Below are 72,089 nucleotides of genomic sequence, written 5' to 3' on the forward strand. Positions count from 1 at the left end.
GAAGAAGAGAGTATGTGGGTATGAAGAAGAAAGGATGTGGGGGTTGGGTGATTTTATTTTTAATTTTTTTTTTTTACTTTAATGGGTTTTGAAAGAAAAAAATTAAGATTCAAAATGGGAGTAAATGGAAATGGGTGTGAAGAAGAAAGGATGCGGGATTGAGGTGATTTTTTTAATTTTTATTTTATTTAACAGAATCTGACGCATTTTTTTTGCCACGTCAGTTGTAGGGGATAATATTTTCACGTTTAGGTAATTTAAATGTGTAATAGATCGTCATGATAATTTAAGTATGTAACTGACTTTTCGATACAAGAGAATTTATGCCTTTTTCCTAAAATAAAATGGCATGTGCCTAATTGGATGACATCATGTGTTGCACATGTGCGTGAATGAATTAAATTTGCATGACCAACACTTGTTCCACATCCATGAATAAATTTGTTTGGATATGTAACACGTCGCATACTTATATCGTATTTGTGTCAGCTTATACAACCATCCTTCATCAACAAATAGCTCATTATAACTTCATTGTGACACATTAAAAAAATATTATATATATATACACTCTATATATAATTGGAGTATAAAGTAGCCTTAAGAAAATGGTAATCTCTCAATTACAATTCACAATTACTCTCATCAAATAATGTAAACAAGAGTGCAATGCAAAGAAGAGAAATAAAATAATTCTCAGAAAGTTTAATTATTTCCGTTGAAGATAATTTAAAGGAAAGGTTATGAATTCAAATATGTTTTCTCAATTAAAATAATATTATATAATATCTTGTGAAAATTATTAAGTTTCATGATTCTAAAATTATATTGAGTACTTACTTAGAATGTTTATATTTATAATCATGAAAATCTTCATAGAAGTACGTTCAGAGTTGACCTGAAAAATTACTTTTTGGTGAAAATGATTCCTTAAATTTGTGTATCGGTTAAAAAATCTTAGTATATATTTTTGAACAATTTTAGTTTTAAAAATTTGTCAAAAGTAATTATATTTGGTTTTAATCAAATGTTTTACAAACTTGTTCAATTTAAGGAAAATTGTGAATTAAAAGATTTAGCGGGTGCATTTGGATTGACTTATTAAGTGTCTTTTGACTTTTAAGTTTTTTTTAGTTTTGAAAGTGTTTGGAAAATACAAAAAGCGTTTTTTAATTTTTAGCTTTTTAATTAAAAAGGCCAAAAACCAAATGTTGAGTGTGTGTAATTTATGACTTTTAATTTTTAGTTTTTAACTTATAAGCTACTTAAAAAAAGTCAATCCAAATACTCCGGGACTTGGGACCATTTCTGTTATTTTCTCGTTTTGGTGCATATAGGTTTTATATTGTATGAAGATATATAGTGGATTTTAATTTGGTAAAAGTTTTTTGATAATATAAAAGATAATAGTAGTTGTCAAATTAGACTTTGTGTATAAACTTTATAATAAATAAGGAGACACGATTTTCGTCCTAATCCATTAATGTGAGATCATTCTCATCAACAGGTCCTCATACTTGGATTCAGATATTCTTTATCTGATGTTTTACTATTGGATCTGGAGGATGATATTCAAGGATAAAGAGTATATTTACTACCCTTGCATTGTCTGAGGCATCGAATCCAATGAGCCAGACTTTGATACTATGTTAAATGAACCTTGAGCCTAACTCACACTCCAAAAATGTGCTCCCAACTAAAGTATCTCTCTAACCCACTTTAACACCTCTTACGTCTAGGCCCAACTGGAGCGTGGACTAGGAGCATAAATGAGAACGAACCTGACTCTAATATCATGTCAAATTAGGAGCATGAATGAGAATGAAACTCCCTCTAATATCATGTCAAATTAGGCTTTCAGCGTCAAAAGTTCGCTCAAAAGAAGAAAGTAGCCTAGAATTCTCTTCCGAGTCCAATGTGGGATCATTCTCATTAACAATAATAGTAATAATATATAAATTTAAAATAAAAAACTTTGAAGTTGCACATGTTTAATCTGTGCTGGGTGTTTGTCCTGACTTTCCTAGTATAATTAGGTTTTTCTTTTCTTAAAGGATTATACAAAGTCTCCATATATGAGTTTTTTTTCTTGTAGGAAAAAGTTTATTACTCTATAAATAGAGGCTCATTCCTTAATTCTAACTTGGTAGCATTCACGATGTAGTTTTAGGAGCTTTGAGAATTTTGTGTACGTATGGGGAGAATTTGTGAGACACAAGTGATACGTTATCACTTGTGTGAACCTCTTTTTATTCCAAGTAAATTGTGTGAGGTTATTTCTCTTCATATTTTGTACTCTCTTTTATATAGTGAATTGTTCGTCTCCTGTTGTGGATGTAGGTCAATTGATCGAACCACGTTAAATGTTTGTGTCTCTTCTTATTTGTCTTTTTACTCATAGTCTTTCGAGATCTGCTTTGCTAGATTACGCATGACGCTTGATTATTTCGTTCCTAACACTCTGTTCCTAAAAGTCTTTTGATTTTGTAAATTGAAAACCAAACAGATCAGTGGGAACTTGGTGAAAGCAGAAGAATATTGTGAGAGAGCAGTGTTAGCAAATCCAAGTGATGGAAATGTACTTACACTATATGCTGATTTAATTTGGAGTGCCCATAAAGATGCCCCTCGTGCTAACAACTACTTTGAGAAAGCTGTTAAAACTGCCCCAAACGATTGGTAAGAACTCATTATTCATATATGACATGAAGGAACAAAATTATAGTAGAATTTAATTTACGAAAAAGGGTCATATTTATTTTTTTGTTATTGAAAAAATAATAATGTTTCAAAATTATTATTCCTTATTCTTAGAACCAAACACTCATTTTGGGGCTTATCTTTTAGGTTTGCTTATATTGTTAATATATAGAAGTTAAATTCACTTATGTAACCTATCACAAAGGTCGTAGCCAACATAATTTTTTGATACTCTTATCATTAATCTGTTACTAAATAGGATTTTAACGATTGATTTTATTGTTCAACTATAAAATTTGTGTGCCGCTAATTTTCTTTTTTAGTTAGTGTATGGGCTTAGATTAAATTAAGTTATGAAACTAACTTAACTGTTTTTGCAATGATGCAGCTATGTGTTGGCTTCCTATGCTCACTTTCTTTGGGATGTAGAGGAAGATGAAGAAGGAAAAGAACAAGAACATAGACAGTATCAAATGAATGATAATGAGTTATCTATATAATATTGTAGTAAGAATATAAATTAACTCTGCTAACATTTTTTAGTTTTTTGTATATCTTTCATCCTTTAGAGTAGTTTTTCCTTTTTAATCTTTCATTTTTTCCCTGGCTACTAAAGTATTTTGATGAAGTTTAGTTATTGCTCTTTCTTGGCTTGATTGTAATAAAGAATGAAGTAAAATTATGTTCATGGAAAAAGTCGACTTCTATGGGAGTATTTGGTACGAAGGAAAATAAAATTCAGAAAATATTTTTTTTATTTTTTCATTTTTTGGCTGACTGTCTTCATTGGAATCTTGGAATTTTGGGTGAAATCCCCATTCCAGTTTGTTGTTGAAGATACTCACCAAATTTGGTTCCATTTTGAGATCATTCACTTAAGACTTGATTTTAGCTAAGGAGAGCAATAACATTGTCGTACATAGCTAAAGCTTCAAAAGGCTATAGCTCCTTGTGCAAGTATGGAAATGGGATGAAATTTGATGCATGTGTGAAGGAAGTCAAGACGAGTAAATAGTAAAAAAGTCACCTTATTTAGAGTTCGAATCAATAAAAAACACCCATATGATTCTCAAGCTAAAACTTGTCATTTAAGTTTATTTCTTTATATCATATATAGGGAGAGGGGGGGGGGAGGAGGAAGGTGTTGCATGCTTAGCCAACATGCACGGGGCCATGCATGTTGTCATCAAGCTGCACCAAGTGAAGAATCTTGAAGGGCATCCTCAAGTGCCTGCTTGGGTTCTCTAAGGAGTGTCTAAGATACCCATATGAGTTAGGAAACTCTATGAGCATCGCTTAGCCTCAAGGATATATAATATTAGGTGCTCAACGAGTGCTAAAGGCTTGATGTATGGACCAATTAGGCCCTACAGGCTATCCGTGAGAATGATATAGAACTCTGTGTTGATTAAAACTCGAGGTACCACTCTTAAGAGCCTCATGACCGTGTATTTAGGTTCATCCTTGCAAGCAAGGTTCTTTTTAAAAAAAAAATTAAGCCATCATCTTAGATTGTGGGCCTAAGGTATGGGGGTTTGGCTCAGACCCCTATCATGTTAATTAATTAGCAAAATGACACGAGGGGGATATGAAACCTTGCCTCAAGTCTAAAAAAAAGATTGCACAACAATCTTGCTAGGAAAGGAAGTATCCTATAATCAATCCTTTCCAATACCCAGAAAGAACTTTAACTAACAAAAAAACTACATTTTTCATATCTTCTCCTAAAAGTAAGAGTTTGCCATTTATCAAGTTGCAGTAGACCCTTTGCCTCTCTAGGTAGATCTTGAAGAGAGTAATATAAGGTTCTAGTTCCTCTTGTACAGGCCATTTTAGTAAACAGGTCCGCAGTTTGATTTGTTTCCCTGTTGCAATGAGAAATGACATATTGAATACCAGTGAAATGATTTATAATTCTTCTCACAATGTGTTTGAGCTTTAGATTGCTGGTATCCTTGTTGATCAACATGTTGGAAATGATGAGAGAGTCCAACTCAATGTCTAATTCTGTGAATCCCTGTTGCACGCACCATTGTACACCAAACACAACTGCTAAAGCTTCAGTCTGGTTGTTGCTTTGACTGTGAACTGGGATAGAATAAGCCATGATGAAATCTCCTCTGTCACTCCTTACCACACCCCCTATACCAATCTTGTTTGTATCTTTGTAGAAACTGTCGTCAGTATTGAGATTTATCCTTCCAACTTACAACAGTGTTTCTAACAAGAGGTCTCAACTTTTCCACATTATTGCAAATATTGGCCCAAGTTTCATCAATAGCTATGTCGGGAAATGCTTCATTAATGACAGCTTTCATATTTCAAATGCACTATTTGCTCATTTGATATTGATAGAATTTCCCATCCTCTCCATATCTACAACTAGCCCAAGATTTCCATATTTCCCAACATATCATGATAGGGGTGGCTTGTAAAATCAGCTTGTGCACTATTTTCTTGGTTTAAGGCTCTACCATTTGTTGAATACTCCTCTAATGGGCATTGTATCATGTCTGATGCCTAGAGGGGCTCCCATTATTTTCCACATATGTTCAGCAGCCTTACTTTTGACAAATGTATGTTATATACTATTATTTTGTGGCACCAAGCAACACACACAATCTACAACTTCATTGTTCCCAAATCTTGATAAAGCTTCTCTACAAGGCAAATGTCCAAAAAATATCCTTCAACAGATAAATGAGTGTTTGAAAGGAGTTGATTTATGCCACAAATTAGAGACTGAGATGTTGATTTGTTTGTGGTTCCTTATCAAGTTTCAAGCAGAGCTATTAGAATAGTGACCATCTTCTATATCATTCCAGATAGCATAATCATTAACTCAATTATTTCCAAGTCCAATTGATGTGATATATAAAGCCACTTGACTAGGAAAAGTGTTATAGAACTTCTGGACATTCCAACTGTTATTTCTCAAAAAGTCTTTTACCTTTGCTTTAGCATTGTCTCTTTTCATAAAATTTGGACAAATGTTGGCAAGAGCATCTTTTTCTGTCCAGTTATCCCACCAGAGACTGCAACTACCATTGTTAATTTTTCATGGAATGCATTTTTCACTCATATTTCTTGCTAGCAGTAGGTGTTTCTAGGCTTGTGAGTTGCCAGCATACCAGTTCTTGCCCACGGCATGGGTTCTAGAACAATATTTAGCATTAAGAAACTTTGCTCACAGAGAATCCTTAGCTCTGAATTGCCACCATCTTTTAACTGTGAGGGTTGTAGAAATGTCTTTTATGCTTCTAATGCCAATTCCAGCTTCATTTTTATGGAAACACAGCTTCTCCCAGGACCTCCAATGGTATTTATTTTTTCCATTAACTGTACCCTAAAAGAAGTTAGCAATATATTTTCAATAAGTTATATAGTGCCATTAAGGGGATTAATAGCAGATACAATATAAATAGGAAGAGATTATATTACACTTTTGATCAATACCTGTCTCCCTCCATTCAAAGCATATTACCTTGCCAAGAATTTAACCTCTTTATGATTTTAACCACAATACTGTCAAAGTAACTAAGTCTCTTTGCACCAGTATAAATAAGACATCCAAGGTAAGTAAAAGGGAAGCTTTTATATAAAAAACCAATGCAGGATCTTAATCTATTAATTCTATAAGCACATGTTTTAGGAACAGTGAGGAAAAAACTCTTATCCTTGTTAACTAGTTGATCAGACAATCTTTCATAATTTCTAATTTGTTTCATAATGAGCTTAACAGATTTGATTTTACCACTACTAAAAATCACAATGTCATCAGCATATGCAAGGTGAGTAATTTGAGGTCCATTTTTGCGCATGGAGAAAGAAATAAAATTATCATTTTGTAAAAGGTTATTGAGAGATCTAGATAGTACCTCAACAGCAATAATGAACAATGAAAGAGAAATGAGATCACCTTGTTTGAGACCATGGGTTGATGGAAAAAACCCACGTCTACTACCATTTATAATCATAGAGTACCACACATTAGAAATACTTTTCCAAATTAGATCAATCCAATCATTATTAAAGCAAACTTGTAACGAACCTTTTTTAAATAGGACCATGACAACCTATCTTAAGCTTTAACCATATCTAACTTTAAAACAATATTACCACCTTTGTTATTTTTTGAGATTCCATGAATGATTTCCTGAGTGAGCATGACATTGTCAGTGATTAGTCTTTCAGAAATAAAATCACTTTGATTTTCATAAATAAGATTAGTTAAGAGGGGGTTAAGCCTGTTTGACAAAATTTTTAAAATAATTTTATTGGTGTAATTGCTCAAGCTAATAGGTCTAAGATCTGCAAAACTACTAAGAGAGTCCACTTTAGCAATCAAACCAAGGCAAATATGAGTAAAAAATTTAGTCAGACTCCTACCCTTAAAAAAATCCTGCACAAAAGCAATTATATCAGTTTTAATGATATTCCAACAAGTTTGAAAGAATTTACCATTGAAGCCATCAGGATCAGTAGAGCTGTCACTACTCATACTGAAGACAGCAACTTTGATCTTTTTTTTCCCAGGTAATTTGGTCAGCATGATGTTGTCTTCATTGGTGATCATTTCAGAAATGCAATCAATCAACCTGTTATGACCTTCTTCATGATTCAGGTTGAAGTATTTTTTGTAATATTTAATAGCAACTTTGGCAATATTGTCATCTCCCTGCACCCATCTTCCTCTGAGATTTTTGATTCTATGTATATGTAATTTTCTTCTTCTACTTTTAAGCACATTATGAAAGTACTTGGTATTTTTAACACCATCCGTAAATCAATGTAGCTGAGTTTTCTATCTCATCATAGACTCTTGCATATTCATCCATCTTATGTACTCCGTATAGCCTTTATTTAAATCTTTTCTACCTTGTTCAGTGTTATAATTGATATCAATCTCTTCCAGAAGCTCCATATTTGCCTCCCACTCTTGAACTTGAGTATTAACATCACCAATATTGTGTTTTGACCATTGACTAAGTGTTTTTCCAAGACTTTTTAGCTTGGTCTATAGAGTCCACATAGGATTTCCTCTGACCTCCTCATTCCAAAAGTTTTAGATAGTTGTCATGAAATTAGATTGATCCACCCAAAAGTTGAGGATTTTAAAGTATTTGATATTGTTCTGTTGATCATTGTGGCACTTGACTAGTAAAGGTCTATGGTCAGATCCAGATCTCGATAGGTGTCTTACCATATTGTGCTGAAATTTAAGGTTCCAGTCATCATTGATTAAAACTCTACTAGTCTCATCCATATTCTCTTACTAGGCCTCCAGTAGTTGCACTAAGTGTATTTAGGGCCAGTAAAACCTATATCATTGAGACCACATACTTTCATACAATTGATGAAGTCCATACTTTTGTTCATTCTATGCGGTATGCCTCCTAATTTCTCATCGGGATTCATTATTACATTAAAGTCTCAACCCATACACCAAGGACCAGGAATATATGTATTAGTATCCATCAGGCCGACTCAAAGATCTTCCCTTTCGACTAGTGTACATTTTGCAAAAACTGCAGTCACAAAAGTGACACTATCAGTAGAAGAGTCTTTAAGCTTCAAAGTCAATTGTTTCTCAATATTTGCAATAATTTCAGTATGGTTAGATTCATTCCAAAAGTACCATATTTGGCCATTAGAATTGGACATACAATGCCGAAATCCTAGATAACTTTTATAACCATCATTCTTGCTCATATTACTAAATAGCTCATTTATTGCAACAAAGGCCACTTTATTAATGTTGACAAGAGTTTTGAGTCTATGACATGATTGTTTTTCCTCACCCCTCTTATATTCCAGAAAATTGCACTAATCATGGATTAATGAAAGGGGAGGGACACTTTGTCTTTGACTTTTTTCTCTTTTACAAGATATAGATCTCTTCTTTGTATGTTTTCCTTTCTCACTTTCTTTGGTTTTGACTCTTGATTAGTGGAAATAAACTTTCCTTGACTTTAAGCAGCGTCATGAAGATTGTCACATTTGTATGTTCTATGTTCAGTAGAGTATTCTGATAGAGTTTTGAGTCTCCCAAAGTTCCTGTATTTCTTCCTTCCTCTTAGTTCATTTCCTGACAATTGAACAATTTCATGATTTCTATCCTTATTCATATTATTGATTGCTTTATATTCCATTGAGTTTTCTTCCCTGTTCTGGCTCTTTTCAGCTTTATAGCCTATGAAATTACTTATGATATCCACACACAAATTGATAGAAGCATCATTCTTAATTTCAGATGGAAGACTAATAGGTTGGATTTCTCCTTCCTCAACTTCTTGTTCATTAATATGCCCATTATCTTTAGGAGAGTTACTTTCCTCTGTATGACTCTTCATTGTTTGTTCTTGCATATTTTTTTGAACTTTTTTCTATTCTTTTTGCCCTTCTTCACCATTACTTCCCTTTAAGTTATTGTTCATCTGACCATCTATAGCAATTTGAGTTTTTTTTTGTATTTTCTCATCTTTGTATGAGGTGCTAATGCTTTAAAGAGGACAATGTTCTATTTTTTAGGCATCTTCTGAATCTTGCGATTGTTTTTATTCTTTCTATTATTTTTCCGACTATTTCATGTTATCTGTTGTTCTCCTTCTTTTTCATCATCCTACCTTGTTCTCTTCATATTGATTTCATGATTTCCTTTGTCAGCATTAGTGATAGCCTCTTGTTTATCATTTTTGTTATCCTTGTTGTTTCCATGATTATCCTTGTTCTATACAGACTCTTTTTAGGAAATGTTCTTACCCTTATCTTCATCACCATGATCAGTCTCGTCCTTGTTCTTGTTACCATTATTCCTTTTCTTTTGTTTCTCAACTTCGTTGATATTTTTCCTTTCCAGAATTTGACACTCTTTAACGTAGTGTTCGATTTTTCTGCAGTGTTTGCCATATTTGGGAACACCCTCATATTTCATTTTTTGCACATAACCTTTAAAGAGAGCATCATCACATTCAAGTCCAACCCAAACACTTTCCGAAAGTGGTTTAAGTAAATCTATCTCTACTCTGATTTTAGCCATACTCGATCTAGTATGCTTATTAGTGGCAGCATCAAGTGTAAGATGAGTTCCGACAGAGTTCAATAATTATTTGATATAATGCCAAATCTGTAAGTAAAGGACAAATCTGGTAGAAAAACGCATGTTGGAGCTATTGGTAGATCTTCTTCTGGTTTGAAATCATGAGACCATTTTTGTAACCACATTTGTGCCTCATCGATCTCAATTACGCGTTTAAACCAAACTGATTTGAATTCCTCTTCATTTATCATGTCAATGAAAACATTGTAGTTGTCGAAAACACCAATTTTGGAAAAACCCTTAATTTTGACCTTCTCCTTAAATTAGGATCTAATTTTGTCAATTTGGGGTCGGATTTTTGAGAATCTACCCATAATTATGTATTGACACTCATCACCCATTACTAAATAATACTCAGAAGCTTTGAAGATCACGATCAGCATCCCATTATGAGTGGAGTGTCAAACTTGGACCTTTTCCCTTTCATGTCGAATTGAAGTCGAAGGATGAGTATAACATGTTGTTAAGATTTGCTTTAACTTGGTTTACTATTTGAGATTTATTTTTATTTTTTCTAGGTATTCACTTATCTTATATCACATATCTTATAAGTTTGATGTTGTTCAATCACATTTGTCAAATAGTGCAAACAATAACCATAATTTAATTACATAATAAGTTTTCAATTGTTATACCCTACAAATTATCAAAATACCCTTAGAGAATAGTGCACTAGTATAACATACCAACCCTACCTTTTTTTATCCAATTCGGGGTCGGAATATCGATCAAGAGGAAAAATCATGTAAAAAAGTGGTCTCAATTGAATTTTAGGCCAATTGGATCGAAAGATAATTTTTATGGCAAAAATTGCTTAACCATTAGAGTGAGCGACAGGTCTGTGTCGCGGACCTGCCCCAACATAGTTCATTTTATCTTTTCTTCATAAAATGCATTTGTTGAATACGAACTACCCTTTTTTCATAAACACACATTCCTAGAATGTGATTTATGTGTATTTCTTTTCTTATTATTTCAGTTTTAGTGAGGGCATTCCGGTCTTTTTTCTACCTATTCTATACTTAACGCACATCTTTTAGGCCATTTTCGATCTGATATTAGTTTCTAAGCATGATTTTCTTATCAATTATGATTTTAGACTTTGAGAACTAGGGCTAAGGAGAAAACAGAAGACTAGGGTTCAGAGAATCAAGTCAAAATCTTCAATGTTGATTGTCCAAATCTTCATTCCAGGTATGTAAGTCTAACCACAATGTTTGATTGAGTTCGTCCACGTGCCATACATCTAATTCTATCGATTTTTGAGAATGAGGTGAGTCTAAACTTGATAATGCTTAGTGTAGTTGATTTTGATGAATTGACAAACTCAAGAAATAGGTAGAGGACCTGGACCCTTTGAGTACACTTTGCTGATAACGACAACAAACAAATAGTATAAAATAGATTCTGCAAAGTTTGCAGGTCTGTATGTACGTGGCCGAATCTCTAAGCAGAGGGCTAGTTACCTAACCAATACAAATAGTCCAACGCACTATATATCATTGATACGTACATTCTTTACAATCATTTGCACTTGTATTTTGGAATCACAAAAAAGGAAATATCTATTAAAGCTCATGATCTCAAGAATCTAAAATTTGTTCTTGAAGAAGATCAAGGATCTGATAGAGTTATTAGTGTTTTGTTCTTATTTTAGAGTTATAATTTCTTGATCTTAATCTTGTAAGGTCTACTCCTAATCTGTAAAGAAAGTTAGATCAGTTCTTGTTTGTATTTCTTTTGTTTATTTTGTCGAATTGACTAGAGTTAGTAATGAAGACCACTTGAACTCTAAATCATCTAAGAGGTTAGTGATAGAAAGCAGTAGAGTTATTGCTTCAAATCTATAACATAGTTGTTACAAGGAGAGAAGAGGAATTGTGAGTATAATTCCTAGATTACAATAGCTTATAATCTGAATTTTTGACTTAGTTGTTCTACTAAAGTTTTGTGCTGAAAACTTGAGGAACAGGTCGTGGTTTTTTCCCTTGAACAAGGAGTTTCCACATAAAAATCTTATGTCTATCTTATATTTCTGTTCTTTAAGTTTCTACACTAATTTTTTATAAGGACCCAATCTCAACTGTTCTGAGGGAAGCATATATTCTAACCATTGGTATCAGAGCAGGTGTTCTCTATCTGGTTAATACCAAGAGAAATTCCTATAAGAATGGCTGCTCCACTAAATTTGAAAGAAGGCCGATCGTCAACCAGACCTCTTTGATTCAATGGTCAATTCCATAGTAGGTGGAAAACTCATATGCTCTCATGGATAAAGACAATGAACTTTGGGACATTGTTCTTGATTGTCTTTATGTTCCCACTGTTGAAGAGAAAGAAGGAGAGGTTACTAGAAGCATTCCTAAAACTCATAGGCAGTATACTGAGGCTGATAGAAAGAAGATTGAAAAAAATTATAAGGCTAAGAAACTGCTGGTATATGGCATTGGATCTGAAGAATACAATAGAATTTCTACTTGTGAGTCCATAAAAGAAATTTAGGATTGTTTGAGGACTGCTGAGAAGGAAATGAGCAAGTGAAAGAATCAAAGATGGATATTCTAACCACTCAATATGAAAATTTCACAATGAAAAAAAGAGAGTCTATCTATGATATGCACACCAGGTTTTCTTCCATCACCAATGAGCTTTGAAGTTTTAGTGAACCTGTTTATTCTAGCAAATAGGTCAGAAAGATTTTGAGGATTCTTCCCAAGTAATGGGCTGGCAAAATAGATGCAATAACTGAAGCAAAGGACTTGAAGGTTCTTATAATGGATGCCTTGATTGATAGTTTGCAAACACATAAATTAAATCGACCTCGGGATGGTCTAAAGAATGAGACAAAGTAGGAGAAAACTCTTGCTCTTAAAGTTGCTTTAAGCGAAATCTTAGCTGAGGATAAAGATATGACATATTTGACTAAGAGATTTCATAAGATTGTAAGAAAGCACAGAGGGTTCATCAACAAAGGTAACTCTAGTTGAACTGCAAATGCCACAGATCTATGTCACAAATGTGGAAAACAGGTCACTTCATCAGAGATTGTCTAATGCACAAGGTAGAATACAAATAATATATCAAAAATGGAGCTAAAAAATGGGACCTGGTACCTAATAAGAAGGAAAGGAAGGTTGAAGCTGATTATGTTGTAAAAAGGGCTCTTGCTGTATGAAAAACTCCTCAAGTGACTCTAATGAGTCTACTTATCCAGAAGATGCCTCCATGGTGGCCATAAAAGATGATGAAGAAATCTTTGACTCACTATTTGCATTCATGGCGCAGTCAAATGATGAAGAAAGTGATGTTGATGATGAAACAGAAGTAATTCTTACTGATCTTAGACAAAATTTACATATCTACTCTGCTAAAAAATTAAGAAGCTTAGCAGCAGTATTGATTGACTCAGTCACTGAGATGACAAATGAGAAGGACATGATGAATAACATTATTGATATCTTTCAAGATGAAAAACTCACTCTAGTATCTCAAATCACTGATCTGGAAAAACAAATTATGATCTTGATAAGCAACAATGTTGAGCTTGATTTAAAGCTTAAGAAGATGAACAAGAGTAGTAAAAGCGGTAATATTGAAGTTAAGAATAAAGAAGCTGGGCTTGAGGAGCAGTTGAATGAAGCTGAACTGAAGCTATCTGATCTGGAGTAGCATATTATGGTGCTAATGTCTGATAATGCAGAGCTCAATCATGAGCTTCAAAAATTCAACAAGAAATGCTTAAAGAAAAAGGTGAAGCTAATAATCTGCAGTTGGAATTTGAAGATAAGTGAACAAAGATGATGTGAAGTTAGCCATGGTTCTTGAAAGAAAAACTCAACTAGAAGAAGATTTCATTTAGGCAAAAGAAGAGCTGAGAAAATCTTTGAAATGGACTGCTTGATCAAATATGCTTGAATATATGACAAGTCAAGAGCATAATGGTGGAAGAGGATTAGGATGCCTGAACATCAGTTCTCCTTACAATCCTCATATAAATTATCTTTGTATCTGATGATTTTTTGTATCTTCATTGTGGAAAGAATGACCATCTAAAGAAGGAGTGTTCTGCCTGTAAGAGCTCTCAAGAAAATTTCTCAAACTACCTTAAACAAAAGGTGTAATAGAGAAGAGGACCTGATCCTAACTCAGCATATAAGGGTAGTATGATGAAGGATATTTAGCCACATTGGACCACAAATTTCTTGATTATGCCATTATCTAATTATTGGGACTTCGTTTGAAATGGGTTCCCAAGCTTAATAATTAATTTGTGTTGCAGGGAAGTGAGTGAAGTGTAAGGCAATATTTGCTTTATGTTGAAGATATGAACAACGTACATGGAAGGTAAAATACTTCATCTCACTCAAAGGCACGTTAAGGAGAAGGTGTTTTATTTGCTTGCAACTCTACTTGACTATGATCAGGATACAGATATCTCTAATCTTTGCATTGCTTTATTTATGAAAACTCAATTAAGTACCTATGCAGGTATACACTCATAAGGAGTAAACTTGAATAAAAGGAGAACAAGAATGTTTGAAAAAATTCATTCTTAAAACACAAAAGAGGGACCTGGTCCTGCTTCAAGGTTATTATTCCTTACATTGCTTATTAACTGACTATGTGAACCATTGTGATTGTCAAATGTCAGTTATCTATTTTCATACCGTTGTCCCATTAATTAAAACTCAAACATCATGACTCTTTCGAAGGGACCTGATACACCATTTTCCTTCCTTTTATATAACATTTCCTTCTTCAAATTAAATCCTAACTTGTCCTAAGAAATTCCCTCCTTTCTCATAAAAACTGTATTCTTTATCTTTGTCTTCTATCAATAAAATGTCTAACCCAAATTCGACTACTCAGGATATGCTCAAGGTCCTTCAAGATATTGATCCTACTGCATTTTTTAAAACCTTTGACATTCCATCATCTTCTGCTCTACCTTCAAACCCTTCTGCGGATGAAGTGTAAGAGAACCCTATTCTTGATTCCTCTATTCAAACCAATGAACTAGAGTTTCCTATCATTTCATCTTCTCTGGACATGAATGTATCCCAAACCCTGTCACCAGATGAGTCTATTCAGCCCAAATCCTTCTTTGAAACTAAGTTATCATTGTCTCTACCGGGTATGTCTTCGAATGAGATTATAAAGCAACATTTCAAAGGAGAACTTCAAAAAATAAAAGGAATAGAGTCAAACATTCTTTCTATGAGTGAAGAGTTGGTAGTTGAAAACTTTGCTGCAGAAAGTCTTGCAACCATGAAAAACAAAATTGTACCTTCTTTCTTATAAGAAAAACCAGGTAATGCTAATCCTTCTCTTTATGAGAAACTATCTCCTAGAGTGAACAAAACTTCTAAAACTGCTCCATCAACTGTAAATACTCCTGATGATGAAGATGATGAGTTCAATATGACCTTTTCTTAGGGTTTGAAAAGAAGAATGGTGTCAATTTCAGGCAAAGGTAAGGAAAAAGTAGTGGATACTAAAGGCTTGAAACCAAAATTTCACCCCAATATAAATACTTCTTCATAAAAATTAATGAGTAATGCCCTGAAAGTAAGCAAAAAAAACTACTAAGAAAAGGAGAATAAGATTAAAATAAGTTGATGAGTCTGTTATACCTAAGGAAGATGAAATCATTGAAGTGTCAAAAGGAGAAAATGATGATGAAACTAAGTCAGACAGAAGTAAGTAAAGGGTTGAAAGAAGTTCAAAGAAGATTGATTCTAAAGGTAAAAGTATCACAAAGTCGGGGATAAGGTAAAGTTCTGCAAAAATGCCAGCAAGCAGGAAGAGGAAAACAAAAGATGAGAGGATGAACAAGGAAAAGAAAAAACCAAAAGAAAGAGGGAGATTTCTCCTGATCAGTTTGGAGAAGGAGATACTGATGAATTGTTTGTTGCATCTGATCCTGAACCTGAAAAGGATTTAGGTTCAAGCAGTAAGAGAATGCATATTGAGAAGGAATTATCCAAAGAAGAAAGAGTTAAAATTCTGAGAACTCAAAAGGTTCTAAATGGAAGGATATTTGACACTGATATCCTAGATAAACTAGGAATGTGTGATTTGGCAGATGTTGTGGAGGTTCAAGACTATTCGCATTTGTTCAGAGATCATATTCCTATACTGCATGAATAACAGGTTCGTGACTTCTATTATAATGCTGAGTTCAGAGATGATGGGTGTTTATACATCAATGTTGGAGGAGTAGATGTTTATTTAGATAAATTCGTGCTTGATAGAATAATGAATACAAGAATTGAAGGGATCAGATCCGTTATAGGGATGGAATGTTCTAAGAAATTTGTTCAAGAGTGTGGAAAACTCCAAAAATTGAATACAGCGGGCATTCCCAAGAAGTTTCTCAAGTGAGTATATCAACTGTATTTCAAATTTGTGAACAAGGTAATGCTTCCTAGATGAGAAAAAAGAAAAATGGCTTCTGCTTCTGATCTGTCTGTTTGACTTTATTAACTTATCAGCCATCATTTTGGAGTATATACATAAGATTATCTCTGCCAAAAATAATAAGCATGGAATGGGGTATGGATATTTCCTCACTAGAGTATTCAACTACTTTAAGGTTTTTCTTGGTGTGGGTGTAAGACGAACTGTTAAATAAACATTCTCAATGAACAATTTGGTTGAGTGTGAGTGTGTTGAGGGAAAAACTGGCCAAGTAAGCAAGATGTCTGAGTTGTTCGAGCAGGAACAGTTGAAGCATGAGTTGGAAGATATGACAACACTCTTAAGTTCTAAAGATGCTAAGATTGCGAGGCTTAAAGCACAACTAGCTACTGTATAATCAGAGGGACCAGGTTCTTCTAAATTGCAAGCACTCAAAGAGGAAAATGCTATCCTTGCAGCACAAGTCTCAGTCTCAAAGACAAACTACTTCTGCATCATGAAAATCATGCCGATCAGATATCTCTTCTCTTCAAATCCCTCACCCAAACCCCTTTATCCACGAGTGTCATTCTCTATTGTCATATCCCTTTTTGAACTAATCACAATGGTTTGCTTTTCAGTTAGTTTGTAATATTTTGAATATTTTCCTTTAGTTGTGACGAATGAATATTTCTTTTCTCCAGTTAATTTTCTAATTCATTACTTATTGACTTGTGCATGTGTTGCCCTAAGTGGCTCTGATTTTTCTATAATAGTGCATGCTCAGATTTTAGTTTACTGTTTTTCTTTTTAATGATGTCAAAAGAGGGAATATTGTAAGCTGATGATATGATAGGAAAGAGCTTGGTGAAAAGGAGAAATGGTGAAAGGGGAAAAATTGGAAATAGGGATATTAGTGAAAGGAGGAAAATTAACTTTATGGCTAGAGAGATCTGCTTCTAATTCTATTCTCAGTTTGTAAAGGGTGTAAAAGAAGAATGTTGTAAAGGAGTTTGCCATCATCAAAAAAGGGGAAATTGATAATGCTTAGTGTAGATAATTTTGATGAATAGACAAACTCAAGAAACAGGTAGAGAACCTGGACCCTTTGAGTACACTTTGCTGATAAGGACAACAGAAAAATAGTACAAAACAGATCCTGCAAAGTCTGCAGGTCTGTATGTACGCGGCCAAGTTCCTGCACAGAGGGCCAGTTGTCTAACCAATACAAATCGTCCAACGCATTGTATATCATTTATATATACATTCTTTACAACCATTCTCACTTGGCTTTTGGAATCACAAAAAAAGAAATATCCATTGAAGCTCATGCTCTCAAGTATCTTAAATTTTCTCTTTAAGAAGATCAAGGATCTGATAAAGTTATCAGTGTTTTATTCTTGTTTCATAGTTGTAATTTCTTGATCTTAATCTTGTAAGGTCTACTTCTAATCTATAAAGGAAGTTAGATCAGTTTTTGTTTCTATTTCTTTTGTTCATTTTGTCTAAGTAACTAGAGTTAGTTATAGAGACCACCTGAACTCTAAATCATCTAAGAGGTTAGTGATTTAGAAAGCAGTAGAGTTATAGCTTCAAATATGTAACAGAGTTATTACAAGGAGAGAAGAAGAATTGTGAGTATAATTTCTAGATTACAATAGCTTGTAATCTGAATCCTTGGCTCAGTTGTTCTAGTGAAGTTTTGAGTTGAAATCCTGTGGGACAGTTCGTGGTTTTTGTCCCTTGAGCAAGGAGTTTTCATGTAAAAATCTTGTGTCTATCTTATATTTCTGTTCTTTAAGTTTCTGCTCTAATTTCTGATAAGGGACCCGTTCTCAACTATTCTGGTGGAAGCATACATTCTAACAAACCTATTTTCTTGAATTCCGAATGAGTTAATTCTTCTTCTATTAAGTTCTGTATAATTATGTACTGATACTATTATTGTTTTCTATCTCTTGCTTGATTTGAATTGTTGTTCATGGCTATTTTTCCATGAACTCTAATTGATTTAATAATCATGATTTTTACATACATATTTTAAAGTAAAGATGATGATTTTATGCATTGATGAAGAAGGCGATTTGAACTAAGATTATATATATATATATATATATATATATATATATATATATATATATATATATATATATATATATATATATATATATATACATATATTATAGAGTCTAAATGAGTATGAGGGTCGAATGTGATGGATTGAAATCGAGAAAGAGTTTTTACGAGATGTAAATGATTGTGAAAGGACATTTTACTGAAAGAACTTGATGATTTGAGCATGAGCATTAATTTTAAATGAGTTTGAGTTTTCATATGAATTGAGTTCTTTAGTCATTCATGATTTTATTGAGTCTTAAAGCATGATTGTAAATGTCTTAAATAAGCATGAGTTGAGTATGAGAAGTCTTTAAATGTTGTCATCATAAATACAACAACAACAACAACAACAACAACAACAACACAACAACCTAGTGAAATCCCATAATGTGAGGTCTGGAGAGGGTAAATTGTATGCAGACCTTACTCCTACCAAGGTAGGACGGCTGTTTTTGGGAGACCCTCAGCTCAATAAAGCATAAAAAGACGTTAGATAAAGCTAAGAAGTTAAGAGGTTAATAAGTTCAAAGAGATATGATAAGACAAATAACGGGGGCGCTACAAATAAAATAGAGTAATCAAAGTACGGAAAATATGGATAGTATAAAAAGTAATAGATAATATCAGACATCAGAGAATAAGAAATTATAGTGTGCTAAAGCGTCTACTAATACGATAGACTATCGTGACTATGTACTAGCCTTCTACCCTAATGTGGATCCTCCACACCCTCCTATCTAAGGTCATGTCCTCGGTCAGCTGCAACTACTTCATGTCTTGTCTAATCACCTCTCCCCAATATTTCTTCGGCCTACTCTACCTCTTTTGAAACCATCCACGGCCAACCTCTCACACCTCCGCACTGGGGCATCTGGGTCTCTCCTCTTCATATGCCCAAATCATCTCAGTCACATTTTCCACATCTTGTCTTTCACCGAGTCCACTCCTACTGTAACACCCCTCAAAATTTTTTCCTAAGATTCGGACCCTTCTTGTGTTCGGGTAGGGTCAGACTGGAGTATTGTGGAGCCTTCACGTGAGTAAGATAAGTTGTTGAGAAATGTTGCGGCATTAGAGGTGATGTGGGGTCATGAAGAACCCCTAGGACCAAATTAAATCCAAAGATTCATCGCGACTAAGTTTGAGGAGGAGTTCGCTTGAGGGGTTGACTTCTAACGACCCTATCTTTTGATATATGACGATCTGGATGGCCCACAACTTATCAAATTAAAGTTTGTCGAGTCTTATTTCCAACGCCACCTAGAATGTGAATTTTGGAGTTCGGAGTTGAAAGATATGACGATCCTAAGACGAACTAGCACAACAGATATTTTCAGGCCTGGGGTTGCAATTGCTGGAAAACTGGGCTTGGCGCTGCAGTGGCGCGATGCGCCACTATCGCGCCAGAAACATGCCTCAGTAGTTTGGTCCCTGGCGCGACGCGCCACTAAAAGTTGTGCAGGGTTTTTCAAGCCAAATTCCAAAACCCAGAAACTTTAGCCTTGGCGCTATAAGGGCGCGACGCGCCACTATCGCGCCAGAAACATGCCTCAGTAGTTTGGTCCCTGGCGCGATGCGCCACTAAAAGTTGTACAGGTTTTTAGGCGTAATTGGCCTTGGCGCTGTAAGGGCGTGACGCGCCACTATCGCGCCAAGGGCGTTTTGGCCTAATTTTAAGAGCATTTAAGAAGGGGCAATTTGGGAATTGTCCCAAATTATATATGTATCACACTAGACCATTTTGGGGACATATTTTCAGCCCCACTCTCTCTCTAGAATAGCCCTAAGAGCTTCTCTCTCTCTCTCTCTTCCTCTTCTTCTCCATTTCTAACAAGAAAAGTTCCAAGAGCTTCAAGATTTGAGTCCTCCATTGAAGACCCAACAACAAGGTTTCTTCAAACATCTATTCTAAGGTATGTAAGGCTATCCAAAACATGGGTTGAGTCCACCCATGTGCCCTATTCTTGCTTTGAGGTTAGATATTTGTGAAAGTGGAGTTTCTTGGTATGGTGCATGTTTGAATAAGTTTTGTCCCCATTTTATTTGATTCTTTATGTGTTAATGTTGTTGAGCTAAGAGGTCCCTAAAATGAGCCCTTATGTGAGTATGAGTGATAAAGAAATGAGTTGTTAAATATGTTTTATTAATCTTCGTAACCATGTAGATTATGATAAAGGATGTTATTTTCTTAAAAATGTTGCTCAATATGAAATGTCAATTTAAAGTCTTGAAATTGTGATGAACCCCAAAGATTTCTCAAATGTATGGAGAGAATGATTGATTATATCTAGATGAAGCTATATATGTGCGTTTAAATTTCTTTTGAAGATATGATTGAAATTGATCGGATAGTATGATTGGAAGAGATTGATTGTGATAGAGTTGATGAGTTGACAAGGTTGTAATGAGACTTATCGATATGATTTGATCGGGTTGATTGGATGGAGTCTTATGAGCATTGAGTCTTGGGAGGAGTATCGAGCATCGAATTGGGCAAGAGTATAGTCCATACTCGAACCCAATAACTGCATCGCCAAACGTAGGAGGGATGGAACCGTTAAGTCGGATGCTTCCCCGAGAGATTTGTCCTGACATTATAGGACCTGGTTGGATTGGATCCATGATTGGTTGATTCGTTCATACCCTGGCAAAGTATGAACGGACGCGGCAACAACGTCGGTTTATTGTACTTTCACTGGCTCATAAGTGATGGTTGTCAGTTAAGAGAAACTCCCAAATAGGTCTTGATAGTACTCTGAGTCAGATTGAGTTGAATTGTATGTGATTGGTCCCGTCTAAATCATATTCTTGTTTAGACTTAAGACATTTGATTGAATTATTATTCCTCTTGAGTTGAGATTCCGAGTTGATTGATTCTTCCTTGATGTTCGTTGCATTCGGCCATTTTACATACTCGTACATTCCATGTACTAACGCCATTTGTCCTGCATCGTTTCATGATGCAGAGACAAGTACTAGAGATCATCAACCGGCGCTCCGTTGAAGATCCATACTCTCAGCTAGTTGGTGAGTCCTCCTAGTTTCCGGAGGATGTTGAGCTTTCTTGTATAGTTGTTGTCATTTCCTTATTTTGATTTTTGGTAGCCATAGACTTGTCATTGGCACCTCTTAGACTTTGATAGAGGCTTCATAGACTGGAGTGTGGGGAGGTTGAACTGTTATTTTGAGAAGTCTTACTATATTGTTTGTTGGCTTGTAAATATTTGGCCTGCGGCCCCCATATAGTGAATAGTATTTCATTAATTGAGTTTCCGCTAAGAGAATGTGATTGAATGAATGTGTGACTGGACCAGGTGGTTCGCTCGGAGGTCAGAAATAGCCTTCGGCTGCCGGTTACGTCTAGGGTACCCTCCCGGAGCGTGACACCTACCTTGTACCGAATAGTCTCATTCCTAATTCTATCACTCTTGATATGTCTACACATCCATCTCAACATTTTTATCTCGGCAACTTTAATTTTTTGAACGTGGAAGACCTTAACTGGCCAACACTCTGCCCCATATAACATAGCCGGTCTAACCACCACTTTGTAAAACTTGACCTTAAGTTGTGGTGGCACCCTCTTGTCACATAGCACACCGGAAGTGAGTCTCTATTTTATCCACCCTGCCTCAATACGGTGTGTGATATCCTCGTCAATCTCCCCGCTGCCTTGCATGATAGACCCAAGGTACTTGAAACTACTTTTCTTTTGGATGGCCTGGTCTCCAAGCCTAACTTCCGTGCCAACCTCTTGAGGTGTCTCACTAAACTTGCACTCTAAGTACTCTGTATTGGTCCTACTCAGCTTAAACCCTTTAGACTCTAAGGTATATCTCCAATCCTCCAGCTTAGCGTTAACTCCACTACGAGTCTCATCGATCAGGACTATGTCGTCCGTAAAAAGCATACACCATGGCACCTCACCTTGAATTTATTGCGTCAATCCATCCATCACCAAAGCAAATAAAAACGGACTGAGAGTTGATCCTTAATGCAACCCCATCATAACTGGGAAGTACTCTGAGTCCCCTCCTACTGTCTTTACCTTAGTTTTGGCACCCTCATACAGGTTCTTGATTACCTTAATGTACGCCACCGATATATCTTTAGCCTCTAGACATCTCCATAGTATCTCTCGTGGAACTTTATCATAAGTCTTTTCTAGGTTAATGACTACCATATGCAAGTCCCTCTTCCTCTCCCTATACTGCTCCACCAGTCTCCTCATAAGATGGATGACTTCTGTAGTTGAGCATCCCGACATAAATTTGAACTGGTTCTCTGAAATAGACACTCCTCTCCTCACCCTCCCCTCATCTCCACCACTTTTTCCCACACTTTCATAGTATGACTTAGAAGCTTGATACCTCTATAGTTATCGTAGCTCTGGATATCCCTCTTGTTCTTGTATAGGGAGATCATTACGCTCGACCTCTATTCTTCGGGTATCGTTGCCATCTTAAGGATGACATTAAATAGCCTAGTCAGCCACTTCAAACCTACCGAGCTTGCGCTCTTTCAAAATTCCACAAGAACCTCGTCAAGTCCGGTCGCTCTTTCCCAACGCATCCTACGAACAACACCCTTAACCTCCTCGACCGTAATACTCCTACAACACCCAAAATCATGATGCCTCCCTGTATGTTCCAAATCTCCCAACACAATCTCTCTGTCCCCTTCTTCATTCAAGAGTTTATGGAAGTAGGACTGTCATCTCTGTTTAATGAGGGTATTGTCTACCAATATTTTTCTATGCTCGTCCTTAATGCACTTTACTTAATCCACATCGCGTTCCCTTCTCTCCTGCGCCCTGGCTAGCCTAAACAATTTCCTATCCTCACCTTTCTCATTATAAATGCATATATGAAATACTCTTGAAAGATGTGATTGGGATCGATTGGATAGTATGATTGGTTGAGAGGCTTGATTGTGATAGAATTAATGAATTGATAAGATTCCAAATAAGACTTGATGAAAGACTAGATTGAACTGATTAATTGAGTCTTATCAGCATATTGAGTCTTGGGAGGAGTATTGAGCACCGATTTGGGTAAGAGTATAGTTACAACTCATATCTCATGAACTACGTAGCCAGCATAGGATGGAGGGTTAAACCTCATAAGTCTCAAAATGATGGACTTTGATTGATTGTGGATCCAATGATAGTGATTTGTCCCTTATCCTAGCAAAATATTGGACCAGTGTGTAACACCCCACAAATTTTATCCTAAAAGCCAAAGTATTCATCGTAAGTGTATAAGCTTAGACTGAGTGATGTCCTACTTTCTCACATGTGATAAGGTCCTTCAGCAAGTGTAGGAAGTATATCAGATGTGTTCTAGGGTAATAAGAGACCCCTAGTACTAAGTTGTGTTCATATCTTTTCTTTGGCTAAGTTTTCGCTTGAGTTTATATAAGGGTCAACTTCAAATAACTATATCTCTCAGCATATACAAATTTAGGTCACCCATGACCTATCAAATGAAAGTTTTTTTGAGTCGTCTTTCTAACTCCACAAAATTTGCATCAATCCGAATTTGGAGTAAAATGTTATGACTATTATACCAGAGATGCTGCAAGCTGTCAAATTCCGACGGCCAAAGTGACGGCCCGTCAGACTTGGCCATCACACTTAGGTAGAATTATTGATTTTTTGGACATTTATGATGGTCTAGGTGATGGTCCATCAACCAGACGACGGTCTGTCACTCAAATGACGACAAAATGTTAATTTTGGCTGATTTTGAGTTTTTAAGAGGGTATTTTAGTCCTAAAATCTTAGGGTAGTTATCTAAAAGGTCTTAAACACGTACAAAATCACTTTTTCCTCATTTAAACCTATCATTCACTCTCAAATTTCTACGTTCAAGAACTTCAAGAAAACATCAAGTGTCGGTTCATCTCTCAAGATTCTCCATCAAATTTCTTCTCTATGGTATGTAAGGCTTCAATGAGAGTATTTCTTTCACTCTCATGCCTAAAAAAAATTTTAAATCTTCAAAGAACATCAATATATTGCTATAATAAAGCTAGGGTTCTTTATGAAATTTTGAACTTTCTTCTTTATGAAATTATGACCTTTCTCCTTTATGAAATTATGGATTTTCTCTAATAAGATAAGTTTTCATTGTTCACTTTGATTTTACACCTCATGGTACTGATTTAGCATGATTTCATTTATGGTCCTTCAAACCTTTTATGGTATATTAAGTATGAGAATAAGCATGACACAAATTATAGCTTTATGTATGTTTTTATGATATGACTTATAAGCTTAGCCTTAGATATGATTCAAATGATAAGTGGTTTTAATATCTATGAGCATTATATGTATATGTTGTTTTGGGAGGACTATTTAGTACCGAGAGGATGTGAGTTTTAGAAAAACCCAATGTCCATAACTATGCACCAATGTAGGACTAGAGTGTACCGCTTTATTGGGAAACTCCATATGGACCTGAGAGGCACACATTAATGGATCCATCTAGATATGATATGGTCATATACCCCGGCAAGGTATAGGACAACCCGCCCAACTAGGTTAGCTATTGGATATTATGAGCTCACATAGTATATGTCGGTTGTAAGAAACTCTCCAGTTTTATGAAATTTTTATGATATGATCTTCACTTATTGTGGTCATTTTAAGTATGCTATTTTATGTATATGTTTATGCAAGATTAATGAGATAGACTCATCTATAGATATGCTTTCGAAAGAAGATTTTTAGTGGTATTTAGACATGAGCTCCAACTGTTTTATCTTCAAGTACTCTTACTATGTATATGATTTTGAAAATCTTGTTCCACTGTTCCCTTTATGATATGTTATACTAGTATGTTGGTGCTCCTTTCATACTCAGTACATTCCAAGTACTTATGCATATTTTCTCTGCACTGCATCCTTTTTATAATGTAGATTCCGATGCCCGTTCCCAGACTCGTGGCTAAGTGATTACTATAGTTCCAGCCAACAGTTGGTGAGTCCTCCTTATTTGGGGGCTTCTTAGATTAGTTGTTAGTCAAATTTTAGGAGTTTATTTGTTTATTGGTTTGAGGTAACTGGGGCCATGTCCCGGTAAACTTGTTCCTTCAGTCTAAATGTTAGAGGCTTATTTTAGACATTAGTTGTTCATTTATTATAGATCTATTAACTTTGGATTAAGACTTATTAAGGATATGTTTTAGCTTCTTCATTAGTTTCATACGATATGCTTTGATATGTTATGCCAAGGGTTAGCTCGAGGCCACTCGTGGTTTTGAGTACCGTGTTTCGGCTAGGGTGTAGACTCGGATCGTGACAAGGTGTGACAACGACACCGCTTCATTGAACATCACTAGCTCATAGGTGATGGTTGTCAGTTAGATAAACTCTCAATTAAGATATGATCTTGCATGATAGGATTGTTTGATTGAGATTGTAGATGATTGAGTCGATTTCAAAAAGTATTGCTAAATTCTATATTTGCATATCTTTTGAGTTGAGTCCTTTAAGTTGATTGTTGAGATTGTGATAAATGTTGCCGACTGTTTCTTCTTTCTGCCATTTTACATAATCGTACATTTCATATATTGACGCCTTTTGGCCTGCATCATTTCATGATGCAGATATATGTGCTAGAGATCATAAATAGACGCTCCGTTGAAGATCTATTTTGCTTTCCTGACAGTGGTGAGACCTCCTTACCTTCGGAGGAATCATGATTATTTCGTTTTCTTTTGGATAGCCATAGATTGTCATTGGCACCTTCTGGATAGTGATAGAGGCTTCATAGACGGATAGTGATGATGTTGAGTCATTGTCTTGGTTTTCAAACTATTCTTTGTATGGGAGTTGAGTTGAGATTGGTTTTTAATGCATTATATTTTTTTGAATTGTTGAATTGATTAGCCCATCCGAATATCTTTTAAATTCGTATTGAGTCTTCCGTTGAATGCATGAATGAATGAATGTGTGATTGGACCAAGTGGTTCATTTGGGGACCAACAATGGTCTTCGAATGCCAGTCACGCCTAGGTACCCTCTCGGGGAGTGACATTAATACTTCCCAAAAGCTTTAAAAATAAAAAATTAATTATGAATGAAATATAGCAAATTATTATTATAAAACAAAAATAAGAGTATATGGGTAAAACTATATATCTATCTAAAATATTATGATTAGTAAAATTTATTGTGTCAACATTAGTTGATGACTTCGTATTTCATATTGAAGCTTTGCCATAACTAAGGACAAATATGAGACCTTATGTTAATAACACGAATATTAGTGACCTCAAAATATAATGGGGTGCAATTTTAAATTATTTTCAATAAAAAAACGTAAACTTAGACATTTTCTTGTAAATAAAAATATTAATATTTGTCATATTACTTTATTTAAAATGATATTGTACAAAATTGAGTATATGATTACTTAAGCCTCATCTACTAGTAGCGAAAATCATTCTCTATAATTAATGCATTCTTCTTAGTTAGCGTTCAAAAACCTTTAATAGAAATTGAATCAAGTTGGAGGGGTTATGACCCAACTCATTTGCTAGCTCATCCCTTTTCAGTCCAAATAATTTAAACTCAATTCATTTACTAATTTAATTTATTTTGATCGGTCTAAATTCAATTTAATTCGCCTGGTTAACACCCCTACCCCCACTGCCTTTAACACCTTTAATTTGGACTCATGTGTAAGTAAGACTCTCAAGGAAAATATCTGTGAGAGCAGTATGTATATCCCTTCTCCTTTGGCTCTCTAAGATCTTGATATTAAAGTTTATTCTATTAATAACTTTTTGCATGTTATAAACTAATATTTCAGAAGCCCCTAGTAAAAAAAATATTCTCCATGAATAATCTTAGAAAAATTAGGCATATAAGCAACAAAAGGCTACAAATATCCAAATGGCAAGTTGATAATGAAACTCTGGCCATTCAACAAAATTATTATATTCTTGTAGGCTGTCTTTATTCTCAAGGAACTATGTATAGCTGCACACTAAGATGCCTAAGAATTGGCCGTATATGGAGTCGTTTGATTGGGAACAAGTTATTTTAAGATAAATTATTTCGGGTTATTTTATTATGTATATGGGATAACTTAATTGTCCCATCATTAAGATATAAATGGTGGAATAAATAATTTTAGGATTGTCTAATACCTCCAACCAAACACTGGATAAATAATCCTATATTTTATTACTGGGATTATTATACCTAATACCTCACATCTTACTAGCATTAAATTTGTTAATTATGATGCTCCTTACCATACCTTCACTATTTTTTTTTAATACTAGTACTATCAGATCAGTTAAAAAATATCACAAGAAGTAACTATCCATAGTCAGTGGAAGTGTGGAATAAGTTGTTCTTTAGCCATACAATCTACTATAACAGTTAAAGTTATATCAACGGACAATTCGATGCACGAACCATCATGCATTTACATAAGGTTCAAGGAAAAGCCACATTCAAAAGAGTGTGATGTAGGCGGTCAGTGGCAGAGCCAGAGATCAAGGTACATGTGTTTACTCCCAAAAAGGTATAGTTAAATTTGTACGCGAAGTTAAAAAAATACGTGGATTAATGAATCGATCGAGATAACAAAATGAATAAGCAAGAAATGTTGTAAATAAGAAATAAGTTAAAAACAATTGAATGAATTTATAAGATTAAGTAATAGTTATTTGTATCAACCTGATTCTGATTGTATCCTCGATGAAGACGACTCCAATTAAACTTGATGAATATAAGAGCTGGCAGATAAATAAGTGTATGAATGAGGTGACTAAAGAATTCAGAATTCCCAGGTAGAATTGTTGCCCTCCTTCCACATGTCTGTGTGTAACTTGTCGACGTATCTTGTCTAATTTTTTCATATACAAGATCGAACTTAGTAACTTTGGTCCAATCTTTGTATTTGTTGCAATAAAGTCATTTAATATGTACAAATTATTAATTTAGAACCCACTATTTTAAAAGGTTCAAAATTCCAAATTCATAAACATCAAATTCTGGCTCCTCCTTTATAGGTAGCCTACCCTGATATAAATATCAATGACTAATTCCACGGCTCGAGCCTCACGAAAACAACTTTAATATTGCATCAAGTACATAAGTTACTTGATTCCTTCTTCAAAAATGGATTGCAATAACCAGCGGAGAGATAACAGGCAGCTTGACTTTGTATTTTCTTTAGTCCCAAAACTTGAATAGGCAGAAAATTATTTCTTCCGTCACAATTTATATGATTTAATTTAAATTTTAAGAGTTAAACTTCTTATTTTAGTCGTGAATTTAGACATAGAATCTTTAAGGTTCTTGAAAAATAATTTACATATTTAGAAACTACCTAAAAAGTACTACTTATAAGTCACAAAAATTAACAATTTAAAATATTTAAAAAGCACATGAATTAATCGCGGTCAAAGATTTTCTTGTTTGACTTTCGAAATTCGAATTGTGTCATATAAATTGAAACGAAAGAGTAATCCTCTTTAGTGACTAAAGTCTAGATGAGTCAATCTAAATATTGTTATTTTTATGTTGACATCTAAAGAATGATTTTCCAATGTTAAATGCATCAATATTAAAATTTTGATGAGTCACATTCAGAACTTATATAGTTTTATGCATCACAAATGCTAAAATAAGGATGATGAACACAATTCATTTTGTAACATTTTTTTCCCCATAGTGACATAAATACATTGATCACAACACAAGATTTATAAATTCTAAGTTAAGGTTCTAATAATTCTACAAAATAAACCCCCTGCCTAAATGGCTAAACTAATTGCATTTCAAATAATCCAAAACCAACCAAGAACAGAACCAGCCACTAATCCCATCCCTAATGAAACAGCCAAAACAATTGCTGCTATTTCTGCTTCAGAACTTGGTACAGATTTAGGAGCAAGAATCATGATGACACTTGTCAAGTACCCGTTGGTCAGGCCGAGCATCGTCGTTAGAAAAACAATTGGCACTTCACATTTTAGCCATTTAGGACCATGTAGACAAGCAGTAAACAGAGGATAGAACAATAGCCTAGCAGCACAACCCCATGTAGCCTTTCTAGTACTTTTTAGAACATACACTGCAGTGAAAGATTTCCCAACGAAATCCGACACGTTGTAAACTGTTATAAGTAAAATGGGATACCAATCTTTAAGCACCCTCGATTCAAGATTTTCTGCTAAGAACCCTGGGAAAATGGACAATGTAACAGTATAAATCGCGAAAATACCAAATGCAGGACACCTTATGGTTCTTGCCACATCGCGGAATTTATGCCTCGAACATGGCAAGAAATCTTGAACAAGATGTGTGTAATGCTGCTGCATAATAGGCAGCTTATACAACAAGTTGCAGCAGATAATGCACAATATCAAAACTGTTGTGCTAATTATGAAGTAGAAATGAGCACTTGTCTTTAGACCCTGTGGAGTATGTGGAAGTGACACCTTGGTTATAATCCTTAACATGGAAATTAAAACACCTGTTGAAAAAAACACATTGATTAAGCAAAAAAAAAAAACAAGTTTAATATACAAAAAGATAAAATTCAAGAATCAAACTTGAGCTATGTGAAAAGAGTACCATTAAATGTTCAACAAATATCATTGTTGAATCCACCTCTGGCTATACAATTAGACCTTTCTATAACAAATCGTCATGTCTAACAACATTTCACTTTGACGACCAAGTTTTTATTGGAATCAACTTTCATGTTATGTTATATTATATGTTCTCTATAACAACATTTCGTTATAGCAGTCAAAAAATATCAAGACAAACGAGATTGTTATAGAGAAGTTCAACTATATGTTCATTTTGTAAGCAATTTGAAAAAGAAAACACATTTATTAAGAAGAAAAAAAATAAGTTCAATATACAAAAAAGATAACCTTCAAGAATCAAGCTTGAGATATATGGAAAAAAAAACAAGATTTTCAACAAACATTAAATTCTGAACTCATAATATCAAATGTACAATAAGTTCAACATTAAATCTTGAATCTTCCTCTGGATATACAATTAATTCTTTCTATAACAATTATCTTTTTATAAAACCATACCAACTTTTCTTTGAAATCGCCTTTCATGTTATGTTATATTATACTACTCTCTGTAACAACATTTCGCTATAGCAAGCCAAAAAATATCGAGACAAACGAGACTATTATAGAGAAGTTCGATTGCATATGCATTTTGTAAGTTGTACCTGAAGAAGCAGTTCCAGCAAAAATTGCTTGCATGTATTGTTTAGGCAGCTTACCAGCAGAACCAATCAAGCTTCCTCCAATTAAACCATCAGCTAAACCACAAATAACAACTGATGCAACCACTACATAATAAGTTGCATTTGATTTCACCGTTTGGTCACAATTAGTAGCCCAATCTACAATTGGTGTTACCATTAAAGAAAGAACAAACATAGAAAAACCAAGATTTAATCTCAATCTAAGGCTCATTGTTTGGTTACATTTGTTCCAACTCAACATCAAAACAAGAATTAAAAGAGAGGAACTCATGTAAGCAACAGAGAAAACTTTTTCAACATGTTTGTTTGGATAAAGGTAACCAAAGTAATCAACAGCAGTGATTAAGGCATTCCAAGGTAACAAATTGCCAGCACCAAGAAAGAAATGGATTATGTATGAAATCTTGTAAGTGTCCCTAATTGCCTCATTTTGATCACCCTTTGTGATCATGCTCCTCTCTATTCCTTTGTGATTTTCTACCATCTTCTTTATTTTACCAAATATTGTGGAGAATGATCATTTGGTCAAGCATCTTATAAACAACTAACCAATGACTTCTCAATATAAAAGTGCCTATGTTGCTTGGATATGGGTGTGAGGATTTGACACGAGTGTGAATTCAAAGGTCGAATTTGTCATCTCATAAATTTTAAGATAATAGCACATTTGATCTTTTAGTTAGTGGTAAATTTTAATTTTGGTCCTTGTAATATATGACTAAACACATCCGACTTTCAATTAGATGAAATATGTGTTTTTGGTCGATTTATATATGTGAAAAGAGTTATGTGTAAATTATATTTAGAACAATAGTACCCTCAGACATAGTGTAACAGTACAAACCCAACATAGTACATATCTAATTAAATAGTATAATGGTTAATAATAAGATTCATAAGCAGAGGAATCAAAAGTATATAATTTAAATTATTTAAGGTTAAATGTGCTTAAACAAATATTAGAAGGACCAAAATTAAAATTTGGTGATACTTGAGGGAATAAAAGCATAATTTTCCAATCTTAATTTTGAGAAATACATTGTATGTATAAATAGAATTAAGTTGCACTTGTAACAATCCAACCCCTTATTTTGAGCATTCGTTCCCCGTTTAATGTTTTATGACTTTAAATATAGGTTGATATCATGTCTTGGGACTTGTGATTTTGGTTGGGAATAGAGGTGCTTGGGGTGGTTTCATCATATATAATTTGAAGTAAGTGAAAAATTACATGCATATGTTACGACCAAGCCATAACACAAGGCAAAACTTATGTGTCATGATTTTGAGTGTATGAAATCAGATTACCTAAAAAATAGTATTCATTAGGTGTCAATCGCATCTAAAGATAATTTGAGATGTGATATAACCATATATTATCACCTTTATGTCCCTTAATCTTTTAAAGATTTTAAATTCCATTTTGATTATGGTCATTGGTTATATTTTCACATAAGCTTTAGTACCACCAAAAAAACCTAGCTTTCTTTATAGGGGAGTGACTACTAGCTCTTGAGTTGACAAGGGTGGAAGGTGAACCACTCTACTAGGTTAAAGATTCCACTTAATTGGCATAGATTTGACTAGTAAGGTTGAATTTTGGAATATGAAAGTTTGGATTATTGTACCTTTGTAGGGACAAAATTGGATGGGTCCGATAATTTTTAGGAACAAATTTCCCAAATTAAAAAGAATATAGTGTAGCACATGCCACCAATGTTGGTGTGCGCGAATCATACGGGAATGGTTTCATAATGGACGGATAATATGATTTAACCTACACATTGTAGGTGCAATGAATCTTTACATAATTAGTTACTTCGGACGACGATTCAGAATATAAATTTTAAAATGTACTTATTGCTGAATTTATTATATCAAAATTAAAATTTTGATATTTTCACACACATATATATTTGTATATGTCGAAATTATTGAATCTTTAAACTCAGGTGAACCCATTAATTTACTTGCTATTTTCATCGATGACATTTACAGGTGATAATTGGTTATTTGTTTACCTTATCAATTATTTACAGCATTCCTATTTATCATTTCATTATTGAAATCGATTCAATCCACATATTTTTTAAACTTTACATACAAATTCAATTATATCTTTTTTGAGTAAACGCTGATGATATAATAAGTTACATCATTAGTATATAGAAGTTAAAACTTAAAATGAAAACTCTTTTGTATATCTAGCCAGAGTTTTCTTGCTAATTCTATTGTCTATGAACTTATAAGAATGTCACATTGATCCTCCTTACAAAGTAAAATAGGATAAGTTGCAGCTACATATCCCACACCCCAAATAAAAGTAATTAATTAGGCTTGTCACTAGATCTTGTTGTAGACAATATTAGTATTGACTCTTGATTGTCATGAAAATTAAAACGTAAATTAAGTAGGGCAATGGGATCTCCCAAAAGTTAGATGATTACATATTGGTCTCAAAAGATTGAAGGTCAGACATGCTTAATAATATTAGAGAAAGTCATCAAAAAACTGACGAAATGTCGAAAAATCAATTTAGTTGATTGAGATAAAAGACATTAAAATTTCACGTGTAGATCTAGGTGAAATTCGAGACCAACAGTGGAAGATTTCCCATTATGGAGGATCAAAATCATTGTACTCTTTTTTTAGGGAAAATTAGGTAAATAAACAAATATAAACTAGTTAACATAGCTATAGTTTAGTTAATTTACAATTAGCCACTAACATTTAGCGTTAATTATGGTTCGAGTTTGTATAATTTGCACGGTTTGTATAATTCAAAATTTGTATAATATAATTTGTATAACTTTTGTATATAGTAATTTTCAATAATATGATTTATATAACTGTTTTAAGTTCAGATGTTTGTGTTCATATAAATTCGTTATTTCGAATTTATACAAAAATAGTTCAATTATTCGCGAATTATACAAACCCACAAATTATACAAAACCACAAATTGTACAAACGAGGCAGCTTGAACTATAGCTACAACTAGTAAATATGCAAACTGTAGCTAAGGAGTGTAATTAAGATACAGTTATTTATGAAATTTCCTCTTTTTTTAAGTTGTGTACTTTTTTAGTGTTGGTATCATTTTCTTATATAGCCACTTAATGTACGTATCAACCCAAAAAATTCATAATATTTGAAGCCATTTAGATATAATAAATATTAATGATCTCGTATTACTTTTAACAGAACACACACACAAAAAATAATACGGTGGAAATTAATAAATTATAAAAATTAGGGTTTAAAATTTATAAGGTAAAATTAGTGAATTATGTACATTTGAAATGAGGTATTTATAAATAATTGGAAATATGATCTTCCATGCATCGAGGAATTTCATATGCAAGGTACGTGTAATACATACTTCATTTAAATGGCTATTATTTCATGCATGATTTTAAAATAAAAGTTGCATGTAGATTTGAAATACATATGGTTTGGCTCATATCATATTTGATTTAATATTATTCAACTACATATGTCATTTAAGAGTTCTCATTGCCATTGAAGGTGCAATGTGATTTAATCATGAAAGTGGAAGTCACATCATATATAGTTCTTGTGTAAATCTCAGCTAAAATTACAAAAATAAAAGCTTGTATATATACTTATAAATAATTTGAGAAACATGACAGTTTATATCATGCAAGTGGAAATATATAAAAGTCATAATGGTTTGAAAATAATCAGTTAAAGATATTTTCGAAAAGGTGATTATTGAAAATTTTATGAAACATTTCAAATATCTCGGCGTAATTAAGGGCTTTTGCTTTAGAAAAAAGAAGAGGACTGTGGGTGACCATATGTTAATCCTGACTCGTTTTGAATGACACCTACACTAAATCTTTTGTTGGAAGAATTAATTTCTAATCCAATTTAACCCATCAAATCATTTATAAAAGACAGTTATCATAGAAAATCACTAAAAAAAATCGTTTAAAATAAAAAATGGATCAAGTTCCCATAAACTCAATCAATTATCAAAAATAATATGCGAAAATTAACACCTAGAATCTAAAAGTCATAGTACCAAACCCCTAAATAGTTAAGAATAGGGATGCAATTCCGAAAACTAGAAATCATAAACTAATTATTTAAAGTGTCTTTGTCTGAAAAGATGGATAAAGAAATATGGAAGAATCCATGGTAGCCCGGAAGAGTAGATCATCCTTGGATTCGAAAGGATACGCGTCTCTCAACTCATGAGGTTTCGTATTAGCCGTCTGAATATGTCCTATACTAAACAAGAAAAGAGTAAATGCAGAATCAATACACCATCACAATATACTGATAAAATCACACGGCCAGTCCCAAAACACGAATGTAAACAAGCAACTACAACATAGTAAAACATGTCAACACATAATTAAACCAACAACCACAATATAACACATATTCTCAATCACAATATCCTGAATCAACCGATGCATGAAACATGTTCCATATGATCTCAAATGCATATACCCAGTCATGAAACCTACATACAAACTATTAGTATACTGACATGGTACCTGAGTCAATCATTAATGAATTATATCAGGGGTGGTATCCTAATCAATCGTTAGTATTTTGTACCGGCATGGTACCTGAGCCAACAATTATTCACAAACAACATGCATAATCACAATTACAATAGACAATCACACTTGAAACCACAAGTAAATAAACAAGTTCATTGCATGAGAATTAAGATTATCAACATGGTATCATTTTACATTTGCCTTTTAGTTTCCTTTACATACATTGCACAAGTAATACTACCAAGCAGTAAACATGCATACATACATAACTTGAAAAACACACAACCATCACATACCTCGAATCAAGCCTTGAAAACTCAAGAAAAATTAGACATAATTATATAAATGCTTCTCATTTTTGTCCTTAGTAATAATTATTCTTGGAAATAATAATAATATTGACTAATGAGCATAAAAAATTTAAGTGAAGAGCATATACACATATTTTAATATTGTATTGTTTAGATTAACTATTTTCTTATTAATAGAAGAGAGATTAAAAAGAGAATATTTATTGAAGAGATATTGTCATTTTAAATGATTAAAAATAATAAATAAGAAAATAATAGGCAAAATACATACTTTTTAAGAGATGTGTAAGCAAAAAAATGTGACAACTAGTAAAATGATCCGGAGAAAGTATTTAAATCATAAGTTTTGATGAATCCTTCTATTCTTTTTAAACTTTATGCCCAATCAAATATGTTCACATAAATTGAAATACAATTTGAATTCCAAATCCTTTTTTCTTTGGAAGAATTGGAGATTTAAAATTAAACTTGAAAGTTTGTTTACTTTTCATAAGCAAACACTAATCTAAAATCAAAATTTGAAATCAAGCTCTCAAATTCTATTACCAAACACCTACTTACATCCAACCATTTTAACTTCAGTTAGTTACTATAGTTAAATTATAAAATTAACTGATAAACTTGTGTATGAAAGACATTTTGTATCCATGGATGATAAGTTTTTGTTCTCCTTCGTTTGAGTTTGTTTCTCTTATTTTTTTTTAGTCTATTTAAAAATGATTATTTTTTTTCTTTTTTTGATATCTCTTTACTTTTCACTTTCAACATGATATGCTTAAAATCACAAAATTAAAGAATATTTTGATACAAGCTATTCATCTTTCATTGAATTTATCTAAATTTTGAGAGTGTGAGTTTCTTAGTTGAACTATCACCCAATGATTAGCGAATCACACTTACATGTTGACTAGGCCAAATATTTGTTAAGAAATACTTCTAGGCGCGTTTGTCCATAAAAATTTCGACCACATGACATATATAACAACTCTATTTGCTGACACATTAATTTTTTAATATATCTTTAATTGACTTTTTAAAAATCTAAACTTTCCCCTCTCAAATCGGAAATATCGATGTCACCACAGAAACGAGACCATGACTAATGAGGTGGAGAAGAAGATAGTGAATATCAAGACTGTAATAAATTAATTTATACGATGAATATTTTAATTTAATATTAATTTATTTAAATTTGCCAAGGTAGAATTATTTTTCCAAGTGAAAGAATTTTAAACAAAAGAGAGAGTATACACACTTCATTAGAAATTAGTTGAGGTGTGTTTAGCTAATTATTGATTGATAGTTCAGGTAGAAAACTTACTCTCAATATTAAGGTATGAAATTCAAAAAAAATTAAGATAATTGAAGCGTGTTTTTAATCCTTAACTCATTTAGAATCACAAGATTATAATTACTTTTTAAAACTTTGTATCAAATGTTTTTTTTAAAAACTATTTCAAAAGTAAGGACCAAAACGTAATTTTACTCAAACCATAAACAAAAAAAACCTCTATTGCTTTGCTTAGTTGCTCCCACTGATTTCCATAGCAGAGAAAGAGAGATGGAGTTCAATACGACGCCGACACGTTACGGTGGCAGAGACGGCGAGAGAGGCGCCGGAGGGAAGTTTAAGAAACCGCCGGCGAGGAAACCTCCGTCGACTCCTTACGACCGTCCACCATTGAACCACTTCGGTCGTACTAGCTGGTTATCGAAACTGGTTGATCCGGCATACCGTATAATCTCCGGCAGCGCCAACAGAATTCTCCCGTCGTTCATCTCGAATGCAATTGCTGGAACTCCTCCTCCACTTGAACAAATTGACGGTAAATTAGGTTTGAGATTCGTACTTCATGTTGTGTGAAATATTAGGGTTTCCATGAATGTGCGATTGTTATGTTTTTTTTCTTCTATTGGTGATTAAGTATGTTGGTGTTTTGGTGAATTGAGGTTGCAAGAACTGAGCTTTTTGGTTATTTTAGTTGCACCTGATCTGTTGGTTATTCTAGAAAAAGGTGTTTTTTGCTTTCCTAGGTTGCAATGCTTTTTTTTTTTGGATATGCAGTACTCTAGTATTAAATAACTAATAGTAATCGTATTTCGAGTTGCAAAGCATCATTAATAAGGTTATTTAATAGAATACACCTTAAGTAAATCTTTCTTAAGGGGGGTATGGCAGGTCCACATGGGTCAAGTAGTATGAAACGGATGGAGTAGGTGTTTTTTTCTTGGAAAGGGGTTTGGGGTGGGGGTGGGAGTTCTGTATGTATCTTTGTTGTTTAGGTGCAAAGTTTAAACTTTTCCAACTCTGATATCATAATCACCTTGTATGAGACCTGGTGTGTTCCAGTTTTCATTCGTGAACTTGTATCTTAATAGTATTCGTTTTTGCTGTAAACGTGAATGGAGTGTAATAGCATTGTTGTTTTTCTTTAGTTGAATTTGATAAAATCTGGAAGAAGTTTGACTTTGTGAGCTTGGGAGTTGTACTCTGATATCATAATCACCTTGCATGAGACCTGTTGTGTTCCTGTTGTCATTCATGAACTTGTATCTTAATTGCATTTGTTTTTGCTGTAAACGTAAATGGAGTGTAATAGCATTGTTGTTTTTCTTTAGTTGAATTGATAAAATCTGGAAGAAATTTGACTTTGTGAGCTTGGGAGTTGTATTTGCTATTTTGTTTGAATAGTAGACCTCATATGACACACATTATTATATATTGTATAAAAAATTGTGATCCCGTATGTAGTCTGCCATGATTGTACAAACATAGATTTGGTATTTTGCTTCCATTGGCTGATAAGAGAATGACATCAAGCAGGCTGACACTGGTCCCAAAGAAAAAGGTGCTGAGGAGCTAAGGGACTGTGGATCCATAATGTCTCCAAGGGTTGGACCCAGTGGTCAGGCATAGGAGAAGCAACTTGAAGGTCTTAGGTTTGAACTCCAGTTACAACAGTTAATGTGAGCCTGCCTGCTTTAGCTTTTGTTGGCTGGATTAATGGATCCTATGCTTGTGAGTTCAGGTTGTTTGATGGATTAGACGCGATGCATGAAAATTTATCAGGAACACCACTTTCACAAAAAAAGAAGAAGCTAAGGATCTATTATAAGATAACTTACCAAAAAAAGGACATAAGATAATGGCTCAGGTTCTTATTGAAAGGTTTTAAAAAATGATTGATACTATGATTGTGGGAAACCAAATTTATTCATCAAACTAAGGGTAATAATGAATGTTACACTAATTGCCAATGACTGCTTTAATTATAGGCTGAGGCAATTAACTCATGGATATTGTGTTAAATGGATTTGGAGAAAGCTTACTACCGTTTAAATTGGCCATGGTGCTAAACATTGTGAGTTGTGTGATCATTGATGGGGTTTGGAGATAGGTGGATCAAGTGGATAAGTTTCTGCATTTCCACCGTAAGGTTGTCTATACTAATTAGTTGTAGACATGAGCATATTTTTCTTCTTAAGGGGGGACTTAAGCAGGATGATTATTCGTCATGTTCTCTTTTTCTAAATTCTAATGGTGGTGGAAACACTTAGGTTACAGCTCAAAAGAGCAGCAACATTTGACTGGATATTTGGGGTTAGGATTAGAGGAAATGATGACATGCAATGGATATTTCACATATTTAACATTGATGACACTTGAATATTGTGTGATGCTGAGGAAGAAATAGCTGATGTACTTGAGCCTGCTATTTTTTAAGCAATTCCTAGGCTTTATATATATCCAGTGAAAAGTAGATCATTCTTTTTGAATTAAGTGAAAAGTAGAATTTTCTTTGTTAATGCACACAACAAAATCCTTGCATTAGCCATTATATTGGGCTGTAAGGTGGAGATTTCTTAACTACATATTTGGGCCTCCCATTGGAGCCAAATACAAAGATCAAAAAGTACGGGAAGGTGTGTGTGATTGAGAAGTCACAAAGGAGACTTTTTCATCTCACCTTGCTTTAGTGCCCTGAAGCGCTTGACCTTCGTCCCACCTCGCTTTAGTTCCCTGAAGCGCTTGGCCTTTGTCTCACCTCACTTTAGTGCCCTGAAGCACTTGACCTTCGTCTCACCTCGCTTTAGTTCCCTGAAGCGCTTCACCTTTGTCTCACCTCGCTTTAGTGCCCTGAAGCGCTTGACCTTCGCCTGACCTTGCTTCATGCTTTAAGCGCTTTTAATAACACTGATCTCATGTGTTTGTTACTACTTAAAGCACCCTGTTGCCTTTACTTATAATGCTCATACACCAATTACAAGCTACTTATTCAGACATAACAAGCAGAGCAGTTCTGGAATTTTGGTAGGAGGCTTTCACTTGAGTCCCACATGCACGCACAACAACAAACCCAGTGTAATCCCATGTGCACATATGCGACATTAAATAATAAACAACAACAAACCCAGTGTAATCCCATGTGCACATATGTGACATTAAATAAGACACCAATAGGAAGGAGATTAAAAGTGCACCAATACGACATTTAGGACTATTAGTGCTCCATGTGATAGAAGAGGGATGACTTTTGAGCCTAAAGCAAAAGATAAGGGAAGATTTTGGTCTTTTCATCTGCTTTTGCGGGAATATTAACACCCATCAGCAATGTGCTAGATGAATATCAACATACCTCGTCTTTGGTGACTGCCACACCTCTAAAGTAGTAGAAAGTTTGCTAGATGGAACACCGACATACTTTATATCTTTGGTGATCACCACTGTAAAGTAGTAATGCAACTGGACAGGATTAGATGGAATTTCCTTTGAATGGGTTTGGGGTGGTGGGGTCTTAATAGGGAGCTATGGATGGAAAACCGCTGGAGTTCGAGACGAGTTGAGGCCTCAAATGACAAGTATATGGATGCAAATCAAAAAAATTTTGGGGAGGAATTCCAACCTTTGACAAGAGTAAAAGTTGGAGATGGCAGTGGAGTGAAAATGTGCCAAGATTTTTTTCTTGTTTTGAAAATGTGTCAATACGTTTGAATGTATGATATACACCCTTTAAATAAATCTACCAAGACACACAGCCTGATAACTTCCAAGTTGCAAGTTACAGAATGTCATAGGGGTATGTCATGTGAAGTTGAGTAAGGATATAAAAGGCTGGAGGTATGAGTTATAACTCGTCTTTGGTGACTGCCACACCTCTAAAGTAGTAGAAAGTTTGCTAGATGGAACACCGACATACTTTATATCTTTGGTGATCACCACTGTAAAGTAGTAATGCAACTGGACAGGATTAGATGGAATTTCCTTTGAATGGGTTTGGGGTGGTGGGGTCTTAATAGGGAGCTATGGATGGAAAACCGCTGGAGTTCGAGACGAGTTGAGGCCTCAAATGACAAGTATATGGATGCAAATCAAAAAATTTTTGGGGAGGAATTCCAACCTTTGACAAGAGTAAAAGTTGGAGATGGCAGTAGAGTGAAAATGTACCAAGATTTTTTTTCTTTTTTTGAAAATGTGTCAATACATTTGAATGTATGATATACACCCTTTAAATAAATCTACCAAGACACACAGCCTGATAGCTTCCAAGTTGCAAGTTACAGAATGTCATAGGGGTATGTCATGTGAAGTTGAGTAAGGATATAAAAGGCTGGAGGTATGAGTTATAACTCTGCTCTTTGATTGTTTGGAAAGGATTCCATTAGTTGAACAAAACGCAGACAACTTATAGTGTAATGTGAGGATGGCACTATCACAGTGCGTTTATGCTAACATCGGTTGATAAGGAAAGACATAAGGAAATCCGGGGTGTTGGTGGAAGATTTGAAAGACTAAAGCTCCAAAAATATAACATGTTTTGGCCTGCTAAAAGTTCATGAGCCATATTTGACACACGAAGACCTGCAAAAAAAAGTGTTTTTAATATGTATAGTGATGTTTTCTGTGTGAACTGACTTCGAGGGACATCTCTTTCCCTTTACTGCAAGAAGTCATGCCACTTGGCAGATTGGGTGCGTGTTCCTGAATTTGTTAGGATATAGTACGGTGAATTTCTTACAGCCCCACATCAGTAGTTCCAACATTGCAGAATATAAGTGCGATGGAACAAAAACTGTCAGGGATAAGCTTTCCTCTGACAATATTTTCGATATTTATCTAAATTCTTTGAAAAGAAAGCAGACTCCCATATTTTTTGAAGGTATAATGTAGATGTATTAATAATTTTTGGGATATGGTGAATTTTGTAAATGATATTGAAGGGGCATTGGTCTTCCCAGATCTCCATGTTTAGAGAAATATGAGTCCAAGAACACTTTTTTATGCTGAAAGTACCCTCTTGCTAATGTTAGTAATACAATTTTTGCTTGCCTTTAAAAAGGGAAATTACTAATACAATTTACTGGAAGTACCCCTATTAGACACAATGTTGGATATACTTTATGACCAATAAAATAACTTTTTTTAGTATTGATTATTAATATTTTTTTTATTAATACTTGATAGAGGAGTTCTAGCTAATAAGAATCTATAGTCGATTGGATGCATTGTGATAAGCATGTTTTATGCATCAAACATTGTGAGCTAATTAGAAATAGATATCATTAAACTTGTTATCTTGTTTGTTTCCTCAGTTTGATCATTAATCTCATTTTTTTTTAAATTTGGGACAGATAAAGAAGATCCAGAAACAACACAAGATGTAGGGAATGACAACAAATATACTTCAAGTGTAAGCTTTGTCTACTTTTTTCTTCTTGGTTTAGCTTGGTAAATTTCTCCTATTATCTCTCCATTTTATTGGTAAGAAATGTGGATGAAGATTTTGCTTTGTTATTGTGTCTATTGTTTTACTACATGAGAAAGAGGCGCACAAGATATAATAAATAGATCTAAAACTTAGTTTGGATAGCAATAAAATGGTGAGAATTGAATTTGTTGGCGAAGGTGACCTTTGAAAACTGGAAGACAAGGATTGCACTGCTAATAGATCTCTGCTGAAGTGCTTGTTAAGCTCTGAGTTCCTTATAAAAAGGGGGTAAGTTCTATCCAGCATGATGCCTTACTTTTTGGGAAAACGGTTGGCAATTATCCATCCTGATTAGATGCTCCTGAAATACTAAGACTCCCAAAGGAACATGATAAAGAGTAGAGTAAACATCGTCTTTAGGTAACGAGAATGACAAAGTTGATCAGTGTTTACTTCACTGCTGATCGTTTGATGTTTATGAAGCCAATTGACTTGTATATCATCTTTGCTACACTAAGAAAATATCAGATTAGTTGCTAGAATTTTACCGGGGAATTGATGACGAACCAGTATCATATCAGGATTATGATTTGAAAGTATATATCAAATTAATTGTTAAAATTTATCTGGGGAACAAGAGAGAAACCAATATATATATCATGGTTGTGATCTGGAATCTTAATTTTGTCGATGCTTTATACTTTCTTGTTCATAGATCTTGTCAAACTTGGATATCTCAATGGAAAGTGCCTCAGGAAATGGGGTTAGAGCTTATATTATGTTATGGTGCTAGACTAAATGAGTCAATAGTTTTGATATCTTAAATTCATCTTCTTCCTGTAAAGATTAATGTAAAGGTTATTTCACATTGAGCACATCAAAAGTCAAATTGAAATATGCACTTCTTTTGACCCCCCGGGTTTGGTCTAGGAGTAAGAACGCAATGCATGATTGTGGGTTAGGCAGATAAAACAAGTCTGGTACTTTAGTGGAGAAGGGAAGAGGCGCAGACCCATTATCCAATAAAAATATCTCTCAAAAAGAAATATACACTCTTTTTCTTGACAAGTAAACGCATTGACTATTCTCATGAAATTGCATTCTTAATATCAATCGAAATTTCAGTTTGTTGTTATCACTAATAGAAGTATGTCAAATACTTCATACCGTCTTGGAAAGGATTTTTTTCATAATCTTAAACAGAGGTATGATGAATTCTAAAATTTTTTTGACGTTAACTTTGAGAGAAAGCACCCTTCGGGGTGGCCCACTGGTTTGGGCTTGGGACTTCCATGTTGAAGGTCTCAAGTTCGAAACCCCTTGTCAGCTGAAGCAAGGGGTTTTCCTTCTGGGTCGAGCTCGTCGCACCAGGCTTGCCTAGTGCGGGTTACCTCTCCGGTGTGGTTTGTGAGCTATTACATAGGAGTGAGAGTTTTACCCTGAGCACACCCAAAGGGTAGCGTCTGCGGGTTTTCCTTTACATAAAAAAAAACACTTTGAGAAAAAGCTCCTCCCCTAATTTGCTGATAAAAATTATCATGATTTACTTGTAAATCCATGCAAAGTTTAATTGTGGAAGAAACCGTGGAGATGAAAGCTTTAGTAACTTAACTGCATATGATGTTCAAAGCCTTTTATATGCTTTTGTGGTAAATCCTTCAAAGGACCTACAGTAGGTTTCCTCCTAGCCTAATTTAATCCTCTAATTTAAATATTTTCATTTACCTATGCATAATGGATCTGATGAAAACTTCATGAAGGTGCAAAAGTAGAATGCCCCTTTCTGAAAGTCAAAGTAGGCCATGTGTAATGTAAGTACTATTCTTTTATGCTATTAATGGTTGCCTGTAGCAGTGGCACCACCATTTTCTATGCATGTTACTCTCTGCTCCATTCCTCTTTTTGTTTCACACAGAGCTTAAAAGAAGAAAGCTTGAATAGGTCAGCTTCATCAAAAATAGAAAGCTTGAATAGGTTAGTTTTTGATAATAGATTAGCATGTAACCTTTTGTCAATGTGTGTTTGAATAGTTGCAATATTTTTGAAATGTGAAGTCCTTAGTTGAGAAGATACATTCAGAGACCCAAATAACATTATAGTATAAATATTTATACTATTTCGCCACTTTTAGCAAACTTAGACAAATATTATGCTTATATTAATAAAATTAGATATTAGAAAATTACTACCTCAGCTCAATTTTTATGACATAGTTTGGATTTTGAGAGTCAACTTCTTTTGATTGTGCATTTAGACATACAATCTTTAAGGTTTTTGAAAAAATAATTTACATATTTTGTAACTAAATAAAAAGTACTATAAGTCACAAGAATTGTCATTTTAAAATAGTTAAAGGGCATACGAATAAATTGTCGACAAAGATTTTCTTGTTCGACTCTTGGAATCTGAACTATGTCATATAAATTGGGACATAAGTTTAGTTTGAAATGGAGGAGTATGTTTGCCACTATAGTCACCAAACAGACACTCTGGACCGATAGCAGATGTCATTCTGTGAAGGGGATCTCAAATGCAAATGAAGAAGCAAAGAAGAAAAAAGGTGGGTAAGGAAATTAGGTTGGTGATTTACGTTGAGTGATAGCGAGAAAAGGGAAAACAGAGAATATCTCCGGGATCAATTAAAGGGTTTTTCAGTTCGTGGACAAAAAATATGTTGGGATTATAATACTGGTAACCTTGATTATTTAGTACTTATAATTTGTTTGTTACATCACATTTAAAAATGAGACGTACAATGTATTATCTTAAAGATATGTTTGGTTTAAACTAAGTAAACTTGAATAAGCTTTTGTTCCTAATTTTAACCTTGAACTTCTTAATAACATTTTGTGTCGAAAGGGCAATTTTTGTCAATTTATTGTTTTACTGAGGTATAGCTAATCCTTTTGTTTTTATCCCATGTTGGGTGTTATATAAACTTACACCAAGATTCCAGTATAACATTATTCCATTAACAAAAGAGCAACCAAACGAAGTATAAAATAATACCATGAACTTATTAGGAATTGATGCTGTGAAAGTGCCTCCTCCCCCATACAAACAAACTCAACCCAAGTGTGAGAAAATGAAAATGAAGAGAAAAACACTGAATTTTTATTTATGGTTGGTTTTCTAGTAAATAGAATATTTTCAGAAGTGTTGGATATTATGTTTATGCAGTATGTGATATCCAGATCTACTGAAGGAAACGAAGATGATCCAAGTATGGAAAAATTAAATGGGATCCCCGAAGCAGAGAAGCTGGAGGAAGAGAAACCAAAGAGTTCCAGATCTACTGAAGGAAAGGAAGAGGATCCAAGTATGGGGAAATCGAATGGGATCTCCGAAGCGGAGAAGCTGGAAGAAGAGAAACCAAAGGATTCCTCTGATGGTGCTGAAATTTCCAGAATTGAGCAGCTCATGCAGGGGAAATCATTTTCGAGGTAGCATATCATTCTTCATGTCTGTTTTTTATTTTCTGTAATTCTGGTTATAGCCGGGCCCAGCTATCATGTTGTTGAAGTGACACCCCATTGGTTAGGAGCCAATTTCTGTTTTAGATGAAAAATGCATGCATCTTAAAAAAAATGCTATCTTCCTCATAGTCCTCAGTGATTTGAGAATGCAGTTCTCTATAATTGCTAGGAACTGAGATTTTGACTTAATAATCCTTTCTTCTTTTTTTGTGATCCTCCATCACTCTGTGCATGTCCTTATATTGGATTTCTCTGTCTTGTGTTCATTCAGGAATCTCTTTTGACCATGTGTATCATTCAAATTTTTTCAGTTAAACCTGCTTTTTCAAAAGCTGTCTTCACTATATGCAGGGATGAAATAATGCGTTTGACAGAGATATTAAACTCAAGGGTTATCGATGAACAAGAAAAGAAAGCTAGCAGGACAGCTGAAGGAGACATTGGAAGGTTTCATTTAGCACATGAGACACCTAGAAGACCAAATGACAGGAAGCAGGATGAAACAGACTTTGCTATGCCAGGAACTTCAACATCTCTTCCCCAAACAAATGTAAGTTAATTATCATTATTAACCTTTCTGTCATAGAACACATTTTGTTTTTTGAAATGACCACAATCTTTGTATTTTAGCGTGCTAAAACTTCAACTCAACTAAATAGATACAAAAAGAACAGGATGAACTAGAGGATTGATGTAGCTGTAGCCAGCTAGTCTGAAAATTGAGTCACACTTGATTGATTCATTAGTATGAAACTACATTTTAATTAGTCAAGAGATGGTCTTGGATGAAGCTCTAACAGGAAAAATGCATCAGTGAATAAAGTTCGGAATAGCTTGGAAGTAACAAGTACAAATAATTATTTTATGAAATAACCTCATTGATGCACCCTTCTTTCGGAGTTTCGATATTGATTCTAGGATGTATTCTGATAAAATACTGCACTACTGCAGGTACGAGATGAAGTTGGCGCATCACCCATTGATATTGCAAGAGCTTACATGGGAAGTCGTAGGTTAAGTAAGGGAAATGATTCTTATGGTTTTTTATCCAAGGGGGAGCCAGCTCCACAAAACAGGTTTCATCAACCACCTTCACCTAAGTCGTCGACTTGTTGGCCCGCTGCCATGGTGCAAGATCAGCATGGTCATTTTACTCCACTGAATCAGAGAGGATATGGGCTTGTTGAGTTCCCGAGGACCCCATACTCTAGAACTTTATTGCCGAAATCCAGAGATAGGGTTTGTATTGTGACTAAATTATCTTGTGCTTCAACCATACTTCTGTTAATCCAGGAATAGTTATTCATGTTTCATTTTAATTTTGCCAGCAGAGTCAGTCGCAGGCTGGTAGCAGGTGGCTAGATCCCTCAGCGAAACTCTTCCAACAATCTCAATCATCAATCTACAGCCAGGTATATGCTTGTCTTTGCAGTCTAAAGTTAATTCAAATTACAAAAATCCACTGTACTAAGCGACTTCCTATTAGAAGCTTCCTACATTGATTTGCAGGTTCTTGTGTGTTTATAAGAATTCTGTGATCATTTGTCTTTATTTTAATGTGATAGAACTCTTTTGAGGAGCAGATGGGATCTTTCTGAATGTTCTCATGAAAATATTTCAGGAGAAGACAAGGACTGATTTACCTCTTCCAAGCTATGGATCTGTGGGACCGATTCGGCGCATACGGAATAAATTTGGCTCAGAATCTCGCCCTAGGAAATCCATTTTCCTGAATTCGACAAATGCTTCTTCACCTTTAGAAAAAGTTGGTGCTTCGAAATTGTTCTTGCCTGCTGCTGGAAAGAATTTGGAAGCTGGTCAAACTAGTGGTGTAGAGAAGTACCAGTCAGTGGATCATAGAGTAGGCAGGTCTGAAGAAGCTATGCCGCTCATAAGTTCTTCAAATGAGACTGTAAGAAAAATATTAGAGCAACTTGATAGACACAAGCCCACTCCTGCAGAAAAGGCAGCTGAATTGAAGGTAGCAAGCGAATGGAAGAAATATCCCGGCAAAGAAATCTCTGATTCCACTCCAAATGATAAAATGAAATCATCACATTTAGGAAAATTTGGTATGCATATGAACAATGGTCTGGCAGCTGCCCAATCATCCAAGGAAGGAGATAATGGAACAGTCAATCATGTGAAAATATCTCAAGAGCAAACTCCGCGTGAAGCTGACACTGGTACGGATGCTAGTGCTAAAGCTGCCAGTATAGCTAATGTGTTTGTTACGACGACTAAAGCTGATACTGTGGCGCCCTTCACTTCTAAGGGTGCTGATTCCCAAGTTAAAAGTTTCTTTTCTGGTGCTCACACTCCAAGTTTTCTCAAGGTACTTATTTGTTATTGGAAGTTACCTTTTCAAATGGCATTAATCTGCACCTTCCTAACATTCTTGAGTTTGTTGTTAAAAGCAACTTTTGTTACAGTTTAAAATTAAATTTATGCATTAGAAGATGGAGGGTGCAAGAGCACAAAACCACTAGGGAATGTTGATTTAGGTGTTGATAATATAATATAGAATCACCACTTAGCATGGATGTCTTTGCTGCAGGACTCTATAGGCACTGATGATGGACAGAAAGATAAAGGTTCTACCCCACAGTGGCCTTCTTTCCAAAATCATAGTAATGGGCAGAATGCTGCAACGTTTTCCAACTCCACGGGTTTCCAGCTACCAAGAAATGCTCCTGGACAAGCCTCCGGTGCAAAACATAATTTACCATCCATTTTTGTGAGTAAGCCCAATCCTAGAAATGTGACTTCCCCCGACAATGGGTTTGGATTCAGTTTCCCAGTCCCTGCGTCATCTGGTGCACTCTCAGAACCACCAACACCGTCCATGCCATCGTCTGCAGCCGGTGTCCTCTCTCAGCCGGTGGATGCATCCACTTCTCCAGTATACAGCTTCGGCACTGGTAAGTCAGCTGAACGCCTGGTCTTCTCTTTTCCCTCTACGAGCAATGCATCTGTCCCTGTGGATTCTTCAGATCTCAAGTTCAGCTTTGGAACAGACCGGACATCAAGACTATCTTTTGGTGCAGTAGGAAAAGCAACATGCTAATTTGAAGGTTTGTCAATACTCTCTAGCTGCAGGATTTTCACCCAATGATGGAAACTGTGTTTTATAATTTTTTTGTATTCTCACCTACATTTTGTTACCAGCCACACAGCTTTCATTTTGAAGGATGGATGAATACCTGATATTAAAAGTTTTAGCAAACACAATAATTGCATTTTGTTATCTGCCTCAGCTTTCATTTTGAAGGATGGATGAATACCTGATATTAAAAGTTGTAGCAAACACATAATTGCTGATTGACTTGATTATGTTTGTGTTATACATCTAAGGTATAGAGTTTAATTGACTATCCATGTGTTGAAGGTTGATTTAAGATATGGTTAAATGGATTGACAAGTCCAATGTCATTAAAAAGGTAAAAACTCAAATTATGCTATTATGTATGTATGATCCATTATTAAATCCAAGTAATAAAGTAAAAAACATATTTTGAACTGTGTATTTCAAATACACTACTAAATTAAGGAACAATTTCAAATATATACAATAAACTAATTAGTTTACAACAAATATTGTCATATTTTATTTATATAAAAATAGCTAAAATCATAGAAAATATACAGTGGTTATATATTGACTATACAATATAGATTACTTATACATGAGCTATATATTGAATATATATTATGATACACTCAAAAATTGAATATAGTTTGACTATACATGAAATATACACTGACTATACATGCTTATACAACGAATGATCATGTTTTGGTAATTACTTTTGCCGAATGACCGCTGAGTGTAATTTCCCCCTAAATTAAGCAAAAAGCTACTAAGTTCGGTCAAATCGTATCTAGGCTTCTACCTTCCCTCCAAGTAGAAATGACTCATATATAGTATTCTTGTTTTATTTCCTTTTCTCATACTGAGGAGAGACCTTCCTTTTAGCCCAAACCAAACATACATAACGAAATCAAGACCAAACATCCATAATTATTCAGTTACAATTAGGGTCTAGTTTCAGGAACACCAATTCTAGTTGTCACATAAAAAGGAATTTTAACTAGGAGTCCGTTTGAATGGGTTTAAAAAAAGTGACTTTTATATATGAAATGTTTTTAGAACTTTTAAGTGTTGAAAGTTATTTTTATAAATAAGCAGTTGAGTGTTTGGATAAAAGTGCTTATGCTGAAAATAAGTTGTTGATGTGTTTGGCAAATAAGTGCTGTTAAGCACTTATTTTCTGTCAAAATAACTAAAATACCCTTAAAGCTGTTAACACCATAATAAGTTGATTTAAAAAAATTTTAAACTCTAAAGTTGATTTAAATCAAAAGTAATTTATATTGTAAAACCACTTCCACTATAAAATGTTTATTTAAGTTAATTTTTTATAAATACATGTTACTTAAGGGGGTGCATGTGCTACAAGACCCTCGGCTACTTATAGTGCTAAGGTGTGAGTACACTGTGTATGTTGTTGTTAAAGTACAAGAAACAACACAAAGCAACATAAATCGAAGGATAAGAAATTATACAATCAATACTAGGAAAACAACAATTTGTTTAAAAACCAAAACATCAAAGAAGAACAAAAAAAATAAAATGGATAAAGCTTAGAAATACTAAAAACCCACTTGATCTGTTCATTAATAGCAGCTTCAGATTGATCAGAATACTTGTGTCTAGCAAGAGAAACTTGAGGAACAGTAGGTACAAGCATAAGCTCTTTCTTCACCTCTTCAAAGGGCTCGAAAACAACACCCGTTAAGGATTTGCTGCTCAAACCCTTTGAAGCACATACTACCAACTCATTTCCGCTTTTTGCTGAAAAATTCTTCAAAACAGATCCATGTGAAAAAATTGGTAACATCAGACTCAAATTTTCACTATGGATGTTCAACAAGGCAAACGCAGGTGCCACTTTGAGAAGCATGATTATGTATACAGAAACTTAAAAGAGAAATTGATGGAATAACGAGAGAAAATGAACAATTATTGGTAGAAACAAAATCGAAGGAAAATGAAAGATGAGCTACAGAGAGGAGAAAGAGGGAAGCTGATAGGGTATTTTGGGAATTAAAATAAAATATAAGGAATATAAAAGTAATTTTCATGGTCAACGAAAATGGCTTTAAGCCCTCCTCCAAAAAAGTTAGAATTTCTAACTTTTCATTTTTTGGTGACTTTAATAACTTTATGGCTTAAATTTAACATTTAAGGTCAATAGTCAAACACCACTATAATCTAAAACGGGCTTATAAATTGGTTTCCTATCCAAACGGGCTCTAGATCTAGTTTTAACACAAGTAGAGAACATGATGCCTTAAGAATCAAGCATTGATTGTACAAATTATTCAATTTTTTTCCCAACTAGAAAGAATTTATCCCTTTGGCCAGGTAAGTCATTAGGAAGATATATAAATCCCAAGTTGTTGATAAGATGGCCCTACTCATGATTTTGTACAACCTACCTGTTTTTGAAAGGGGGTGTTTAGATCAATTTTTGGCTATGTCGATTATTTTATCGATATTAGTTACTTTCCTTCAGAATAGACGTTGAATAACTTATTTCATCAATCAGACTGAATAAATTAAAAAATTAATATTTAATTTCTTTTTTTTCGATCAAAAATTGAACTAATCAGACTCTCACAATATACTGTCATTTCTAAATTACTAAACCATACACTTGAATATTTGAAAAATCTTCTTCAAATGGAGGAGAAGAACTTAAGCTGATCTCTTATTTATCCAAGAGAATGGACTAACATACATGAATTTCACTTTATACTATTATCAAGATATGAAGTCTTGTCTTTGATGTGACATGTTTTTGGTGTGTGGTATTCTGTTTTGGAATTCAATTATTTTAGATAATGTTCTACTTGATGGTTAAAATACTTTTTGCCAAACGTCCATGTACTTTTTGCCAAACGTCCAAACGTCAAGGTTGCTGGCTGCTATGGCTCTATTTACATCATTTCCTTTCACCCCCTTAGCTGCTATTGTTGTGTTGCATACTTCCTTGGGATCTTCTTGGTACGATATGACTAAAAAGGGCAAAGATGAAAAGAATTTTTCCACCCCATGCGAGATAGAAGGTTCATATACTTGTTCTTCTTCAATTTAGCTATGTATGGTACGTAGCATAGTTGAATAGGACTAGTGTAGGTTACTTTCTTGTTTTCTCATGGAAGGGGAGAGTCTCCCTCATTTATGCTTTCTTAGTCGATTTGTACCGGGAGGAGTCCTCTCATAGGTTTACTGCTTTCTAGTTATAGTTAGTCTCCTTTTTGTATCGGGGATGAGTTAGCCGACCTTAATAGGTTAGCCGACTTATGAACCACCATAGAATCGGAGGTAAGGTTTACGTCCCCCTCCTTGTATTTTTTACTTTATTTATTTATATTAAGGCTTGGGGGTGATGCTCAACCCCTGACTGTGCACGAGAGGTGGGAGCCTCGTGTAGAGTCTGTTCCCATAAAAAAAAAAGTTAAAAAGATACATAGTGTTAAAGTGATTTTAAAATAAAACAACAATAATAGAACCAATATTTTTAGTAGGAATAAAATGAATTTAAAAAGAAAAAATAATATATTTATCAGGAAAAAAATATTTTTGAATCATTAGGAAATAATAAAAGCATTTTTGAGTCAATCTATGTAAGATAGAGATATATTTAGATCAAACTACTGATGGAGAATATTTTTGTTTAATTCCACATATTGAATGACATTTTTCTAAAATCCTTTTTCGTTAAATCTGTGATACCCTTTTTCGACCTAATCTATTTTTCTCTGGACATTAGCAAAATTATTCTATTAATGTTTTTGGTCTATTAGTTCCTTTGTTAGATTTATTTTTTTTGAACCATGATGGAACTCATATATAAATCATTTTATTTTTAGTGAGATGTTTTATAGTCACATATTTGTCTTAAAGATTATTTTAGTCCATAAGTTTCAGAAGCCTTTTAATTTGTAAATTTTATATGAATCATATAGTGTAAAGAGTTAATTATCATTTTTTCTATCCTTTTTCAATTTACAAAAATTCCTTAAAAATATGGCAATTCGAATACATTAACTCAGTAATTCGGACACATTAATTCAGTTCTGGAAACAAAAATTACTAATAAATTAGGATTTTTAAGTATCAACAAGTAACATTTAAAGCATGATACATTGAATATAGAGATAATTTAAGAATTAGAATTTAATGTATTGGGGTTATTAAATTAATGTATCTGGATGAAAAAAAGGAATTTTTCAAATTTTGGAGAATGGGTGAGAATAATGGAAAATATGATAAATAAGAAAGTGTAGTTAGGTAATTTTTTCTTTTCATTTCTTTCTTAAATTGTGTACGTAGTCAAATAGCGTCGCTTAAATTTAGAAAAAGGGAGTAAATAGTACTAACTATACACATTGCCCATATTTAAAATAAGTATAATATATAAACATGCTCTTTAATTTGACATCAACTGACATTTATGCCCTTTAATTTGAGTGTGCATAAATAGACACTTATACTTGGATAAAATTGAACAAATAGACACATTCGTCCTATGTGGCGTCCTATATGACAATTTTGTGTCTTATGTAGAGTCTTATGTGTATTATACCACGTAGGACGCGTGTATTTACTTGTTTGATTTTATACAAGTTTAAGTGTCTGCTTGTGCATATTCAAAATTGAAAGACATAAATGCCAGTGCTGCATACAAGTTCCGGCCAGGATGATTGAGAAAGATTCAACCAATTTGAACCCTGCTACTAATTCTTCTTCTGCTTCTGGTAAATCAAAAGGTAATCTTTCACACTCGGCGAGAGAAGAAATTAGAAAAATGATAAACCCGATGGGTTGACGCCACAAATTCCACCCCCAAAAACCGAATCGAAAATGAAAGGAATTGGTAGTGAAAGACCAGATCCTTTTTCAGTATGTCTCCAGATAGGGCCCCCACTAGTCCGGCTTATGAAACCCATATGAGAGACAGAGGAATAGGCTATTCTTTTTTTAAAATTACGTTGGCCAAGAGATGTTGAAGCTGCATAGATTATTTGTATTGTACCTATTATCATCAACCAAGGAGAAAATATAGAATGGGCATGAGGTAATAATTCCATATTGATTCGAATTAATCCATACGCTCCCATTTTTAATAAGATTCCGGCTAGAAGCATACAAGTACTATAATGCGCTTCTTCATGGGTATCTGGTAACCATGTGTGTAGGGGGATAATGGGCGATTTTTCCAGGTTTAGAAAGACTGGTTCGAAAGGACCAGGAAAGATCAGCTGTTCGCTCTTCTTTGGGGATAATAAGATCAGACTCGAGAAATAGTCTACTTCAAGGCTGCAGGGAGGACTACGCTCTGCAGGTCTACTAGGACTTGGGTCTCTCTCTTAGGCGGGGCATCAAGTACATCTATCTTTATCGATTAACCAATTTCTAAAGGCTGGAGTTTTTTATTATCCAGTTCTATATCAAAAACGAGCAGTTGATCCCACGTTGAGCCTGTTCTGGGTTCTATTAATTAATAATTAGATTGTGCCAGGTCACTGAACTTAGAGTAGGAAATTCCGCGTCGGTGAAGAACGCAAGCAAAGATGGAGCTCGGGTATTGCGAGCTTCAAGCTTGGAAGATCAAGAAAAGCGAGAACGGGAACTCCTAGAGCTGCTGGAGAGTTCAAATTCTTGGTACTCAAATTCTTGGTAATCAGTATTCGGAAGAAAGATAGTATGAATCCTATTTTCCTTTTTTCATTTGTATCCTATCAACTTGGAGTATGTGATTGAATAAATCCTCCTACGGGTCAAGGGCTCCTTCTCCCTCCCCTTCTTCAAACTCCGATTCATATTTTTCATAGAGAAATCTCTGATCAAGGATAGACCAAGAGCCCTTTTGCATCATATCTAAGGGATTCCTCGGTTCGGGCCGAAGAAGCAATGTCACTCGATCATTATCAAACTGACTGCAATCTTTTTCTGTCCGTGAAGATCCCACCAGAGCGCCCTCTACTTCTAATAGGCCATGAACTAGATCAGAATCATTCTCAACGAGTCCATGGGGGCTTGTTCGAACCCTTGAGCATGTTCAATCAGAGCTGCAAGCATGGAACAAGTAATAACCGACTTCAGGCAGATAAAGCAGTTCGTTTCGTTCTTCTTCTGTATCGTCGCTTGAATGAAGACACCCGATCGGCCCGACTTTCCCAAATGCCCCCTACCGGGTTAAAAGTAAATTAAAGGACATATTTATGTGTTATGCCTTTAAAATAACATAATTAGAAAGGCCTAAAATTGTACTTCCTTTATCCTTTTTAATTTTTTTTGAACGTTTCCCACCTTTTTTTTTACCTAATTAGACAAAAAGAAGTTATAATTCTCTATTCAAGTCAAACAAATCAAACTTACACAATTAAGTAAATCAAAAGAAAAAAAATCAAGTTATTGAATTTAACTAGATATTATATATACTGGTAAAACAATTTTAAGAAATCAAATACTAAAAATACCAAATCAGAACAACCTAAAATCTAATCGAACCGACCAACGGACCGTCATAATTTCTTTTGGACTTTGCTCTTTCTTAATTTTTTCAATTAAATCACACCAATACGTCTTGTTGACTAAACGATCAGGTATACCACGCCACGTATCATCCACTCGGCTTGACACCTATCGTAATGATAAAGGGCTCGTCTCGCCGTGACCTTCTCTTTCATTCTCAAAAAAATTAAAATAATATACTAGTACTCTTATACTAATAAATAAAATCTAATCGAATCAACCAACAGACCGTCATAATTTCTTTTGGACTTTGCTCTTTCTTAATTTTTTTCAATTAAATCATACCAATAAATGATATACTAGTACTCTTGTACTAATAAATAAATAAATAAATAAAATAAATGCATGTTCGAATATTTATACAAAAATATTATGACTAGTCAGAGAATGGGGTTATGTAGAAAAGGGAGCACAAGTCAGAGATGAAATGACAAGAAATAAAATGAATGCTAAGCAGACATGAATTTGACATTTCAGATTCTGTTTTACAGTACTCCTTTGTATTCACACTTGCCCCATCCCACCCACCACCCCACTCCTATTCCGCTCTCTCTCATCGATCTGAAACATATATAAATTATAATTTTTTTTTAAAGCGAATCGATATATCGAGTGTATGGAAATTGTTGAAGAAGTGCCTCAATGTTCCATAAAAATTACTTTAACTTCTTTTATGTAATTATGAATTCGACGCCACACACACATACACACACACATATATATACACACACACTCTCCTTTTGTCCCGATCTCTTTGGTTATGAAAATTATTTATTTATTTATTTTATTTGAAAATAAGTGTTTAATCATAAAAATTTTAAATAAAATTTGAAGTTATATTTGAAAAATTGTATTTGAAATTTGAGAAACACTCTAAACTCTGTTTTTATTTTTTTTTACTCTAACTTTATTTTTAAAATTTTACGTAGCCTAATTTTTTTAATTTTTATAAATTACTTAGTTAAATTATATTTCATATTTTTTTAGAGGAAAATTACATCCATACAATCAAATATTATTTGCAAAAAGTATAACAAAATATAGCTCCATCTTCAACTTCAACATAAATTTTTATATAAAGTAAAAAAAAAAGTTAGTAACAATGTGTATTAGCTCGAATATTAGATCTAATTTATGATATTATGTTATTATCTATTTTGATTTTTTAGACCAAATTTAATTGTATGATTCAGATAAATTAGTCAAGTTGACTGATTTTGATAGATTTTAGAAATCGGGGGTATAAATCATATTTAGAAAAGTAAATTCAGATTGAAAAATATCTTTTGCAAAATATATGACCAAACAAATCTTTAAATTAAAAAAACTCAAATAAAGTAAATAATATTTGATTCTTGACCAAACGCCTACTAAGTGTCTTAATTTGTCTGACACAGTAAAAAAAATAAAGATTTTTTTGCATCTAGTGATATTAAATTAAGAAAAAAAGTTTGATATATCCGTCAATTTTGTGATTTAGAGTTAATACACCCTCGTTGTAAAATTGACTCATATATAAATTTTTACTGTTATAAAAGTGGTAAGAGATATATGTTCATATAAATCTTTAAATCTTATGATCTTAAATTTATCACGTAGAATATTAAAGTGTGAAAAACTTCCTCAATATAAAAAGATATACACTTTATGAGACATACTAAAAAAAAAATACAACACTTAAATTGAGACAAAACAATTATGTATTTTTTCACTCTAAAGTGTAATTGCAGCTTGATGAACCTTTTCTTTTAACAACTATTTCCTATTACTCTGGTAGTCTATTTGTTTAGTTATTCCAACTCTTAACCAAACTTTGCAGATCCCAAGGAGACTTTGTTTCAATCATTCCTTGTTTTTTTACTGCCTTTCTTGTTGCTCTTAGATTCTTCTCTCATAAATTTTACACCTTGCGTGAATAGTTGTTCTCAGTGTACTGTTAGTTTAAATATAATATTTATTTTAATTATTATTTAAATTCTATTGTATTATATTATTTAAATTCATTGTTAGATAACAACAAAAAGAACCATTTTATATAACGATCGATTTGATGTGTTCGCATTGTTACTTTAATATTTTCTTCTCATTTTATTTTTATTTATTACTTAATAATTATATTTCATCTCTTATCATACTTTTTCATAGTAACTCTACCTCGTACCCTATTTTTTGTAAGTTTTATCATTTGAATCATGGATGTATAACGACGGAGAACGATACAATCTATCCAATTCTGTATTCATTGAAACAATACAGTACGATACAATACAATAGAATACAATAAGATACGATGCATTATGAAACAATACGCAGCAACCATCCAAACAAAGTGTTAATATATGTATTGTATGTACATTCTTACTAAAGGGGGAGTAGGATTATTGTTCAAAGTTGAAGGAGGAGTTTGATTTTAAAAGTAAAGTTGGGGGTGAAAATAATTTTCACCCTATAATTTTTTGACAGAGCCACATGTATTTGAGGGTGTCAACTGGCGCTCTTTCATCGAAGAATTACAATATGTAGCTAGGTATATATAAATGTGCCATTAGTTGACTTCTATGTCATTCAATTTTGAGTGTGCACAAATAAATAATTAAACTTGTATAAAATTGAACAACTAGACACATGCATCTTACATGACATTCTACGTGACAATTCATGATCTATGTGATGTCCTACGTCTATTATGTCACGTAGCACATGTGTCTACTTGTTCAACTTTATATAAGTTTAAGCGCATAAATGTACACATTCAAAATTGAAAGGCATATAAGTCAGTTACGTTGCGACCAAATTAAAGTGCATATATATGTATTATCATGCCTTTTTGATACTCGTTGACTTATTCGTAAATTTATTTTTTTATATTTTGATATTTATTAATGAAAATTTTAGCTCCGTCATTATTCATTTCATGTTCATATGCATAAATGCATGTCTCATCCTTTGGTCTATTAGTCATCAACCAGAGGGTTCAAAGATGCTAGCTAGCTAAATGGACCTACATGTTTATAACAACATGTACCTCACAAATTCTTGGTGGCAAGTGGCAATCATAAATATCTTTTTCATATTTCCATATAGTTAAGGAAAATGGTTAATTTTTTTCTATGTATATGAAAAAAAAAATCAATTTTATCATATACTTTATCATTAGCAAATTATTTGGTATTTATTTTCATGTTAACAAAATTTAAGCGTAAAATAGGTGGACTTCACATATTTAAACTCTTAGAAAAATAAGATTTATATTTATTCATCAAATTTTGGTTAAGGTTTACAATTTATTTGGGGTCAGGACAAAAGTAACACTTTTTTTTTTCTAACTAAGAATTAAACCAAAAAATTAATGGATAATAAAGCTGATAATTAATTGGAATAGTAGTATAGTACATGACAAGTTTGACCATTTTGCTTTTTATTAATTAATCATGAAGCTATTCATTTCCTTGTCTTCTTTTGTTTTTTGGATTTTTGTTTTTGGACTTTTTTTGTTAACGATATATAGTGCAAATATAATTGATTTGACTATTCATCCATAAAACTAAAAATTTGAGAATTCAGTCTGAATATAAATGCTAAAAGGTAATGTAGTTCAATGTATTTCTGTTTATAAAATAATTCCTTGGATTTCTTAGTTTGTCAATGTCACTCATAAATTGTACTAATTCCTTTGACCATAAAAAATATTTACTCTTTTTTTTCGAATAATTTTTTATTTTATTTTAAAAATTAGTGTTTGATCATGAAATTTTCAAATTCAGCTTGAAGTTGTATTTCAAATTTGAATCAATTTATAACTTATTTTCCAACTCATTTTTTTATTAGATCTTAATAAATATTTAATTTGAAATTAAACTTTAAATTTTAAATTCATATTTGAGGTGTTTGACACATGTGTACAAGTTATTTAAACTATTGGTTTGTCTAGAAGATTATAAAATTATGAGATCAACCTTTTATCTCAAGGTAACAACTAATGAGACGTGTTCCAAGTTCACACAACAAAGATGGCATCTCATTATAAAGTATTATTACATTGTCATTGCAATTAAATCGAATATAATAAGCTGTCTATATTACTCGAATCCACCATAATGTCGCTGTATTCATGTTGAATTCTTAAAAAATGCATAAATTTTAAAATATTCGACGCAAATCCTCCGATATAATTGAAGAGTCTGAACAACATAGTAAATTGTTACTTGATTTATCAGATTACTATATTAAGTTATTATTAATTGCAAGTAAACTTTGATAATGTTAAATTTTTGTAGAAATAGCAGTCACTGACCATTATTCTGAAGTGTTCTTTGAAAATACTAAAACTCCAGAAAAATGACTATATATTTTTTTTTGGTACACTATTGATGTACAAAACTTAAACTCAAAATACAATAAGTGAAGTGCTCCATGATGAAAGGTGCAATTTTTCAAGTGCACATCAAAAGTGGGAAACAATTGGTGACATATATAATCTTCCTCTTTTATTGGTAAACACAGTCATGCAAAACTTTTGGACCACTTATTCTTTTGAAAAGTTGAATGAAAGAAAAAAAGAAAAATCTTGAACAAGCTATTGAAGCAAATTGATAAAAGTGTTTGTTCTTAGTGCTTTGAGGGAAAATATTGGGTGGAGAGGGGAGGGGGTTGGAGGGGAAAATTGGATGCCAGGCCAATAGGCATTTAGTGGTCCATGCTATTGTGTTTCACATAGGTAACATAATTGCTTCATTTGTGGGAGAGTTGTAAACTATATGATATGCTGGGACATAAAAGGTCTTTTACTAGATATGTTCACCTTTGGGTGAAAAAAGAAAGAAAACAACTTTTGCCATCCATATCAGTCCAACTTACAAGAGAAAATAGACATAAAGGGTGTGTTTGGTATGAAGGAAAATGTTTTTTTTTTAAAAATAAGTTGGTTTCTAACTTATTTTTTCATGTTTGGTTGGTGAGTGGAAAATATTTTTTATTATTTGATTAGTGAATGAAAAATATTTTTCAGAAAATATTTTTTATTATTTCTAGAGAGTAGAAAATATTTGTTAGAAAAATAGTTTTTGACATGAAAATAAACTCCATAAATCGATTCGGGACCTGACCCTGACATCCGAATCGGAATTCGGCCCCGAAGATCAATTCGAGATTCAACCCCGATAATCGATCTGAAATTCGACCCCAAACTCCGACCTAGAAGCTGAACCCTACTCCCCTATCTGAGAATCGACATTTGAACTGGAATCCAATCCTCGATCTTAACTTGCAAATTGAAATTTGATTTTTTAAAAAACTAATTTTTAAATTTTTTGTTTTGTGTGTATGGAGGGGGGGGGGGGGGATGATAGGGTGGTCGGGGTAGGGGTGAGGTAAGAAAAATGATATTTTTAAAATTTTGAAATATTTTTCAAAAATAAACTTAGGAGTAAAAAAAATGAAAATTTTCAAAATTTTAAAATATTTTTCAAAAATAAACTTTTAAATTTTTTTTGTAGGGGGGATAGGGGGTTGAGGGCTGGTATGGGGGTTAGAGTAGGGGTTGGGGTACAAAAATGATTTTTAAAAAAATATTTAATGTATTTTTCAAAAACAAATTTTAAAATTTTAATTTTGTTGGAGGGTGGGGCGGCTAGTTTAGAGGTAGGGGTGTCGGGGGTAGGGGGTAATTTTTTTTTGAAACTTTAAAAAAAGAAATTTTAAGAATTTGAAACTTTAAAAAAATTATAATTTGATGTTAGAGGAGAGTTTTGGAAAATATTTTCCTTCATTTTTGAATGGAAGTCATTTTCTGAAATTTGAGAAAAATAAGTTGATTCGAAAAATATTTTCCAAAATATTTAAGCCAACCAAACATGAGAAAATCGGAAAACATTTTCCTTCCTACCAAACACACTCAAAAAGTAATTTCACACACACCACACAAGGGAGACATGGACACACTAGTCAAATAGTGATGTATGAAAACATAGTATAGTACAACATAATACCAAGTGTTATTGGTGATATTTCAAAAGATTAATTAAATTAGAAAATAAAAAATGAAAGAAAGAGGAGTTTTGGTGTTTAATTTTCTCAACTTGATATTCTATTTATATGGAGTTCGTTTGAATATTTTCATATGGAGTTACTCAAAAATACGATGTGTTGCTATTGTTTTCCATCGACCAAAAGCAAATGTGGTAGTGTAATTGTTCAGAATAGGGATGAATCATCCCTTGTCACTGGAGTAAAGAAGAAGCAATATTATGATCCTATTTTGCTCCAGTTACGGGAGAGGATTCACAAGAATAAGATCATGACTTTTTTAATAAGGGGAGATGGTATTTGAAGGTACCAAAAGAGATAATGTGTTTCAAATGTTGATCGGCTTCAAGAGAGAATTATGATAAAGATGCACAACATCTCTAGGTATTATGTCTATTCAAGTTTTACAAAGATGTACCATAATCTAAAGGAAATCTACTGGTAGAAGGACATGAAGAAGAATGTTGCAAAATATGTGTCTAGATGTCGAAATTTCTAATAAGTTAAAGATGAACATAAAAAAAATGGTGGCCTTGCGTAGAATATAGAACTTCCCATATAAAAATGAGAGATAATTAATATGCATTTTGTAATAGATTTTTCCACTAATTTTGAAGGCATGATTTGATTTTGGTGATAGTAGGCCGACTTACCAAGTTAGTGCACTTTTTACCAGTTAAGACAATAGACTCCAAAGAGGATTATGCATAGTTCTACATATGAGATATTGTCCTATTGCATGGGAACTCAGAGTCCATTATATCAGATTGAGGTTCTCAATTCACAACAACTTTTGAAAGTCATTTAAGAAAGGACTGGGCATTTTGTTAATCTTAGTACTGCTTTCCATCATCCTCGTATAGATGATTAGGTGAGATTATGATTGAAATGCTCGATGATATGTTGAGGGATTGTGCCCTAGATTTCATAGTTTGTTGAAATGATCATATACCTATCATTGAGTTCTCTTGTAATAACAATTAATGTTATAATATCAAAATGACACCATATGAAGTCCTATATGTATGAAAAATATAGATCATCTATTAATTTGTTTGAATTTGGTTAGTCAGAACTAGTAGGACCAGATTTGATTAACTAGCAATGGAGAAGGTTAAATTTATTTAAGAGCAGTTGAAGACTGCTCAAAATCACCAAAATACTATTCGAACGCGTGACTTAGAGACCTAGAATTTAATGTTGATAATTGGGTTTTCTTGAAAGTTTTATCTCTGAAAGGTATGATGTATATTGGAAAACAGAGCTTAATTCCTTATATAAGGGTCCGTCCAAGATCTTACGGAGAATTAGGAAAGTAGCCTATGAGCTGGATTTGCCTACATGATTAACTTTATAGTACATCCAATGTTTCATGTATCTATGTTGAAGAAATGTGTGGGAGATCCGTCCCTAGCTGTTCCTATTGAAAACATTGATATTAGAAAAGTTAGAATTTTTAAAAAGTCGCGATGACCATCTTCGATAACCAAGTTTGTAAATTGAGAACCAAAGAAGTAGCGCCCATAAGAGTTCTATAGAGGAACCAAAATATTGAAGAAGCTACATGAAATGTTGAAGAAGCTCAATACCAATGGGAGTTACATGAGAAACCAAAATAAGGCTGGAGCCGGAGGAATTGTTAGATATAGAATTGGGGACATGATTATGGCTTTCTCATACCCTACTCAATTCTACACTGACAATTATAGTGAAGCTCAAGCAGCTTTGCTGATTGGTATCTCTTGGTGCCTCGATCATTGAAGACATCAAGAATATGATTGTTCAAAGAAATATAATAGTAAAATATTTTTATAGGGAAGAAAATGAAGTTGTAGATGCTCTTGCTAAGCACGCTACTACTATACGGGAGCCAATCATTTACTTTCAGGAGTCTAAACTTCCGGCTGAGGTCAGAGGCCCTTTAAGAGTCAATAAATTTCAATTGCCTTTCTTCAGGAGAAGACCAAACAAGGCCTCTTACTAGTATTACAATCTTTCATAATTCATTTCATCTCTTGTTTCTTTTGTGTGTTACATTCTAGGTGTTTTATTTAGATGCAACACATGAGAGGTTAATGTCTTAAGATCCTTTTTTGATCATAAAATTCATTAGGATATTTTTTGTATTCTAAGATGAAAAAGAAGGTAAAGTTTGATGTCCCCCTCGAATTTATGTACTTTTTTTTATTTGAAGTGAAATGGGTATGGTAAGGGTCTTGCCAAACCCCCATCACATGAGAGGTGAACACTCCTGTGCGAATATTTTTTGGAAAAAAAAAGACACATAAAGTGTACGTGGTCAAAAAAGTAATATAGTGACTACTGTTAAGAGCCGAATTATCGAACTCAAAGGACTTAAACTCAGGAAATATGTAATTTCAGTTGTAACTATAATTAAATGCACGTGTGTAAAAGGAGTTTGATTGGTGTATTCTACGAAAAATTTTAATATTAAATTGAGCACGCTTAATATCTTTCACTTTTGAATCCGATAGATTATCAAGTTGTTGATTTAAAAGGTTAATAATACGATCATGATCTCTCGACCCACAAAATGAATGTTTTAAGGTTTCATATGATGATGTCTAATGCATGCATTCACTTATGCATATTGCTTACTCATGTCTCTCTTATATTCTTCATTTCATAGCATACTCACATACTTAGTACATTCAAAGTACTAACACATACTTTTGCCTACATTATATTACCATGTAGGAACCGACGTCGCTCCTCGACCTCCTCCACGTGGCTAACTCGAATTAGTTTGAAGATTGCTTGTGGTGAGTCCCCATGGTTTGGGAACAACATCCTTTTTATTCTAAGCTTATGTTATGTAGAACATTAAGACTTTTATTAAGACATTTCTTGACACTTATTTTGAGGGTGCGCTAAGGACATGTCTTAGCCCCCACCAAGTCTTTAATGTAGAAGGTATGGTTGGACATAGAAAAAGATGTTATGTTTTCTTTGACTCTTATTAAATGTGAAGCCCCTTAGTCCCTACATCCCTTTTTTCCTCTTGATTTGTTTATCATTACCAATGAAATTCTTAATGAATGCTAAGAGGCTTGGGTGAAGTACCTCCAGGTGTCTCATTCGCCGTGTCACGTCTAGGACCTAGGCTTGGGTCGTGACACACCTAGTCTCATTGGAATTTAATTTAAAACATCAAACTCATCTCAATGCATCATCATCATCATTACCTCTTCATCAAAACATTATACTTCAAAACATCTTACTCAAAACATCATTTAACCCAAAGAATCAAATTTATTTAAACTCAATGCTTTTGCTCTATCAAAACTCAATAAAATACATATATAATATTAATTCAAATCACTCTTTTTGTTAATGCATATTAAAAGCCAACATCTTTACTCAAAACACGCATGAATATCAAATCAATTAGGGTTCATGTGAAAGTAGCCATGAACAATAATTTCAATAATATGAGAGATAAAAATAATAATAATAATCTCAATGCATAAATATATCTAACTGAATAGAAGAAAAATTAACTCATTTAGAATTCAAGAATTAGGGTAAAACTAAACTATAACTCAATTACGATGAATTTAAATATTGGGTGCATGAACGAACTCAATCCAATGCTATGAATAGCCTTACATACCTGCATCCGAAACTTTACTCCGAATTGAAGAACTCAATGAACACTCTTGAACCCCTAGCCTTTTTTCCTCGCCGGAGCGTTTTGTGTACTACCCGGAGTATAAGAATCACCAGAATAGTATTTTCACACTACTAAAAACTAAAATTATATTTGAGAATGAGTAAAAAAGTGTATAGAGAGAAGAGTTGCTTGAGAAAGTTTGATGAATAAAATGAGAAAATAAGGTGGTATTTATAGGTGTGGAGGAGGGATCTGACAATAAATAAAAATAATCACAAAGGATGATCTTGAAATTTCAATTAAGGATTGTGATGTCATGGGTGATGTCAAATAGATCTAGATTTTTCCATGGTTGGTGAAATGAACCTTCGTTTAACGGAATACTCTTTTTTGGAGTTGTGTTTGTACAAGATAACTTTCTCATTAGGATTTGGTGTCTTCATTTGAATTGTAGCTATAGAAGTCTACTTTCATGTCGTTCAAGAATTAACAGATTTGAAGCAACCTACAGTGAGATATGATTTTTCTTCTACAAATACTTCATTTCTTCACAACACCATGTCTTGCAAAAATTAATTTACTTGACCTACTTAGCCTCCGAATCTTAAGATATAATCTTCATGAAAGTTGTAGGTAATGATGTTAGAGTTATTCAGAAATTTGAATCACCTAATGTGAACCAGCCTATGAAAAATTATGCCTAAAATACAGAAGTAGTATCACTTTCATCGAGAATTGAAATACCACCTACAACGTTTTAGGGGGTTATTACAGAAACTCTGTCAATTTTTGAAAAGGTCAATGTTAGATTTTATTTTTTTCCATGATCTTGATCCCAATGGGGACATATTATAACACCACATACTTTTAGGCTAGTGTTTGACTCATTGTAAATGGATAACCTAATTCAAACCACGAGAATATGATCACATTATGAACCAAGGAGTATTTTGAAGTATTATGTCATTGCACAAGTATGAAAGTGTACTAAGGAACTAAAAGATTTGAATTCCAAAAAACTTGAGTGTAGTATGACCCGTACATATGCTATACAACCCGTATAATATAATGATCCACAAACAACACTCCGCAGGTATGAAACCAATTGCAAGGTGGCCCAATTCCCCAAAATTTAAAGGTTTTTTTTCCATTGCTTGAAAACAATTAAGATATGTAATGCTGAAAACTTCATTATTCTTTCCTCATGCTACGAAGTCCCTAACAAATATCGAAATGAATTTACTAAACTCGTTCACAATGATATTATAACCCGTATATGTCAAAACTAAAGTAAAACATTTACTTTTTAAAACTTAAATTAAAGGGAATCCATAGAGATTCATGAATTTTGGTGTTAAAATATCGATAAGAGGTATTAATTATAGCTCTAAACCATTGTAAAAATCTTAAGGCTGAATTGTTTTCCACTCTCAAACTTATAAGAATAATCTGAAAGATATAACTTTAAGACTCCTCCTCCGTGATTTAAAACTATAGGCTATAAGTCCTGTCGTGCTATAACTTTCATCCATCACAATTCGGGTTGTTACTTTTTTTTATAAAAATATCCAAATTATTCCTAACTTAATTACTCAAATTCACTTCTCTCCATTTCCAAACATCTATATTCATATTTTTAGCATATCACTTTCAATGTGTGACATATTATTAACACATATGTAACACCCATGGGGCTTTACACACTACTTTTAACAAATTGTTGTCCAACTAAAAATAAAACCTAACTTTAATTAATTGACACATGTCAAAGGCTTTTTAATCTTTTTAGGTTTTTGCTTGTCTTTAAATGAAGGTTTCAGTTTCTGGTTATGATGTTATAGGACATTTGATTTGAATGAAGTATATATAGTAGATGAAAAGTAACCAAAATGGAATAGTTGCATATTTTCTAATTATGGTATCTGCAGCATTTAAAAAATGGGAAAGCTGGAGTCCCATTGACAAGACTTTAGAGTAAGTTAACAATGAAAAATAAGTACTCAAGATAAGACCATTCATCAAGCTTTAAGACATAAATAAGTTCACCTTTATAACTTTATAATAATTATAGTAAAAAGTTTTTCTATGTTTGGACTTCAAATTGCAACACTAAATCTAGCATAACATGGTTACATACTTGAACTTTTGGATGTAATATTTGAAACTCAAGTGGTTTGAGCCATGGAGGCAATAATGTTTGCATTATGGTAAACTATACCCTTCTCTGCAATGCGGGATGCTTTATGCATCAAGTTGATCTTTTTATTAATTTGGTAGTTGCTAATGAAATGATTTGATAAATTTATAAATATATTTTCCTAAATTTTTTAGACTAAGGATGAATAATTACCAAGTTCAGTAATGTGTTTAACTTAGAAAATGAAGATGTTTTACAACCGTATTCATAAATTTTTACAAACTTATTCATATTTTCAACATTTATTTATAAAGTTTCTCATGTTTCAACATTTACAAACTTCCACTGACCACTTGTTGCTAGCTTTAAATTCATTTCTTGCTATCTTAAGTTTCTTTAAAATATTAACTTAACATGATATAAGTGGGATTTTGCATCTATATCATAGCTAGCATTTGATAGTAGATTTTGAAAATTTATCTTTAAATATCATTTAGATCATAAAATTTGATTAGATTTTAAAAATCTGATCTTCCAATAATTTTCAATGAGCCAGTTTTTGGGACTTCTACACACCAAACTTCAATTTTTTCCAGTAAAATTCACGTCCAAAAACCACTTCAAATTTCAAAAACTCACATTAAAATTTATGGTTAAACGGAAGCCAAATGGAAGAAATTAAGATCATTTAGCGGTTAATTTCATATATTAAGTTAAAGAACAAGACATCATGGAGAAACATCTCTAAATATTTCTTTCATTAGAGAAAGGTAATAAATAGAGGAAAACAATAATAATTAAAGAAACTTAGTTTTTTTTCAACCATATATTAGTTGAAATACAACGAATTAATTCGAAAAAGACTTAATTATAATATATAGTTTATGTCCACACTCCATAGAACATCTTGATGTCACACTCTTGTCTTCAATTTCAACACACAACTTCATAAAATGAAGATCATTTATTTGTCTAGCAAAGTAGCTTATAATTTTCTGCTTCCTGAAAATTAATGTAGCAAAAGAAAATTGAATAAAATTAAAGGAAGATACTACTAATAAACAACAACAACAACAACATACCCAGTGGGGTCTGGGGAGGGTAGAGTGTACACAAACCTTACCACTAATAAAGAATATTAAAAATATAGCCATCATTTTGCATAGTGTAACATAAAAGAATAGTACTCAATAAATTTGAGACATCAAAAAAACCCAAGTATATGGGAACATATATATATAATGATGAACTATTTCAATAAAATCTCTATTACTTGACAAATTTTCAATCTTTACATTGAGAATTAATTATTTCTTAAGAAGCTATATAGCAGTTTTATTATGCTTTTGAAGGCTTTTTTTACAACTTTAGATGTTCATAAGTAGGTCACTTTGATTTCTAAAATATAATATTCAGATCTCTGTAACAGTCATTTTTTATAACAAATATTTTATTATAACGGCCAAATTTTATTTGGGACCAACTTTTAGATTATATTATATATTTTCAATAATAACATCTCGTTCTAACAACTAAAAAAATTATTCAAATAAATAAAATTGTTATAAAAAAGAATTAATTATAAGAGTAATTAATGTCCAACTATCAAAATTATGTGAATGACCACAGGAAAAGAAATTACAACAAAATTTATGCACCATGAGGGTTTTATAAGGATGCAAATATATATAGGTTTGAGTTATAAGTACATTACCACAAGCAAGTTTGGCTTGATTGTTGCTCTCCAACATGAGTCCAAAGTGAATGTGAGGGAAGTGTGCCCACTACACACAAAATAGAGCTTAAATATCATACATCGACAGAGTAAAGAATTCTTATACTATTTCGTACCAAAAAGATAAGTATTGATAATTGTCCGTAAACAAAAAGTGAGATTATTACTGACTTAAAACTTAAAGCACGTTATCTTTTACGACATGTTAAAACATATTAATAGTGTAAAACTTCCTTATGTTGTAAAGTTTAAAATTAACAAAATAATAATAATAATAAAATGAAAAAAGGGTTTGAAGAATCTAAGGAAAAAGTAGTTACATTTTTGGCAGCAGTACTAAATGCTTCCCTGTGACTGATATCTGGATTATTAGCCTTGATCCTCTGAATCTCTTCTCTGCACATTTAGGCATTTTGTGTCAAAAATAAAAATAAAATAAAATAGAATAAAAAATTGATAGTGGTTAATTCTGCAAAAAAGCTTTAATAAAGACATATATTATATACTTTATGAACTGATTATATGCAGAAGGTACTCTCTGCCTCTTCTCGGGAGCTGAAAAAAGAAAACATTAATATTAATAACAAAAAATAAATAAAAATTAAGACAATGAAGGGAATAAAAGTATTTACGCCAAGTAGTCCATAGTATGATATAATGTCGTATATTGGACTACGTGACATAATATTTTATGTTGAGTTATATATTCTTTGAAAATTAAATATAGTAATATTTATATATAAATATAATTACGTCGATTGACAATTCTCTCCTCATGAACGTTGTTTGTGATTGGTGTTCTCATTGACATCTTGTTCATGTTGCATTTGGTTGATGAACCAAAATCCATCCTGTACTCAGGAGCAGTGTAGTTTGGAACCTAAAAATATACATAAAAATTCATAAGAAAATTAATGAAACAAAGAGATACATAAAGTTTGATACTAGAAAACATTAAAGTTTCATAATTTGTATTAATCAGCATCGTGAACAAGTAAAAATAGACGAAAAAATATCATTTAGGGTCGTGTGGTTTTCTGTATGGAATACATCATACCAAGATTAATATCAATAATTAAACACGAAATAAATCATTCAACAATCTACTCGCGGAGTGCATCTGATTATATATATTAGTAGTAGTAGTAGGATAGTTGAGACTTCTCTCCTTTTTTTCTTGGTAAAATCGAGCCCAACTATTAAATTGATTACACCAAACACAGTTTTATTAGAAGCTCTTAACTACTATATTAGTCTATATAAGGCCATGATTCTTTTTCCCTTTGTGTGTGGAATTTTTCAAGATCCAAATTCTTGTAAGAGTAGAAGCAAGAAACAAGAGAAATGTAATGCAGTAACCTATGCCTCGATTTTCTTACTATCGTGTTGTTGTTTCTGTTTATGTCTCTATAAATATCGTGTTTTTGCTTTTCTTTTTTTAAAATCGAGGATTTATCAAAAATAACATTTCTATCTACTAAAGATAATGATAAAATTTGCGTATATTCTACTCTCTTCAGATCCCATTACGAGACTGAGACTGTACTAATTATAGTGTGTGAGGGGTGGGGGTGGGGTTAAGAGGGTTTCTTTATGGTTTGACCATAAAGTTTGAAGTGATGTTTATGAAAAAAGAAGAGAAGATAGATCATAACAGCATTGAAGTGACTGAATCAGTTAGGGATTATAAATACAAAAAATAAAATAAAATATAAAGGTCCAAAAATTCCTAGTTTTTAGGCTTTGTTTCCACAGTAGAGGACAAACCCTGATTGAAAATAAAATCATTTTAAAAAATAAATTAATTAAACTATCAAATCAAAACAATTCTCTCTCTCTCTATATATAAAAAAGTATAGCCTAGAAAAATGCTTAGAATTATAAAAGCTGCAAACCTCAAATAGAAAATAAATATGTATATTTAATTTTATTTTAAGTTATGGCGGCTATTTATATTAAGTATAGTACTTAAATTTTTCATTATTTTTTTTTTGCATTTTGAAAAACTCGATATGAGTATTAATATGTCTGTACATATTTATTCCCTAAAAAGAATACAAAAAAAAACCTAGAAATCAGAAGTCTATGATTATGATACACAAAACGCCCACAATTTGAGCTGCAAAAAATAAAATAGAGAGAAAAAATAATAATTTTTTTTTAACTTTTAATTATTTTTTATTTGGACCGCAAACCTGAACGTGATGATTTTGCCAGGAAGGGGAAGAAGGAGAGGACTGAAATGCAGCTGCTGCCATATTAACGGACCACAAATTTGTGCAGTGACCACAACGTACAGTCACAATATCAAATAGGCTGCTGCATGGAACACTCACCTGCAAAAATAAAATTCCAAAAAAAAATAAAAATAAAAAAACTTGAAATTAATAAAGAAAAAGAAAAAAAACACAAATTTAAGATCTTGAAATTACTAAAAAATTGTTGAAGATGTGGAGGTATATAGTGGTAAATCTAGACTAGTTGTAACAACTTTCAATAGAATCACTACGTTTAATTGTGTGACTATAGTTAGAAAAAACGTACTCTTTTATTTACTCTCAATCATATCTTCGACAAACTCTAGTTATATATATGTGTGAGCGCGTGTGTAAAATTTAGCACACACATATACAAAAAGAAAGAAACAGAATTTACCGACTCTAAATCTTGAAATCACGATATATAGGTTAATTTTCTTAGTTTTAGAGGGGTTTTCTAAATCTTGAAAATCTCTAACCAAATCCCCCCCTTTTTTGTGTGTGTGCACACAACTACATTTCAAAATAGAGCCATTTTTGGGGAAAAAAGACCCCAAGAAGAAAACCCTAAATATAAAGAATTTTGTATTTTCTTGAAGAAAATGAAGAGATTGATGATATTGAAAGAACACATGAGGGGAAACTAAAAGCTCATCAAAACATAATCATGAGGAGGTATATGGTGCCTGCACTTAGTGCAATCTTTTCAGTAAAACAAAAAGAAGAGAAAGGTAGATAGCACAGAGCTAGAAAAAAGAGAGAAAGTTAAAAAAAAAAAGAAAAAAAAAAGAGGAAATTAAATCTCTTGTGAGTACTAGTAAGGACTTGTCTTCATCAAAATTATCTTCAAAAAAAATAATCATAAAATTAATAGAGGGGAAAATAATTCTGATTGAAAGGTTAAGATTTCAGGTTTCAGGGTATATGACTTCTTTTTTTTCCTTCTTTATTTGACTACAAAACATCAAAGAATGAAGAAGAAAGAAAAGTCTCTATATGGATTGTGACTTGACTTCTCAAATCAAATTTAAAACAAAGAAAACCCCAGAAGCTATATAGATCACTTGATTGATATATATAT

At 33.2% G+C, this 72,089-nt stretch overlaps 5 protein-coding genes across 11 annotated transcripts in view; 2 read left to right on the top strand and 3 right to left on the bottom strand.

Moving 5' to 3' along the window:
* The window catches only part of LOC129891384 (uncharacterized), a 5,337-nt gene extending 1,872 nt beyond the window's left edge, over window positions 1–3,465 (top strand). Inside the window, exons 3-4 of the mRNA XM_055966724.1 lie at window positions 2,507–2,679; window positions 3,089–3,465. Of these exons, the coding sequence (XP_055822699.1) occupies window positions 2,507–2,679; window positions 3,089–3,200 (285 nt within the window). The 3' untranslated portion in view covers window positions 3,201–3,465. The remainder of the gene's footprint in view (window positions 1–2,506; window positions 2,680–3,088) is intronic.
* A 25,539-nt stretch (window positions 3,466–29,004) lies between these two features.
* Window positions 29,005–31,192, bottom strand: LOC129892634 (equilibrative nucleotide transporter 8). The gene is made up of 2 exons (XM_055968218.1): window positions 30,543–31,192; window positions 29,005–29,816 (listed from the first exon to the last, which is right to left on the bottom strand). Exons 1-2 carry the CDS (start codon window positions 31,063–31,065, stop codon window positions 29,119–29,121), a joined length of 1,221 nt encoding a protein of 406 aa, XP_055824193.1. The 5' UTR covers window positions 31,066–31,192; the 3' UTR covers window positions 29,005–29,118.
* A 5,755-nt stretch (window positions 31,193–36,947) lies between these two features.
* On the top strand, window positions 36,948–48,843 carry LOC129891386 (nuclear pore complex protein NUP1). 7 transcript variants are annotated; one of them, XM_055966726.1, is made up of 8 exons: window positions 36,948–37,265; window positions 42,061–42,119; window positions 45,318–45,580; window positions 45,965–46,163; window positions 46,565–46,852; window positions 46,942–47,025; window positions 47,235–47,948; window positions 48,171–48,843. In XM_055966726.1, exons 1-8 carry the CDS (start codon window positions 36,992–36,994, stop codon window positions 48,678–48,680), a joined length of 2,391 nt encoding a protein of 796 aa, XP_055822701.1. In that variant the 5' UTR covers window positions 36,948–36,991; the 3' UTR covers window positions 48,681–48,843. The 7 variants fall into 7 exon arrangements, with proteins under 7 accessions (XP_055822701.1, XP_055822702.1, XP_055822703.1 ...); XM_055966727.1 differs by having other exon boundaries at window positions 46,945–47,025; XM_055966728.1 differs by having other exon boundaries at window positions 36,948–37,256.
* LOC129892970 (ferritin-2, chloroplastic-like) lies at window positions 48,765–50,577 on the bottom strand. Its single transcript, XM_055968472.1, has 2 exons — window positions 50,279–50,577; window positions 48,765–48,816 (listed from the first exon to the last, which is right to left on the bottom strand). Exons 1-2 carry the CDS (start codon window positions 50,575–50,577, stop codon window positions 48,765–48,767), a joined length of 351 nt encoding a protein of 116 aa, XP_055824447.1.
* Window positions 50,578–67,745: 17,168 nt separating this feature from the next.
* The window catches only part of LOC129892635 (axial regulator YABBY 5-like), a 4,888-nt gene continuing 544 nt past the window's right edge, over window positions 67,746–72,089 (bottom strand). Inside the window, exons 2-7 of the mRNA XM_055968219.1 lie at window positions 70,946–71,086; window positions 69,504–69,630; window positions 69,257–69,305; window positions 69,071–69,146; window positions 68,730–68,799; window positions 67,746–68,017 (exon numbers count right to left, since the gene is read on the bottom strand). Coding sequence (XP_055824194.1) covers window positions 68,001–68,017; window positions 68,730–68,799; window positions 69,071–69,146; window positions 69,257–69,305; window positions 69,504–69,630; window positions 70,946–71,086 — 480 coding nt within the window. The 3' untranslated portion in view covers window positions 67,746–68,000. The remainder of the gene's footprint in view (window positions 68,018–68,729; window positions 68,800–69,070; window positions 69,147–69,256; window positions 69,306–69,503; window positions 69,631–70,945; window positions 71,087–72,089) is intronic.

This window comes from Solanum dulcamara, chromosome 6 (assembly GCF_947179165.1).
Source record: "Solanum dulcamara chromosome 6, daSolDulc1.2, whole genome shotgun sequence".
Lineage (NCBI taxonomy): Eukaryota > Viridiplantae > Streptophyta > Magnoliopsida > Solanales > Solanaceae > Solanum > Solanum dulcamara.

Excerpts from the sequence above, each read along its gene's own strand:
- LOC129892634 (XM_055968218.1), bottom strand. The coding sequence starts at position 31,065 with ATGGTAGAAAATCACAAAGGAATAGAGAGGAGCATGATCACAAAGGGT. Across the intron at positions 29,817-30,542 it reads TGCTGGAACTGCTTCTTCAG|GTGTTTTAATTTCCATGTTA; the intron begins GTACAACTTACA and ends TTTTTTCAACAG.
- LOC129891386 (XM_055966726.1), top strand. The coding sequence starts at position 36,992 with ATGGAGTTCAATACGACGCCGACACGTTACGGTGGCAGAGACGGCGAG. Across the intron at positions 46,164-46,564 it reads CATCTCTTCCCCAAACAAAT|GTACGAGATGAAGTTGGCGC; the intron begins GTAAGTTAATTA and ends GCACTACTGCAG. Across the intron at positions 47,026-47,234 it reads AATCATCAATCTACAGCCAG|GAGAAGACAAGGACTGATTT; the intron begins GTATATGCTTGT and ends AAAATATTTCAG.
- LOC129892970 (XM_055968472.1), bottom strand. The coding sequence starts at position 50,577 with ATGCTTCTCAAAGTGGCACCTGCGTTTGCCTTGTTGAACATCCATAGT. Across the intron at positions 48,817-50,278 it reads GCTATTAATGAACAGATCAA|GTATTCATCCATCCTTCAAA; the intron begins GTGGGTTTTTAG and ends TTTTAATATCAG.